The sequence below is a fragment of the Colossoma macropomum genome, unplaced genomic scaffold (assembly GCF_904425465.1).
Source record: "Colossoma macropomum unplaced genomic scaffold, Colossoma_macropomum, whole genome shotgun sequence".
Taxonomy (NCBI): Eukaryota; Metazoa; Chordata; class Actinopteri; order Characiformes; family Serrasalmidae; genus Colossoma; species Colossoma macropomum.
In genome coordinates, this window is record NW_023494789.1 from 52,633,482 (window position 1) to 52,705,570 (window position 72,089).

Genomic DNA, 72,089 nt, shown 5'->3' on the forward strand with positions numbered 1-72,089 from the left:
AACACTCAAAGAATGCATGGTTAAAGTGTTCTTTGCATTATGAAAGGGTTCTTTGCTATAAAGAGTGTGATTTTAGGAGCACTTTCAATCAGAACAAGAGGTGATCAGGTTTAAAATGATTTCAGTATAAAAATATTTTACTTTCTACACAGCTTTTTTACTGTTTCTTAATAAATATCATGATGTAGTTTATATTCCTCTCTAATGAAAACAAACATGAATAAGTATAAAATAAATAGAACTGCAGTCGATAAAAGTGCGGATAGAGTCACACAGTGGAGATAAAGAAGTGCAGGTTGAGTTTCAGGGATTTGGTCTAATGGGCTAATATTAACTCATTAAGAGCTGATTTAATCTCATCCCTCACTGTAACTGTAGCTGCTTTAGCTTCATCACTGCAGTCGTCTGCACTCGAGGGAGACGATATCATAATAAAATAATAGCCTTTTTTGCAATAATGGCATTAAACCAGTTAATTATAATATTAGTCTGATTATAATTATAATATTAGTCTGCTAATCTGATTAGCAGTGATTAGACCAGCACAGATGATTCTTTAAATAAATGATTGACATCATTTTTTGCAAAGAAACAAAGTTCTGGACTCATAAATTTGGGTAACAATTTCAACTGGAGCAGTGAATTTCCTGAAGATAATGCAGAGCGATTGTGTGGTTGCTAAGGTGTTAATTAGCGGTTGCTATGGTATAATGATTGGTTGCTAAGGTGTTGACAGGTGGTTGCTATGTTATAACGACTGGTTGCTAAGGTGTTGACCGGTGGTTGCTATGTTATAACGACTGGTTGCTAAGGTGTTGATAGGTGGTTGCTATGGTATAATGATTGGTTGCTAAGGTGTTGATAGTAGGTTGGCATGGTGTACAGGGTGTTTACTGAGTGGTTGTTAGGGGGATGCTAAGTGGTTGCTATGTATTGGTAAAAATGAACAGGACTCTGGGAGAAACGAGGGATGAAAAAATGACACATCAATAATTAATAATCTTGCGCGTTGCTTTTCTTTGCACACTAATCACTAATTATAATCACTTTGCGGAGGTTTAATTTGCTAAAGTCTAATTAACCCCAAAGATAGAGAGGTTAGTAACCTGAAGACAGCAGGAGGGTTAAGTACAGTGTGAATTAGGTCCTGTGTTTACATTTAAAATCAGTTCATTAATGAGTGAGATTCTTCAGGTGACATTCAGTTTAGACCACATCGGACACAACATAGAATGGAACAGTGGCATTTCTACATTAGGGGCCGGGGGGGGGCTGGTCCCACCAGATGTTGCTGTGGAGCAGATCAATAATTCAGTATATCAACTAATATATATTTTGTAACTAACGTTGTTGCATGTTTATCACGTATGACTATGGTAGGGCTGTCAGATACATCCCAAATATCCTCCTGTACCTGTTGTGTAAATGCCAGTAGGATCCCTATTTCTCCTAGCACTCTTTGTTTGGTGAGCATGGGGTTGGTCAGCACTCGTCTGACCAAGTGATCAGTTAAAACACTCTGTGTTCAACACGCTCTGCTCTGATATGTTGTTTGGATGTGTATTTGCAGACCACAGTGATCGTTTACTGCTGGATAACTCTGAGTTTGTAATGTGATGCTGTATAACCAGGTTTTGTGAGATCTAACGTCGTTATCATATCACTCATATTCCCGTCTCCACTTCCACCAACTCCTGCACCGTTATGGTAATTTGTGAATGTGTGGTTTCATTGATTAGTGCGTTTGTTTGGATCAGATTTGTGTGTAGTTTCACGGGTGAGTCACTGCTGCCCCTACAGTTTATTGTGCACTGGGATGGAACCCGAGCTGGTTCAGTTCCCATTCCCACTTCAGTCTTATTTCTGATGAAGAATGTAAGACAGATTGTTATTTTATCATTTTATATTCAGCTAACTAAATTTTATGCCAGCCACAAATCATTTACAAATAAATTTCAACTAAATTGAAAAAACATGGATATTTAAGTTTTTATATGTTATTAAGGTTTTTCATGATAAGTATTTTACTTAATAGAAGTTCAACTTAAACGGTTCTTTTGCAGCACCAAACAAAGAACTCACACTTTTTTTCAACACATCCAAGTTTGACTGTGCTCAGCGTATCAAATTCCACTAATTCCAGGAAACTGATCCGGGAATGTCAGTGATTTACTGCACACATTTTCGTCCTTTTGACTTCAATTTGAGAAAATATTTCTAGTAACCTGTTCAGACTTAAATGGTGACTCAGGCAAAATATAAGCACATGTGGAGACTAAAAGAAGTCCAGTGTTTTTCCTCTCTTTTCTTCTTTCTTTTCTTTTTGTCTCACTGCTGCTGTTGGTCTCTCCACAGTGCGCAGCAGCAGGAAGCTGGAAAACGGTGGACTGGAAGCTGTTTTAATGCTGCAGACTCAGCGGGAAAACACTTAAACCAGAGGAGCGCAATGAAAACTCCAACATCAGCTGTCAACCCGGCGGACAGCTCAACTAGCTCTCCGGGGAGAGGGTGGAGAGGTGAGCCCCCCCACACCTCCCAAAAACCAGGAACACATAAAGCCCAGCAGCTCCTGACTGACAAGCAAAAAATCCCAAAAAGCAACAAGACGAATTTCATAGACGTCCCGCAAACGCCTCCCTACAGGACACTGTAAACTTTTCAACGTGTAAAAAGGACCTTTTTCCTTTCTTTCTATCTTTCTTTCTTTCTTTTTTACCCCTTATATGAATGACCCCCCCCCCCCACACACCTTTACTTCCTCTCTTCTCCTGTTGTGTCTTTTGTGCATCTATTTTTGCTTTATTTATATGATGATTATCTGAAGAAAAAAACAATGTTTGGTTACATTTCCTTTTGCATCAGCTTGCACTTTCAAGGCTGCAAGAGGTGTTTACAGACGTGAATAAACTCTGATCACTTGTGAACAGTTTGTTCTCGCTCTGATTTGTCTGTTGAGGAAGTTGCCAACAAAACGACTCCAAAGCAACGTTTACGCTCAGCCTGAGAAAACTGACCTTAACGGTTCTATTTAAAGGAGTTATTTTCCATCAAAACCCCGTTATTATCCAAAACACTTTCAGGAGGAACCTTCATTGAGCTGGTGAAGTGGGAGATTATTCTCCTCTCAAGGACCGTAGAACTGTAGCCCAAACAAACCGCAAGTCCAAAAAAGTGCATGAGAAACGCTAATAAAAACACAAAGCAGTGATCAGGAAATTCTGTTCAAACTGTACTAAATTGAAAACAGCACAAGTAAAATAATATTTGATGTTTTACCTTATGGTTTTTGTTTGCGCTCTCCCACAATTGATGCCTCTAAAAAAGTTTGGAGCCTGTTTATCCCTGTGTTATATCATCTTTCCTTTAACAGCACTTAGTAGTCATTTGGGGACTGAAGACACAACTGATCCAGATCTGAAAGCAGCAGTTCAGTTATACAAGTCTTCAGCTGTGCAACCATGCAGGGACTTCATCGTCATATATTGTGCTTCATCACTGTTCTGTGGTTTGTGAATTATTAATCTGGTATAACGCAGCGTCCTCGGTGAAGGTTGCACCTCAGGGATCAATTCTGGGGCCTCTGATTTGTACTGTATATGTTAATAGTCTTCGTCATAATGTGCCAAATGCAAGTTTTCATTATTATTCTGATGATATTGTCACCTACCGTTAAGCAACTAATCAAAACCAAGTTTATAAGATTATTTTAATATTATACAACACAGACTTTGTAGTCTTAAACAATGTTGTGTACAATTTTAAGGAAAACACCCTCAAACTCTCCACCCATCAAAGTGAAATGTGGTTGAAAATGTGTCTATATACAAATATCTTGGTTAAGTATTAGACGGTTCTTTAACATTTGAGCCTCATCTCACATCAGATAAAGAAACTGAAGATGAAAGTGTGATTTTATTTTAGGAATAAGTCTTGTTTTTCCACTGAAGCCAAAAAGGAACTAGTTTCTGCCACATTTTTACCAGTAATTAATGACATTTATATGCACACATCGTTGTTCTGTTTGTGCACATTAGACACTGTTTATCATGGAGCTTTTAGATTTATTACTAACTGTCGGCCGATTTCTCTCCACTGTGTTCTTTTACAAAAGAGCAGCTCTGTCCTCACTGACCACACACAGACTGATTCACTGGTATATTATAACTTATGAATATATACTTGGTTTATTACCTTCTTCTCTGTGTAATTTTGTATATCAAAAAGGAATCAGGAATTCTGATCAGCGCTCTAAAACCTTAGGAATATTTCCCACTGTACACACTGTATTAGGAAGATAAGCTTTTAGTTATGCTGGACAGTCTGTCTGGAATTTGCTACAGAGAGAGTTAAAACTTCAGGAATGTGTCATTTAATAGCTTTTTAAACATTCTTCAGACAGTAGGAGTGGCTTAAATGGTTTGTCAGTGTTTTATTAACTATTAGTTAATTAATTATTAACTAGGGTTTGTTTATTGAATTTTCTTTTTTCTTTTTACTTTTTTGGAATGTGTAATTAGTTTTGTGGGAACAATTTGTTGTGTGTTGCTGCCTGTCTTGGCCAGGATCCTCCTAAAAAAGAAATCTTTAATCTCAGTAAGATTTTTCCAGGTTAAATGAAGGTAAATAAATAAATAAATATATAAAGTGCTGCACATTTTCTATAGAAGATCAGCAGGTCAGTCCCGCACCCTCAGCACACTCAACACCTTCTAAATGTCTCTTGGTGTGTCATGTTGAAATAAGCCCCTGAAAATCCCTGAAAAAGGCAGCATATACTGCTCCAAAATGTGTTCAGAGTTAATGGTTCTTTCACAGATGTGCAGGTTACCCACTAACACCCCCCCCCCTCCCGACACCATGACAGATGCTGGATTAAGAACTTTACGCTGGTAACAGTCTGGACAGTCCTTGTCTTCTTTGGCCTGGAAAACATGATGTCCATTATCTCCATAATCAATCTGAAAAGTTGACTCGTCAGACCACAATACACGTTTGCACTGAGCATCAGTCCATCTCAGATGAGCTCAAGCCCAGAGAAGTCGGCGGTGTTTCTGGATGTTGTTGATATGTGACTTCCACTGTGCAGAGTACAGTCTTAACCTGCTTTTGTGGATGCAGAGACTGACGGTATTTATTGACAGCAGTTTGTCAAAGTACTCCTAAGCTCATGTGGTAACCGCCATCACAGAAACATGCCAGTTTTTAGTGTAGTGCTGTCAGAGGAGGCACAGCATTCAGTTGGGCCTTTGTTGCCCTTTTCACACAGAGATTTTTCTTTTGGTGATATTATGAACTGTAGAGGGTGAAATACCTAAAATCCTTGCAGACGCTTGGTGGAGTATAGTATTTCTTAAACTGTGGGATTGTTTGTTGTAGTATTTTTTGGGTAAAGTGTTGAACTTTGACCCATCCCCACTCATAAAGGACTCAGCCTTTCCTAAACGCTGCTTTTATGCCCAGGCATGATTACATCTCCTCTTTAAGATGTTTTCTGAACATTTCACAATGTTCCTAGTCTTAAATTGCCCCTGGATTTTTTGGAAAAATAAAACAATGACATTGTGAGAAAACGTATCTGGTTTCTGTACTATTTTAGTTTAAACACATGTGAAAGTGGATTTACAAATCACTGCTTTTTGTTTTTATTAGCATTTCACAACATTTTGGAATTGAGGTCTGGACTGTCTGTCTACTTTTGTGCTGAAACTGAAGATAAGGCTTTATTTAATGATCGAAATTGCTCAAAAGATGATTCAGTGTTTGACCATCGGAGCTCCAAAACCGCAGGCTCTTTTCACATAAACGGCTCTTGTGATATCCAAACTGTCCACTCCAATGTTCTTAATACCCGACAGCTCTGTTTGTTGAACTCACAGCTCCCTACAGAGCTCATTCATCATGCGTGTAATTTCGATAATTACAAGATGATGTTAAAACAGCGGTCAGCCGAGGACACGGACGGCATCTGTCCACAACAACACAGGAAATCAGAAATCCATCCTGGAAGAACATCAGCAGTGGCCCCTCGAATGATCAAATGAGGTGATCAGTAATCAACCAAAACATCCAGAGTGAACTGAAAGTTCAAAAATCTAATATGGTCTGAAAAAGGCATCTGGGGTGAATCAGAGATTTGAGATGTTTGAGGTTTGAGACCCGCATACAGTTTCAGTTCTATAGTGCATTTCACAGAAATCCAGGCTAAACTGAGCAAACCAAGCTGGACAAAAACTCCCTTGCAGCAAGAAGAAGAACCACTGAGGGGAACCAAGACTCAAAGTGGAACCCGTCCTCCTCTGGTCAAAACAATAACACAACAATAATGCAATAAGACTTAATAAAGAAATGAATAACGGGTCATTAATGGGTAATTCCACACCAGCTCACCCAGCAAAGACTCCTGTTTAACTCTGAAGATGGAGCAGGTGATTCATTTAGAAACCTTTTTTGTTATAATTGTTATATAGAACCATTTTCTTTACTTAAGGATCCTTGAATAACCATTTTTTGTAAGAGTATAATTAATATATCAGCTCAGTTCAGCCTTTCTGTAAACAGTTAAACTCAATATTAAAAATTCATAATTCAAAATTGACTTGGATTCAAAACATTTTTAATGTTTATGGGAATTTAACAGATGTTTTTGCTGAACTATTTCATGTTAATCCATAACGAGACCGGCCAGGCCGCAGGACAGTGGTTTGGACTCTAATAATAATAATAAATATACAGTACTAAGTGATGAATAGAGAGATGCAGTGACCCTGACAGTGACCCTGATCACCGTCACTTGCTGGACGCACTGTAAAGTTCCTCATCCTGTGTATAATGAGGGTTATTAAAGGTAAAGTCTGCAGACTGAGAGGTTCCCACAGCAGCCGTAATCCGTCACACCCGCTTTCAGCTTTAATGTGCGTCTTTATCTGGATTTTCTGTTCAATTTCCAGGTCTGACCTCTCTGACCAGGAAACATAAAAACAGCTATTAGAGCCACAACAAATCACCATCACAGAGCTCATTAGCACCTCCGCACACCGGGACCTACGTCCTGTACTAACACGAATCTCTGGGTCCTGACTGAGCGCCAGGGTAATCAATCACTTCACACTCATAATCAATCTTCATTTCCAGAATCAGCTCAGAATTACTGACTCGCTCTGATCACAGTGAGACCACAATAAGAAAACAGTGTCTGGTCACGCTCAGTGTATCAGACTCGGTCAGTGACTGGAGAGTTTTTACTGAACTGGGAAAATCATTATGGCCAAGTTATTGTTTTACATCTTTTATTCCTTTTTTTTCATTAATTATGTTTTTTTTGTTTTATTCTTATTTGGTCTGTTATTTTTGAAGTTACTATACTGTTGCATTTTAATGGTTTATTGATTTTTTGTGATTTTGTACTATTAAGTTTACTATTATGATAATTATTACTTTTTTAGCTTTTAATGTTTTTACTATCCATTTTTAAATCCCTGCTCTCTGTATTGGCTACACTGTGAATGAGGGTCTCTTAATGTACTCTGAGTTTAAATAAAGGTTGATTGACTGAAGAAATGCTACCTTGGTGAGTGAAATCATCTTAAGTCTAGTTAATCTATCTAATCTTTCTCATTATGAAACTACGGTTAGAATATTACAGGATTATTTTCTCTATTTGCAGACATTACTGACTTATTTTCAGTCATTTTATTTTGTAAAACTGTCACTAATTGATCATTTTCAGTTATTTCTTGACTGGTAAAATGTTTAGCCAATAGAATATTATAATTCCACTAGTTTTTTTTGACTTGGGACAAGCAAAAACATCTAGATATAAATTGAATAATCTTACAACAATCTGATGATGACAAACACTGGGAATATTTTGTCGCTGTCCAAAGCAAAACAAGTATCTCCATTTTTGTCAATTTATATTTTTCTACATCATTTAAAAAATGTCATCATGGTTGGACCAATAGAAATACTCCAAAATCATTTGGCATTTGGAACAAAACCTTTTTAGATTAGCCTCTGCCCTGTCCTCAGTTACTATTTTGGAGTTTTGGAGACGTTTTTTTTTTTTGGACAGTGAAGACTAAATTTAAGATTATTATTATTATTATTATTATTATTATTGCATTAATAGTCTTGGTAAATGAAATGATCTTAAATCTAATAATAATTCTCAGGTTGAGATTCTTGTCAGCTTATTTTCAGATTGTTCACTTATTTGTAATTGTTAAGTAATTTTGTTGAGTAAAATTATCACTTTATTTCCAGATAATTTTGCTGGTTTTGAGTATATTTCTTACAACAAGAAAATGATCTGCCATATAGAAAGATAATTTGACTTGTAAAATCAGTTAAAACAAGTAATAATCCTGCAAAATGTGAGTGCAGATGACTTTATGTAGCTAGAACAATACAGTATATCAGAAATATGAGCTGTGGAAATTATATCGCAACTAGGTATGTAAAAGTTTCACCTGTAAAGCCGGACTAAAGACTGAACAAACATAATTTCTACTGTATATGACGTATTAAATTATTTTCCTTTTATAATGATATTGTTCGTTTTTTAAGACAGTAGACTGTAATTTTATAAAATACATTTTTAAAAAATAATTTGAAATGTTTTCAATTTCTGTAAAGTTTTATCTGCACTTTAAGCCCTAAATGCGAAGATGACAGTGTGGATTCTCCTGATCTGCTCCTGGTGAGGACAGACAGAAGGACAGATGTGAGAAGGTTGGTGTTGACGCTGACGCGTCGGTCCAAAGTAAAGCTTGGTAAACAGTGTAAGACAAAAGCAGCTGGTATTTTGAGTAACGAGGCCGTTTTACAGACCTTAGAGCTGTTCTGTTTAATGCGCTCGGTTCTGCAGTTGGAGAGAAAAACACACTCGTTACTCATTCCTGCGTCACCTCGTCACCGAGTGAGGGTGGATACTAAGCAGAAGCTCAACTCAACACAGAAACCCACATCAGAGCAGCAGCAGCGCAGCCAAAGCACACGCCTGGAACGCATGGAACAGCTTAAAGGGAAACAAGACGGAGAAGAGAAGCAAAAACCAGCTGTGAATTAGAACAGATAACCTCAGAACGGTTCCAGGCGGAACATTACGCTCAGTGATGAACTGTCTCTGTCAGTGTAGATGTTCATTTTAATAGGTCAAGGCTGAGCCGAGATACACAACAAACAAAACTCAGAACCTCGCAGAGCCTCACAGGACCTCACAGATCCTTACAGAACCTTGTGGAACCTCACAGATCCTCACAGAACCTCATAGATCTTCACAGATCCTTACAGAACCTCACAGATCCTTACAGAGCCTCACAGAACCTCACAGAACCTGACAGATTATCACAGAACCTCATAGATCTTCACAGATCCATACAGAACCTCTCAGATCCCTACAGAGCCTCACAGATCCTCACAGAACCTCGTAGAACCTCACAGAGCCTCACAGATCTTCACAGAACCTCACTTCTCTCCGTTTCTTGATCTACAGTTTGTGAAAGTCCTAAATGAAGCAGGTAGTGATGGTCAGTTCCTCCTCCAGCTGCGGACGCTTCACCCCACAGTAACACACGGCGCAGTGCTGTATTTCAGAGGCAGTGAGTCAGTGAGCTCAGCTCTCCAGAGACCCGCAATACAAACCAAACACTCCTGCAGAGAAAACGGATCCACAGTTACATACATCACTGTTTATTTCCTTTCATTAAAGCGTATTTCTGTTAAAGTTCAGCTCCTGAAGGCATTTAAATTACAGTGACCCTGTATCACACATACACTCACAGAGCAGCCGCCTGTTTCTACACTCACTGTCCACTTTATCAGCTCCACTGACCGTATAGTTTCACTCTGTAGCTCTACAGTTACAGACTGTAGTCCATCTGTTTCTCTGATACTTTGTTAGCCCCCTTTTACCCTGTTCTTCAGTGGTCAGGACCCCCATGGACCCTCACAGAGCAGGTACTGTTTGGGTGGTGGATCATTCTCAGCACTGCAGTAACACTGACGTGGTGGTGGTGTGTCAGTGTGTGTTGTGCTGGTACGAGTGGATCAGACTCAGCAGTGCTACTGGAGTTTTTAAACCCCTCAGTGTCACTGCTGGACTGAGAATAGTCCACCAACCAAAAACGTCCAGCCAACAGCGTCCTGTGGGCAGCATCCTGTGACCACTGATGAAGGACCAGAGGATGACCAACACAAACTGTGCACAAAATTTAGCTCATGATTTCATATGAAGCTTTTAGCTGAAGTCACATGTGTGACCTACTGTGAGGTAGTTGTAAAACACAAATGGATTAAATTCCATATTTTAGTGGATATTCCATGATGGACAACATGTGGTTTGATGCTCTGTAGCAGGTATTTTGTACCTCTGGTGTTTCCTTTATTATGTGTAACACAGATGAAGATCAGTAACACCAGTGACTCCTATGGAGAGATAGAACAGTGGACGTTTCTGTAGAATGACCGAAATACAAATGTATAAATGTATTTTAAAATATATTTGGTCAATATGGCAAAATATTCTGAAACACATTTTAGTGTTTGAAATGTATTTCAAATACACACACACACACACACACACACACACACACACACACATATATATATGTATATATATATATGTGTCCATATTTTTCCCGTGTGGGTTTGTGATGTGTTTTTAGTCTTGTGTGAGCTGTTTGCTGTGTTGCTCTGTTTTGGTCAGAAGCTCGGATCTGAGTGTTAAGAGTGTGTAGAAGGTCCGTCTCACTGCAGTGTGTCTGAGCTGTGAGTTTGAGGATCAGTGCTGTTGGAGATCTTACGGTTCCGAGCTGTGAAGCTCAGATCTAGAGCAGCGTGTTCTGCTCAGCTTGAACACATTAAAGCTGAGTGTTAGCGGGTCTGCGTTAGCGTCTGCGCTCTCTCACTGCTAATTGGAGCTGAAGTTGTTTGCCACTAAACTGTCCAGAGCGCTACAGGGTAGGAAATGAACATGGCTATTATTCCTGTAGCTCTCTGGAACTTCCACACAAGACTTTCTGCAGAACACGTTCTGGAAACAAACCAGAGTTTAACTTTAATACTGCACCATTTACAGCTGTGTAGAGTACAAGCTTAAAAGGATGGTTCCTCAAGGGTTCTTTAGTACAGAAGATGGTTCTATATAAAACCATGAACATTCAAAGAAGCCTATGCATGCTTAAAGGGTTCTTTGGATTGTGAGAAACCCTTTATGAAAAAGGTTCTGCTATTGTATACAAGCTTTACATCTTAACAATTGCAGAACCTTTTTTTGGTGCTACACAGAACTATACACCACACATTCTCCATCAATCTGAAGCACCTTTCACCATGCAGAGAACCATGTAAGCTTGCCAAGGGTTCTTTGAGTGTTCATAGTTCCATATAGAACCATTTTCTTCACTAAGGAACCCTTGAAGAGCCATCGGTTTCAGAGTGCAGGGACAGCAGGGCACAAACTTAACACGCCGTAACACTTAACATGGGTATTTAATGTACTCCCTAATAAAAAGATGGTTGTTCTTTAGTAAAGACGACAGTTCAACATAGAGTCATGAACGCTAGAAGAACCCTTTGTCTGATTAAATGGTTCTCTGCATGGTGAAATCGTTCTTCAAATTGATGCTGAATATGTTGTATATGGTTCTATATAGCACCAACATTTTCTGCTGTTCTTATGATGTCAAGCCAAAAAGAACCAATTTTGGTGCTATATAGAACCATTTTCAGAAGGGTTCTATATAAAACCATATACAGCACATCAATCTGAAGAACCAATTCACCATGACAACAACCATTTAATCATGCAAACAGTTCTCTGAGTGTTCATGGTTCTGTTGGTTATCTTCTTGTTCTCACAGCAATGTTATCTGTTATTATCACATCAGATGTTCCTAAAAAGTGTTTTAATACAATTAAACTTTTTCATCATCAGTGTTTTTGAGTGGTGAGTTATAATATTTAGGGTATTTGGCAGGTTGGTTGGATTATAATGAACCTGGTGTGATTGATCTGTTAGAGCGCTTCATTAGAGCGATTGAGAACATTGAGAGCAACAGAGGCAGAAAGACCTCCCTCAGAGCAAGAGGAAGAAATACAGCTATGGAAAAAATATATTCCAAAGTAAAACCCCATTTCCAAAAAGTTGGACGGGGGCCTGTTTACCACTGTTTCATCACCTCTTCTTCATCAACACTCTGTAAGCGTTTGTGAACTGAGGAGACACTGCTGTAGTTTAGAAAGTGAAATGTTTTCTGTTCTTGTTTGATGCAGGATTTCAGCTGCTCATCAGTTCAGGGGCTCATTTGTTGTATTTTTTGTTTCATAATGTGCCAAATGGTGTCAGTGTTGACAGGTCTGGACTGCAGGCAGGTCAGTTTAGCACCCGAACTCTTTTAATACGGAGCAATGCTGCTGTAATACATGCAGAATATGGATTTACATTGTCTTGCTGAAATAATCAAGGCCTTCCCTGAAAAAGACGTCGTCTGGATGGCAGCATATGTTGCTAAAACATGTATATATCATTCAGCATTAATGGCGCCTTCACAGATGAGCACGTCACCCATGCCATGTGCACTAATGCCCCCCTATACCATCATGAATACTGGCTTTTGAACTGTGCACTGATAACCAGCTGAGTGGTCTTTAACCCGGAGGACACAGCGTCCATGATTTCCAAAAAGAATTTCAAATGTTGATTCATTGGATCACAGGACACTTTTCCACTTCCCCTCAGTCCATTTTAAAGGAGTTTAGGCCCAGAGAAGGTGGCAGCGTTTCTGGATCCTGTTTATTTGTGGTTTCTTCTTTGCGTTTTATTGTTTTAATTTGCATTTGTGGATGCAGTGACGAACTGTTTTCACAGACAGTGGTTTTCAGAAGTGTTTCTGAGCCCATGCAGTGATTTCCACTGCAGAATCATGTCTGTTTTTAATGCAGTGCCGTCTGGTTTTTAGCCTTGTCCCTCACAGAGATTTCTCCAGATTCTCTGAATCTTTTAGTGATATTATGTAGCGTAGATGATGAAAAGCAAAAGTTCTTTGCTATTTTATGTTGAGAATCGTTATTCTTGAATGTTGCACCATTTGATCATGCAGTCTTTCACAGAGTGGTGACCCCCTCCTCATCTTTACTTCTGAAAGACTCCGCCTCTCTGAGATGCTCTTTTATACCCAATCATGTTACTGGCCTGTTGTCAATCAACCACCAGGTGTTTTTTTTAGCATTACACAACTTTACCAGCCTTTTGTTCCCCCGTCCCAACTTTTTTGATGTTGTTGGCATCAAATTCAAAATGGGCAAATAATTTTCAAAAAACAATAAAATTTCTCAGTTTCAACATTTGATATGTTGTCATTTTGTCAAGCATGTATTTGCATCACAAAAGCGTTCTTCAGATTGGAGAATGTGCTCTATATGGCTCTATAAAGCACCAAAAAAGGTTCTGCTATGTTACAAGCTTGACATCATAACAGAACCCTTTTCAAAGAGGTTTTATATAGAACCATATGCAGCACATTCTCCATCAATCTGAAGAACCCTTTCATGATCCAAAGAACCCATTAATTATGCAAAGGGTTTGAGTGCTCATGCTTCCATATAGAACTAGTTTCTTTACTGAGGAACCCTTGAAGAACCATCTTTAAGAGTTTATATATTCAAAAACGAGATGTGCAAGTTACTTACATAAAAATAGAATTCTCAAATATTTTTTAAATACTCTTAAAAATGGTTCTTCAGTAAGAAAAATGGATCTATAGAATCAAACACTCAAAGAACCCTTTGCATGCTTAAATGGTTGTTCAGATTGATGGATGTGTTGTATACAGTTCTATATAGAGCCTTTTTGAAAATAGATTCTATTGTAACAAGTTTGACCTCATAACAACACAAGAACCCTTTTTTGGTGCTATACAGAACCACACAGCACATTCTCCATCAACCTAAAGAGCCTCTTCACCATGCAAAGAACTATTTAATCGTGCAAAGAGTTCAAGTGTACTCAGATCTGTGGGCTCGTATCAGCAGACCGGGACCAATCAGAGCAACACGTTTACTCCTATACGCTTATTTTAATGGACTTGAATGATCATGACTTTATTTTGTTTAGACACGGAGTAAAATTATCGGTGAGTACAGCACAGTGTACAGGCCTGGATTTATTCATCAATTTAACAACTTTTAACAGATTTTATCCCATTTTTACAGCTGGTGTAACCATAAAAGCTACAACATGTACAAAATCACAAAAACTAACACAAGGACTTATTCCTAGTGTCAGCTGACATAAAGGCTGCTTTTGATCAATTTAATGTCATTTCACTTCAGTGTTATGGCAACTGAAGCCTTTATATATGTCTATGTAGCTTTATTCATGTGTTGTGTATGTTTATGAACGCTGCCCTTCAGTAAAGTGACCAAAAATATGAACTCTGATTATACAGAACACAGCTTTGTAGCAAACAGCACTATCAGGTTATCAATTACTGTACTACGGTCTGTATGCAGATTCACTTTAATAGATTAGAATATTTTACTACAATGACACTTTTGCTTGTGTCACAACTATAGAAGTTAATTAAAATTACTGATATAAGGAGTCTGTCTTTCACGATTAGATTTGTAGAGCTTTATCAGTCTGACATTTTTATAACCATCATCAGTGGTTATTAAAAACAACAAATCGATGTAAAAGGTGGTTCTGAGTGACTCCGCTAACGGACTGAGAAAGGTTTCAGTGTTAATTTCCATTAGAGAACCTACGCAGCACGTGTTCAGCCATCTGGTATGCATTTTATTGATTTTAATTTTTCCTGTGTAGGCAAGGCAGCAGTAACAAATTCACCAACAGTTCATAAAAATGTCCAGGCCGTGGGATCCTGCGCCACATCTCACAGAGCAGTAAATCCAGAGCTTCAAGGCCAGACTCCACAACTCTAAGCACGCAAATCCTCACGCTAAAGGTAGCTGGAGCTGCAGCAGGTGGAGCTTGAGCTTTCTATGAAGAAGAAAAGAACAGCCTCACGGCTCTAGAACACTTCCTGAATGAAACGCAGACTCTGAGCAGGAGCAGTAAAGGCGTAGGTTTGTGGAGTCTGGCCGTGGAGCGCCGTACGGAGCGGTCTGGGTGGGTGTTAGTTGGCTTTGGCACGCAGCTGCGCTCTTTTGCCGGTGACGGCCTGGAAGCCTGTTTTGATGCTGGCGACAGAGCAGCGGGAATGACACGTCTCGCACTGCAGGAAGTAAAGACGTGTGTCCTTCTGCAGGATGGTCTCAGGAGAACGACACGTGTGGCACGTCACATACTCCTCTGGAGGAGAGAAGAACGGAGAACACTATGAGCATCTCACAGTCTTAAACACTGCAGTGTTACATGACCAAAAAGTCATAATTCAGTTTTTACACAACCATTTAAAAACTCTTTATCCCTCAAAATTAAATAGGCCGCTTTTGTTACTGTGGCTTTAAGGCTGATATGTAAATTAAATTATGTAAAAAAAGAAATAAAATACTAAATAAATAAATAATAAAAACATCTGTGACGAGCACTGATTATCCGCTGGCGGTGAACTTTAGATTTTGGTGTACGAGTGCAGCTGTGTGCTCACACACTGAAACCACCTGAGCAAAACACAGTTTAAAACCACTCACTTATATATCTTCGTAAGACGTTCTCTATCTGTTTCTGCTGGAACCTTCCTTTGATAACAAGCTGGTTATTTCCATCTATGGAACCACTGAAAAGAGAGAATGTTCATGTTTTAACGTTGAGAGGAATATTAATAATGATTATAATGCTGAACGATGCTGTGATCTTAAAGCAGGTTTAATCTCACCTGGTACCCAACTCAGCCAGCAAGAACGCCAAGAGATGTTTGGGCTGTCGATGCAACCTAAAGAGCAGGAGATTAATATTAATAAAACAGCAGTTTTTGATACATAAAGAGTACCAGGAAAAAAGTATGAAGGTTGTAATAAATAAAAAAATAAAACAAACTTCCCTCCCATCTCAGAATGTAAACAGCTCTATTAAACACACTGCATTTTAAACAGATCAGTCAACAATACAGCTGATCATCATCATGGTCCTCCAATCAGCGCAGATCTGTGAGGGTGTTCAGTTTAGGGGGGGGTGTTGAAGCTCTGGAGTGATGACAGATCCTTAAGCTGGGGTTCCACTACACAACTTTTACCCCGATTGAGCCCTGATTCTCAGTCTGAGCTGGTCGGCTCTAGTCTGCAGATTTTTGGGTCAGTCTGAGTCGACAGTCAGAGAGAGTCGAGTCGTGTGTGGCAGCGCAGACTCAGATTTACTGCCTCCCTATGGCGTTTCAGACCAGTCCTAGTTTATCAAACGTTTGATCGTTTCGACCCGACTCAGAGTGAAATCTAGTGTAAACTGGTAAAAGAAAAACAGTGAAAAGTCTCTCATGTGTGGAGCGAAGCTTTTTAATGAGCTGAGTTTAAGGAACAATTGAGTTTTTGTACATTTAAAACTCTAAAAATACCAGCTGATCACATCTTTAATCAGTGATCCTCAGTTAAACATGTTTACCTGCTGCTTCTTTACTGTTTCAGTGCAAACAGCAGAGAAAACAGCAGCAGCAGCTCCACGTTTGTTTATTTGCGTCTCCTAGTAACAGGAAAACGCGAGAGTTCGCCCAAATTTAGAGAGTTCACCGAGTTCACTGAGGTCCGTTTGGTTCAGCAACAGTTGGCAAGTCGTTTAGTGTGGATCCCCAATAATTCAGTCACCCAAAAAATGAGCAGAAACCAGTCAGACAGTGAGAGACGCCCAGTCTGTCATAATCTGTTAAGACTTTAAAAGTCGTGTAGTGAATCCAGGGCTTTAGGTTTTTATCGTTAGCATGTTTGGAGTTTCTGTGATTAACACATCGTTAAAGCTGTGAAGGCAGAACAGATCTAATGACCTAAAACACACAGCGCCAGAGAGACTTCATTACATTACCAGTAAAAACCGTCACAAATCTAATGACAGCTTCTCTGCGCTGGGAATTCTGCTAGTAATTTAACCGTTTCTCCATTACTTCAATTTAATGGAAACTGTAAACTACAAAACAGTAAACTACACTTAACTACGGACATTAAAGTTTATTTTTAAACCCAATAAAACCCAGTATGTCTGATGCCACAATAATAATAATAATAATAATAATAATAATAATAATAATTTTAAAAAAGGAAAAAGAATATGTATTTGTTCTTGTGTGTCTATGTAAAATATTAATAAATATTTATTTGATTTTGTAGTCTTTATAGAAAAAGCTGATGCGGTAATGCTGACTGTTCTCAGCCCTTCAGTGCACAAAATGTGCTTGCAGTAGCTGCTATTCAGAATAATGAATGGTGCTTTTGTAATTTTGTATTTAGCCTGTCTGCACCTGTTACACCCAGGCTGCGACACATTATTTTAAACAGTAATTTATTGTTTCTCATATCAACGCAATATCCGACAGCTTTACTTAACGTTGCATTTTATGTCCATATCGCGCAGCTCATCTCGCCAAAAAAAAATAAAAAAAAATAAAATAAAAAACTCTTCCCAAAAAAAAAGTTCTAGTTGTCAAAGCTCAGTTTGACCTGCAGCTTTTATGCAGCCAGCTGTTTAATCCAGCAGCCTTGAGAACATGTGGGTTCTCCTTGCAGCCAGAGGACCACTGATAAACGACTGCATGCTGAGCTTCCTGAGTGTGTTAAAGTTTAATAAAGGCTGCTGCGTATTCAGTGATGTAGGAAGCTTTTTATTCAGTTTTCCACACTATTAACAGTCATCGCCAAATACAAGGGTCTGCTGTGGCCACAAACCAGCCACACTAACACTTCCGGTTCTTTCAGCATTTTGTTCACTGCCTTTAGGAAACTCACTGAGGCCTTCACAGTGGGTCAAATCTGCAAATGGAGGCACTGGGGCTGATATTCTATGGTCTCTGGGCAGATTTAGCGTTAGCTCAGAAGAGAGAAGGTGTAGAGAGACGAGCGCTCTGAGCTGCCTGATAAGCTCAGAGTGAAAAATCTCTCTCTGTACAGTTTCACCTCTGCAGGCAGTAGGTAGGAAAAATATTCCTCCAGCTCTGCATTTCAGCCTCATTCACTTCCCGTCTGTGCATAAAGGCCTGAACAGGTCCGGTCCAGTTTAGCTTTGCTTGTATCTTATTATAACAACGTAGATCTGGGAGTCTGAGCGTTTTTGTGGCTGAAGTTCGCTATGTGTGCCTCTTTTTTGCCTTAATGTCTGGTCTGAGCACAAAATGAATTCTGTTAAAGACGGCGAGCATCACGCCTTTAACGTCCGTTTTCAGAATCCATCAGGATTTTAAAAGATGTGTCAATAGAACCCAGGCAGACTGGAAAAAAAGTGAAGATTATCACTTTTTTCCACCAAAAAAATGTTTAAAAATTACCCACACAAAAAAAAAACACAAAAATAAACACAACCGAAATGCAATGTGTTGGATGGTGGAGCACGAATAGGTCAATAGGTCAAATCAGCTACGTTGCATTTTAAAATGTTGAGGTTAATTATAAAAAGAAAAGCAAACCTAACAAACCTTTCATTAGTGACCATTTTGTGTTTCATGGTGATGCATAATGAGTCATAGCAGCAGATATTTGCTCTAAAAGAAATATCAGATCATATTTGGCTGATATTTCCCATAATGTGTTTATTAAGCTCCAGAAGAGCTGAATGTTCAGTGACGCTGAGTTACTGCACTGAAAAATCTGTTTTTTATTTGTAAAATGAGTAGAAATAAATGTTATGAAATGTTATAAATGCCCATATTTCCCACATTAGTGCATCCCTAGGAAAAATATTTCCAACAGTCTACATAAAAACAAATCAAAATCGATTTGCACTGTGGTGTGGTGTTCATAGGTTTACTTACAATTTGCAGATGTCTGTGAAATTAACAAACGAGGTCTTTTTAGTGCCGACTCTCACGACCTGAGGGGGCTTCATCACAAACTTCCTTTTCTCACCAGCAACCATGTCTGGATTCTTTTCCCGCATGATGTTGAAGACTCTGCTCAGAAGCTGTGGAACAGAAAGGGCTTCAGACCATCACACTGAACAGACAAACACTACAGACAGACTTTCATGCCCTCAAATATTCCTTAATATTCAATCAGGGCTAATCAGGGGAAACATTCACTTCATCAGAGAACAAACGATCATCAAAACTCACATCAAAGGGAGCAGCAAGACAACTAGATCAGTCACGCAAGATGATATGGGTTTACAAGACCAAGATAAAAGCAAATATTTTGCATAATTACATGGTTAAGATGTAAACAGAGCGGTTCAGAGTGGTTTGGTGTGAAACGCTCTGTTCTGGAGAAAGTGACCGAGTCAGAACTGTTCACAGTGGTGGTGACAGGAACCAGACGTCCACCCTCTAAAAGCTCCCTCACAGAAAGTTCCTACATGAAATGGTTATGAATTCACTGCCTGATGACTGAGACACTGTTTTATGATAGTTTAGAGAACTTAAACTCCATTCATGGTGGAGGGATACATGCAGGGCGCTGTGAGGCAAAATAGTCCCCAAAGAAAACTTATTATTTCAGATTTTCCACTATTTTCCATCATCAACATTCCATATAAACTCAGAAGACTCGTGTAGGTTCACTGGTGGTTCTGGATAGTAAATAAAATGTCTATATTTGTGTTGTAGTCATGGCGACCCCTGGTTCCCATCACCACCACTGTAAAGACATCTGAACCATTTCACACCAAACCACTCTGAATCTCTGTTTACACCTCACTCACTGAATTACGGGGGAACTCTGGAAAATTGGTGCAATGCCCCTTTAACATTAGTGATGGTCAGCACCGGCTCGCACAATCACAGAAGTGTTTACCTCGTCGTATGTGTAGTCTCTCTCCGAGCCGGCCCAGGCAGGACCCGTCTGTGTGCTGAACGTGATGTCGTCCAGGTTCTTACTGTCGTCATCCTCCAGACCTGAAGAGCGGCGCCGCTTCACATTAATATCAACCCATAACCTTATATTTATTGCTGCTGCTGTGCGTCTCCACTACCTACCGTCATCTCTGCTCGGAACATCTGCATCATCCTGGAAATCCTTAATCTTTTTGGACTTCTTCTTCTTAGCAGGCAGCATTAAATCATCGTCATCTAGTGTCTCAGACGGTTCCGCCTCAATCTTCAGCTCCTTTGGAGGATAAGCAACAAAACAGGCTGTGAAACAAAGACTCAGAGAGCAAGACATTAACACTTAAAACCGCAGCGATGAATCGTAAACAGGACAAATCAGTGCTACATCACAACAAAGAACTTACCTCCAGGTGGACATCGCTAACAGTGCTACACTGATACAACAGGATTTCGTACCAATCCTGATACTGATGTGAGAGATATTTAACTAAGTACTGGAGAAAAGGGAAATACCTTTTCCCTTTTGAAACTGATGAACACTGAGAACCTCCACATATGGAATGGTGGAATGGTCTAATGTGTTCAAACACAGTTGGCTAAACGTTCATTCATTCATTCATTCATTCATATTCCTTACTAAACACTGACAAACTATCTGCTCCTAATGTCGTCACCACTGACGCTGATAAACCTGTGAGCTATGAAAGCTCTTTTAAAGTCTGCTATTTTAAACTCTGACAACGTCACCCTTAAGTGAACTGCTTGGGGTTAATTTTGTCATTTAATCTTGAGCAGCAGCTGCTCATTTTACTGCAGTGTTTAATGAGAATCGGTTTTATGAGCAGCCTTCATTTTATCTGATAGGATAATGCCAACAGCTGTTACATTAGCACCAAGCCAAGGATGCGTTTGCTGGGTTTTAGATCACTTTTAGCAGCTCTATCAGCTTCTGAAAGCTGGAAAACCTGAAAAACTGAAAGCTGAAGCAGGGTGTAGTTGGGTATCCACATTAGCTCATTCTCCAGTCCTGTTTCCTGCCTGTGGACGAGGATGAGGGAACGTTTTACTCTAAAAACTCTGAGTCGGGCTAGCTGCTCCGAGGTGATACTCAGGTGATAGCACACTTTTCATTGCAGCTAAATCACGCTGAAGCTCGGCGGAGCTCCAAAACACAACTGCATTTATTAGCAGGGAACGTATTAAGCTTAACATAAAATAAGGAAACTTTTTCATTCTCTCTCTATAGCAGGAAAAATGGGGCACCTTTGCACTTCTTAAAAGCATTTGGACTCTATTTCCCCCAAAACATCTGACATTAGTGAAAATAAACATCAGAATTAGTGAGAATAAACTAAACTAAACTAGAGCTGGGGTAAAAACCATTTAATTTCATGAAGGGTTCATGGTTCTATCCAGAACCATTTTCTTTACTAAAGAACCATATTTGAGTGTGTAGGAAAAGGTCCACCTCTATCCATGATACGTCTGGCTAGCTATCAGCTGTTCCCCTCAGCAAACTCTGCAATTAAAAGAGCTACAAGTCTATCAGACAGTCCACAGCCAAATGTGTTGTGAGCTGGGTGGAACCGTCTAGAAAAGAACCCTGAAGACCAAACAGAGAACCTCTGCCACAGACAAAACAAACCTAAATGAAAACTGAGAACTACTGACCTTCATCCCTTCATCCAGCTCGTTGTCAAAGATCTTTTCCTTTTTGGATTTCTTCTTTTTCTTCTTCTGGTTGAAGAAGTTCAGGTCATCCAGGTCGTCTGACGGCTCTTCACGACCATGTGAAGAAAATTTGAAGTTAAAGTAAGAAATTAGGACTCTGTCGTTCCTGAAGGTCGCAGACATCGGCAAAATATACTAAGCGAGTTAAGAATAACAAGCGCAGCTCATGATTAGGGTCGACTGATATGTGAAATATTTACCACAGTATTTTCCTGTTATATAAGGAGAGAATAAGCGAACACAATATTCAAACCTGATGTTCCACATCGTTTCCAGGCCTGCACTACATAACACAACAGGCAGATCCGCTATTCCTGCTGCTATTTACTAATTTCTGGTGAACAGTCTGTCTGCACCAAATCATCTGCGGTTTCACAGAGTAACGGAATAGATATATGTGAGAACGAGTCCAGCATTCGCTCACACACACACACACACACACACACACACGCACACACACTCACACACACACACTCACACACGCACACACACGCACACACACGCACACACACGCACACACACGCACACACACGCACACACACACTCACACACACACACTCACACACACACACACACACTCACACTCACTCACACTCACACACTCACACACTCACACACTCACACTCTCACACTCTCACACTCTCACACACTCACACACACACTCACACACACTCACACACACACGCACACACACTCACGCACGCACACACACACACACGCACACACACACACACGCACACAAGCTCCTCTGCCATCAAACTGAGCCATAAGGGACCCAATTTAACATGTGGCTGCTGTCTTTAACGCAAGGGCATCTGAGACGAGCAAGACGATTGGTTAGAAGATAGAGATGGAAGGATCGATCAGGTATGTATCAGTATCGGCCCAAATATGCGATCGGCCGATATCTCTAACTTGGTGGATCCTGAGAGCTGATCAGTGACATAAAACATATGGGCCATATTTCATCTGAGGCACCAGAATGTAACTGCTGCACCATTTAAGGTGGAACAGGAAAATCTGAACAGGAAGCTGACGAGAAGGAAGCTTCAGCCTCATCATATCTATTTCACAAACGATAAACATTTTCCCTGAAGTATATTATTTCATATGTGGCTCCTGTTTCGCTGTAAACTGGCTGTGAAAGTGCAGAGCTGTAATTAATACGCTCTGTTGTCAATCTCAGCTTAGCTCACACTGCTCTAGCTACTTTTGGTTTTGGCAGGACTGAAAAGAAAAATAAACACAGAACTTCATAGGCGACAGTGTGTCAGTCCTTTTAGTCTTTTCAGTACATTTACTAAAATTTTTTTTGTTTGCTTTGGCAATGCATGCCCATGACTTTTGGGGGCGGAGCTTCTGAAGATGCCAGCCCCGCCCTTGATCGGCATCAGCCCCAGAAACACTGATAGGTCCATCTCTAGGCTGTACGATATTGGTATAAAATGGTATGTTCGATAAAGCTGGTGGATATCATGATGCCAATATGAGAAGTGATAAATTCTTATTAAAATAGTGCACCTCTACTGGATGTGATTAAACAGAAAACTAACTTCTAGTTTAAGCAAACAGCAAAACAAAATTACAAAAGCACTATTGCTATTAAGCAAAATAAGAAATAATATTAAGCTGCTTAGAATAGAACTGCAAGCACATTTTTTCTGCACTGAAAGAGAAACAATCAGCACTACCTCAACAACTTTTTCTAAAGGCTAAACAAACAAATAAATACATATTTATTGTTATACAGGCCATAAGAATGAATACATATTTTTGTTCATTTTTGTTTAGTTTTAAATACACATGTGCTTTGACAGCAGCCATTGCAGCCTCACACACTTTAAACACAACAACTGGCTGTTTAGCCTAATGGTTAAGTCACTGAGGCAAATATGGGATAAATGTTAATGAAAGAAGACCAAATTATGGAGATATGATAAAAACAAAAATATATAAGCTAAAGAAACAAAAAGAACAATAAACTAATAGTTGCACTAGAGAACTCAGTGCCCACTTGTTCCATAAGCTGCCCACAATCGTCATAGTTTCTAAATCCTGGAAGCGTGTCAGTTTAAATGTACTGAACATGTTCTTACCTTTCCTTCTTCCCTCATCTTCATCCACATCCAATTCTTTCTCTTCTGCTCCGTCCACTTCAGGCTCCTTTGTCTCGACCTGCACTCCATCATCCGCCTCTCCTCCTTCCTCCTCCAGCATGAAGGGCTTCTTCTTCTTCTTCTTCTTCTTGGTCATGGTGGGATCGAAGATCATCTGCGCAACAGCAAGTCAACGTTCCAGAGTGAGAAGCACTTACAGAAAACAATTTTTTTTTTTTAAGTTTTTGAAGGAAGACTAAGTAGGGATGGGCAATATGACAATTATTTTTGCTACAGTACTTAAAAAAAAACTTCAAAAAAATGTATTACAAAGATGTGGTTTAATAAGATTAAATGCTTTACGTCAATAAACGCATTCGCAGTCTTAATAATGTTATTTAAATGTTGAACTACTGGGGGTTTTGTGTTGTAATTTATCAAACTTCACAAAACTAGCTGAATACTGTGTTGCATACTTATTGGGAAATTGTCCTGAAGTGTTAAAGATTTTTTGCAAAATTGCCCAGCCTTTAAGGGAAACTCCACCTATTATTTCAAAATTCTACATAATTAAGTGGTCAAATCATTCAGAGTGGTTTGGTGTGAAACGCTCTGTTCTAGATAAACTTACTGAGTCAGAACTGTTCACAGTGGTGGTGATAGGAACCAGACGTCCACCTCTAAAAGCTCCCTCACAGAAAGTTCCTACATGAAATGGTTATGAATTCACTGCCTGATGACTGAGACACTGTTTTATGATAGTTTAGAGAACTTAAACTCCATTCATGGTGGAGGGATACATGCAGGGCGCTGTGAGGCAAAATAGTCCCCAAAGAAAACGTATTTCAGATTTTCCATCATCAACATTCCATATAAACTAAGAAGACATGGTGACTCCTGGTTCCTATCACCACCACTGTTTACAACTAACACACCCACTTATGGGGGAATTCAGTGGAATTCCCCTTTAAAAACTGCATGTTTTATTACGAAGACAGCACAATTAGTCCTGTTTAATGTGATTAAGTGCTGGATGTGAGTTGCCGTATTAACAGTTTTAATAGTATTGTTTAAATGTGGCACTACTGGGGGATTTTTGTGTTCCAACTCATCAAACGTTAGAAATTTTAAATATTGTGGTGCACATTATTTATTAAGAAATTGTTTTGTGGTATTTTCAGATATTTTTTGTCTTTAAGATGAAGGTACAAGGAAAACTATCATCGCAAGGTAATGTTTAATCAATAACAGCGCTATATTAACGCTTCTCATGTCTGGGTTAGTTTATGCTGTTAATCTAAAAGTCCAAACCGTGTGGATTTTGGCGAAATGTAGATCTTTTCACTAGCTAGCTACTGGCCTAGCCACCGTTAGCTTAACCGAAGCCAAGAATCGTTAGCTAGCTGGCCAATTACCTTTCAGCATCGACTGAGAACGAAAACAAAATCACATTTAAATATATAAAATGCTTTTAAAACAATAATCACACAAAGAGAAGACTATGTGCAAGTCATTGGCTAAACTAATGTTAGCTTTGCGTTAGCTAGCCGAATAGAAAACGCAATGTTTGTGAAGAAAAGGGTGTAAAACTGCATCGCTGTGGGGAAAATCTGATTATTTCTAATCAATAAACACTTAATTTAGAAGCAGAAGAGGAAAGCTGGTCCATAATTAGCTTAGCGAGCTGAGGTTCGGACAAATTTCCCGTTCCACCTTAAATGGTACAGCAGTTACATTATGGCGCCTCAGGCTCTATAACGTAACTGCGGCTCCATTTAAGGTGGAACGGGAAATTCGTCCGTGCGGTAACGTTACTGCTGCTGCACGTGAGATTCCAACTAGGCCGCACCACATTTTTAGACTAAATGAAAATCATCTGCGGAAATTTAAACGAATAACAGGCGTCTGTTTACGTACCTCGTCTCCCGACATGATTTCAGAGCGGTTTATTCGCGATATGAAGAGGAAATTATAACTGTTCTACTCGCTTTTCTGCCGCCGTCCACCTTCCGCCGTAATATGGCTCACTGAGCGCTGGGCTGGGGCGCGCGTGGTTCATCCGCCGCACTGCATCATGGTAGTTGTAGTGTATAGTGTTAGCATTTTTTCGATTTGAATAAACATGAAGATAGTATGGAAGCCCATTCCCGCCACTCAAAATAAAACACATCCAGCACTTTTTATTTTTATTTTCATTATTTAGTGAACTGCCATCATTTATTAGCCATTTATTATCATCATATAAAGCCGAGACGCCTTTATTTTGACATGCAAAGTCATAATTTGGAGATGACTTAATATTTCATTATTTTGAGATGCCAAGTCATTGTGTTGAGATGCTTTCTTGTTATTTTGAGACACTAATTCATTATTTTGTAAAGCATTCTCTTTATTGGGAAACATTTTTATTATTTTGAAAAAACTCTCTCATCATTTTAAGAGATTTTTTTTTTAAATATGAATAAATCTAAATATATAAAAATGTAAATAATAAGAAAGTGTCTTGAATTACTTATATTTATGTATATTTATAATTATGTATAAGTTTACATTTATATTTAGCTTCTTAGTATCTTAATATCTGATGACTTGGTATCTCAAAATAATAACTTAATATCTCAAAACAATAACTTAGTATCTAGAAATAATGAGTGATGTGATGTCACGTAAATTGCACATTTGCCAAGTCCGCCCATTATAAGTGACTTTGAGTTTAAATTTCTGTAAAGTCACTTACAAATATTTGCAGGTTGTTTTAGGCCTGTCTCTGTTCACTGTACCTGTCTACAAAAGACAGACTGCTAGTTTGTTCTGTTACACGATCCGTCCATGACCCCATTCCCTCCTCAGCTTCCCCACACAAATCAAGACAAATCAGAATTGCCCCATTGATCGTCCGACAACAGTAGAGTTTCTTTAGCTGCACTGTAAAAAAAGCCTCATCAGATTAACCTAAAAAAATTACTGCTATTTTTACAGTGTAGTTCATCAACATTGCCTGGACAAATACAACAAAGAGTGGGAGAAACATTTTTAATCTGACAGTATTTTTGAAATGTGCCCCATTTAGTTCCAGTGGTCTTGCTCCGGACACGGCCTGCATCACCCCAACCATCTTTTTTATAAATGTACCCATATTGAAAAAATACATGGACATACATGTTAATACATTTCAAACTCACTGCAGTCGATGCTGAAATACATTCCAAACACTGAAATATATTTCAGAATATTTTGCCATATTAACCAAATATACTTTACATTTATTTTGAAATGTATGGGGAAATATTACACGCAGACAAAAATAAATGTATGTAAATGTGTTTATCAAATCTGTACAAAAATATCCAGAATCCTGTCTGATGCTCTTCACTGTCTGATACCTTTAGAAATGAATTTGTGTTCCAGTATCTTCATTTTAAATATGATCAAATGATCCTTTAATGTGACAGAAGAGAGCGTTGTAGGTATTGATACATGGATTGCCAGTTGCTGTTTGGTTCTTCCGTCTCAGAGAGGTGAGAGAGACAGAGAGACAGAGAGAGAGAGAGAGGGAGAGAGAGAGAGAGAGAGAGGGAGAGAGAGAGACAGAGAGAGAGAGAGAGAGAGAGAGAGAGAGAGGGAGAGAGAGAGAGAGACTTTAAAGTAGAATTTAAGAAGACACACAAATTGGAGAAAATGCCCTCAGACCACAGAGGGTTAATGCTTTGGGTTTAAATAGATCAGAACAGAATCCCTGTAAATATCTAAGATCTGAATACTTCACTGTATTTTAATAGTTTTAACTGTAGCTGTGCGGTTTGAACTAATTTGGTTGAGTGGTCCTTTTGATGAAACCAGACCAGTTCCAGTGCTACACTATACAGTCTTTATAGATAATAGATCGTAGAGTATATATGTGCTGCTCCTGTATGTCTCCAGGTTGAACTTCACTCCAGATATGAATTATCTAATAAAGTTCAGTCCCCTGGTTTGTTCCACACTCACTCATTTCTGTTGTGCGTTTTTATTTGATGTTACTTTCAGCCGTGTTTCATTTGTTCCACATAAGTGTTTCTGCAGTTCTCTTTTTGGTTCTAGCACTCGGCCGGCTCAGGTGACGTTCCCTCACTTCGTAAACGCCTGCGGTGCACACGCCGCTCCACTGCGGTTTACATGGCTGAGGATACAGCTGTGTCCAGCGTGCCAGCCGGACTCAGCTCTCTGCTTTCTGGCTGCTTCAGTCCAGCGTCCTGCACAGCAATAGGCTTCAAACAACCTCCTCACACATTAACAGCATTTCACAAGAGAGCAGAATCTCAGCATGGACTCAGTACTGAGCGTGTTACACTAATTAAACTGGAAATGTTCTAAAATTTTAGTGTTTTTGAAGTAAAACCACTGTAATGTTTTGCATATTGACCATAATGCACTGCAGAACGTTTAGCCTCGTTTTCTTACAGCTGTATTTCTTTCTTTTCTGAAGCAGTTTTTAAGTCGTCCTTCTAACAGAGCAGATCGGAGTTGCAACCCCCACCAGCTGCACTAGACACGCATATGAAGTCGAGCTTATTTTTACATTTTTTAAACAATTACAGTAATAAAGCATTTATATGAGACAGTCACACATGCAGTATGTTGTTATTTTCAGGAGACCCTGGGCTGCTCAGTTATTCATCATCTGACATGTGCATACTAACATATCCCAAACCTGCAGTGGAAGCCTGGGTGTGATCTGAGACTCTGGGCTCTGTTTAATCTGCATGTAAACAGTCACTAAAGCAGCTTTTTATCATGTTAAAATCACTAAAGTCCAGTCGTTTCTCTCTCAGAGCGACGCAGAGAAACCTGTAGCTGTGTTTGTTCAGCAGAGTTGATCACTGTAATGATCTTCTTATTGGAGAAAACAGTCCATCCTCTAGAACCCGTACAGAACGCAGCAGCACGGATCCTCACAGCACCAACACAGAGAGCTCATATCACCCCGTTACACACTGCACTGACCGCCTGGGTCTGTTAGAGAGAGTTTAAAGCTCTGCTGCTGGTTTTTAAAGCTCTAAAGTGTTATATAAATAAAATGTATTATTATTATTATTATTATTATTATTTTATTATTATTGTCAACTGAATTTTGATATCTTTATGAATTTGGCTAATTTTTGACAAAAAATGCACGTCTTAAAAACAAGTGTCACCTCAGATACCTTGTAAGAAATTGTTAGTCTGGAGTGTCTGTGAGCTGAAATTAGTATAATTATGAATATAATAAGATTATATTAAAATTATAGATGATTTAACTGTTATTACTGAGTAAAAATAAATGATTAGCATAAGGTGGCCATGTTTTTTATTGATTATCTGTCCTCTTGGATTTAATGCTGAGTGCTGAAACTCTGAAACTCAGCAAGACTGGCTTTATTTTTAATCTCAGATTGATCTGCATGTTTACTATCGTGAGTGCTCTGATGTGTGAACTGTGTCGCTGTTTTTAACCCCTTTATTACCCCTTGTGGGATGTTAGAGCTGGTTTCTCTCACTCTGGCTAGTGATGGCAGGTTCAGGTTCCTCTGAGTGATCTGATGTGTGAACTGCGTCGCTATGTTTAACCTTTTGTTTATAATATGAAGGCTAAAAGCAGAGATTAACAGGCTGTATTACAATATTATATTTATTCACTTTTTCACTCCTTTAGCAAGAAGTAAAGTAAGCTGTGCGCCGCTCTGCCCTGCTGTTATGTATTTATTTATTTATTTATTTATTTGACACAGCCAATTTCCTAGAATTTAAGCTACAATACCCTCCCCCCCCCATAAGACACATATCCCCCCTCCAGGTGAGACCCTCATAATGACTCCTCATTGACCCTTTGGTGCCATTAATCTGTTTAAAAGTACAGAGAGATTCCTGGTTCTCAGATGGGGGGCTCCTCAGATGGGGGGTTCCTGAGGGCTCTCTGCTGTCTGAAGCATCTCTGTTCAGAGATGACAGTGCAGAGATGTTCCTCTACACTGACCAGGTAAACGCTCTCAGAGTTCTGACCTCAGACGTCCAAGTTAGCGTGGTGGACGCTGTAACAGTCCAGCTGTAGCTCTTCTGAACTGCTCCTTCTCCAAATCTCCTCATGTTTCCTCTGAACTGAGCGAATGCGCCGCAGGACGAGGGGCTCGGAGCGCAGTTGTCTGAGTTTGAGTGAAAAACACATTATTAGACTGTGGGTCTGATTAACTCACCAACCTGAGGACTGAGGACTGTTTACTCAGATAGGTAAGTCTGATCCGATCTTAGCCATGGAATTTAATGTGGTCTTGGACACAGCCTAGATTTTATTATATATATGTTATAATTATATATGAATTAAGCTAATTTGTTATCGTATATTATGACTGTAACACTTTATTTTAAGGAACACATTTTGGGAATTAATTAATGTTTTATTCTTTGGTCAGTAAAGCACAAATTCAGCACTTATAAATGATGTTTCCACTGTGAGTGAAGGTTTCTTGACTATAAACTGCATTAGTACATAATTGGTCATATGTTATTAGAAAATCACTAATACAAATCATTATTAATAATGCTCAATAAACATTTGTCAAATTACTGAGTATGAATTATCAGATAAATTCACATCTTATAAATGTAAAATGGGCATTTAGTTCTTATATGTTCTAGGTGGAATCAACTGATTTCTGTAGGGTTAATATAAGTTTAACAAGTCACCAAAACTTTGGTTAGTATTAGTAACTAATACTTTAGTTATCACTAATTAGATATAAAGAAGTGTTCAGTAAGCCAATTTGTAAATTTACCAGTTTAATCACAAATTTAAAGCCTATTTATTTAGCATTTTGGTTGCCAAGAAGGTGCTTCACTAATATGTCAGTATGTGTTTCAAAAGATCAATGACTAAAACTGCACTTTAGAATATGGAACACATCCTGCAGGATTAGTGATTATTAAACTCTTATTAGTTCAGTAATAAACCACAATACTGCTGTAACATAACACTGAATACTGAAAACCAGTGTGAATCAAATGCTGATAATTAAACACTAAAATAAATATGTAAATGTAGAAAATTATTTTGATAAAGCATACTCAATAATTTGCTTAACAGTGTTTTAACAAAGTGTTTTTGTGTATTATTACAGCTAATAATGCAATTATTAGTGATTTTTAATAATACAAGTTGACGCACAGTAAATAATCTATTTAGAACTGTTTGTTTTTGTCTTTACTGAGCGAATAATGAGACTTCTAAATGAACTATAAAATGTGCTGATCAAACAAAGTGATCCTATTATAACATATCGAATGAGTGTTTTTTGAATGCTGATAGAATTTTTAAGTTGAGAATCATATCTATGCGTGACACATTCACGATACTGCACTATTTGGTGAAGGTCAGTTGTTAATTTTAAGGTATAAATATGCTCATCATGTTCAGCTGAAGCTCTATATCATCAACGCCTGAACAAAACCTCGACCTGTAGCTGTTTAGGAGGAGAAAAAGAGCATTATTAACTTCTAATGCACATAAATATTCACACAATATTGGTTTTTACTATGTAAAAAAGTCAACAATAAAAACAATAATATGCAAATTACTGTATTTACACACACTGCAAAACATACATCAGATATTGAGATGTAAATATTGGAGTAATATCGCTGTGTGGGTGTTTTGGCTGTGGTGTGCAGTGATGCAGTTTTACTATCTACATTTACACTGAAGACTCATTACGTTTATCTGATGATTCATAAAGATCTGAAACCCCGTCCAGCTTTAACATCATCACCACCAACACACTTTTACAGGAGGTCCGAGAGCCGAGTTGTCTATTGCCCCGCCGGCCGTGTGTTCGTGTGCTGACAGAGTGTGAGGTTGTTCTCTTACCTGCTGCTGCTCTGCTGACGTGTGTTAGATGTTCTCCAGAGAGCTTCAGATTCTCAGTGTTCCACTGTAGTTCCCTTTAGAACATAAATCAGGTCACTCACTTACATCCACAGACAGTGATTCACTGTGTTCAGAACAAGGGCCGATTTGTGGAAGTGCACCAATGAGCTGAGGAGCTCAGAACTGCTGAGTATCTGTAACAATGTTGGAGTTTCTGAATGGAAGAACAGCTGCTGTGTGACGGGAAACATTTATTACTCAGATAAAGAAGGTATTAATCATAACACACTGATATGTCTGGTGTGTGAAGCTCCCTCCTGTATGTGTGTATGTAAAAGAAGATTCTTGATTTGCTTTGAAATAAAACCACTTATTTATGCATTAATATGGAGAAGATTAACTAACAGACGAACAACCAGAACACATAAAACATAAACAACCAGCTCTACTGAACACTATATATACATCATCACTGTCAGAACTAAACCTCACTCTGAAAGGGTAATTTTACAGTTAAGGAATAAATGTTCTTCACTTTTTTAACTTTAATAGAGAAATATTTTCCAGGTAATGTTGGAGCATTTCTGTTGGTTCATTCTTCACGAAATCTTAACTGGCGATTTCAAATTATGTCAAAATATACAAGGTTTTGTCCCAACAGTGACGATATAATATCTGCTGTTTATGCAGCTGTGGATAATTTAGGCCATCGGTGCCCAAACTTCTCCTCCTGGCAGTGAAAATGGACGAGAACAAAGAACACAAATCAAAAAGACAAGCAGGTTTTTCACAGTGAGGAACATTCAGGGTGTTTTAGGACTTCAGAGAAAACCCAGTGATCTCTGTGATCTAAAGCTGTAGTAATGTTCAGATTCATTAAGTTTTGGTTTGAAACAAAAGAGTTAAAATCCTGAAATGCCCAGATGGTTCTCTCTGTGGTATCTAGGTAGACCCAGCTGAGCTGCTCTCCCATTGGTTAGGACTTCAGAAGCTGGATTGAAGGCCTTATATGTTAGATTAACTACCAACAAACTTGTGGAAGTGATAAAAGAACCAACCAATCACACTTAGATTTACAATGAGTGGTAAGAACTGTCACTCTAGTCCTTCTGGAAGTTCTAGATATGTCACTGACTGTGAATACGAGCTGTAGCAGTGTTCCGGGTTAGTTGTTAGGAATGTTAAACAGCACCGATAGCTCTGTGGATTCTTTACTGAAAGAGTCACTGATACATACAAGCTCAGATATATGATAATGTCTAATCTAAAACACACAAAACGTTCATGTGAATTACAGGCATGGATAGCTAGATAGCTTAGCAATAGCAGACCATTAGAAATCCCACAGCTAGCAGAAGTTAGCGCTATTATAAAGGTGTTTGTTTACACATTTCTTGATAGAGCTTTAATATTTATGACCTGAACTGCAGCCCTACATTTAAAAAAATACATGGTTCGTCAAGGGTTCTTCAGTTCACTCTCAGAAATAAAGGTACCAAACTCTCTCTGGGGCAGCCCCCCCCCTCTTGTCACTGGGGTGGGACCCTCAAGGCTCCATCTCAGTACCTTTAGTCAGGGAACATAACTGAACCATAATCCACTGAAATGATACGTTCTAAGCTGTACTGACTCCACACACCCCGTCTCGTCTCCAGGCTTTTATTTTACTGTTCTGTTTAAAACATTCGGTTATGAAAAGGTACAAATACGAACTTTTCACCTGGAAACACTTATTTAAGGTTCACAATCAGACCTTAAAACCACTGTTGGAGCTTTGAGGAACATTTACACTGTTTGTACCTCGATGAACGAAAAATGTACCTGAACAGAACCTTCATTAATAACAGTGTAAAGGCAATAGTTTTAAAAAGAACCTTGAACACTCAAAGAACTATTTGGTTCTCTGAAGGGTGAAATGGTCCTTCATATTGATGGACAATGTGTTTTATATGGTTCTGTGTGGCACCAAAAAGGGTCATTACTTTTATCTTTAAAGGACCCTTGAAGAACCATCTTTTTTAAGAGTGTTTCTTAGTAGCTACTCTTAACACAGTTGGCACATTTTTGGCACTATATAGAACCATTTTCAAAAAGGTTCTATACAGAACCATAACACATTCTCCATCAGTCTGAAGAACCATTTTACCATGCAGAGAACCATTTAAGCATGCAAATGGCTGTTTGAGTGTTCATAGCTCTGTGTAGAATCAGTGTCTTTGCTAAAGAACCTTTGAAGAACCATGTTTTTAAGAGTGCTCTGATAGTCACGGTTCAGCGCTGGGTTTAAACTGTTATTTGATGACGTTTCATTAATAGGGGAGTTTATGATAAAACTAATTTTAAAGAGTTGTAATTAAGATGCTGTGTAAGTTCTATTTGTTCTGTATTTGGAGGCGGGAAGCTTCTGGGTAAAGGTTCTGCTGGACCTGATCAAACGCACAGATGAATGTAAAGCTCTACTTTGAGCAGCTGAGCTTCAAACTCCCTCTGATTTAGAACATCAAAACCAAACCCAGGCAGAATGAGACGTTCTCTAAATGCTGAGAACCAATCACAGAGCTTTATTAATGTACACTGTTCTCCACAATTCCTGGAACCTTCATTTAATCTGAACTCAAACAGCTTTTCAATCAAATATTTTCTACATTCTGCACATTCAGTAACTTCAGTAAGAGAACAGTCTGAACTGCAGCTCCGCACAGCCTCACACTGCTGCACACTAAATCACTAAACAATCACTAAAACAACAGTAATAATCACTGTTATTTAATAGAATTTAATAATACATTCAGTGGGGATTAAAATACTGCAGGCTAGACTTCAAAATTTATTTGAAAAAAATATTAATCCAATATTTGAGGGTTTTGAGAACACCAAGAAGTGATGAACTGATAACCAAGAAACTGTAATTGTTTATTTGCAGTAATTTCATGTTCCAAAACACATTATAGACCCATATAACACATTATTTTTCATGGTGTAAGTTGTTGTGAGTGAGCTTTACACATACAAGAATCATCAGTGCTATATTGTGATTAATATCATCTTTATTAAATAAAATAAAATGTTTTCCATCATACTATTCTAGGATTCTCTTCAAAAACTCCTCATATCCAAAACGGATGTACATACTTTTTTGGAACAGAACTCCAGAAGTTCTCTGTCTGAGATTTGATCTCCACTCCTGAAATATGATGAGTTCTGGATGTTACTGTGTAGAATCTCCTGCAGCTCTGATCTACACTTTTATTACAGTGAAGCATCATATTAGAGTCATTTTATACATTTATAAACACTCAGCTCAAAAAACTCAACTAAATATATATTAAATGGGACTGAATTTCAGATTCTATTAAACCTTAATCTTAATCCTAACACTGTAGATAAACATTATAATAACCTATTTATAGCATTTTATAATTTATTAACAGGATTATGATCTGTTATTAGAATTTACTATAATCTATTATAACATTATTATGATCTACATAATTTGTTAAAACATTATAATAATCTATTATATCGTTATTATAATCTATTGTAACATTACTATAATCTAAAATGATTATGATTTATCATAGAATTATTATAATCCATTTGAACATTATTATAATCTAACATTATAATTTATTATAACGTTATTAGGATCAATCATAGTATTACTGTTATAACATTCTTATAATCTAACACTATTACAATTTGCTATAACATTATGAAATTCTATTATAGCATTATAATAATCTATTATAACATTATAATAATCTCTTATAACAGTTTTGTAATCCATTATGACATTATTGTGATCCTTTATACATTATCATAATCTATTATAACATTATGATCATTCATTATGACTTTATTATAATCTAGAGCTATAAATTGTTATAACATTATTATAATTTGTTATAATATTATTAAACTCTATTGTAGTATTATAATCTAGCCTTACATTATAATCTGTGGTCTTCAGTGTGTGTCTGAAGAGCTCTATAGACACTGTTAGCTGGTACGGATCTCTTGCTGTCCATCTGCTGTAGCTCTGTGAATTTCCCCTGTGGTGGGACTAATAAAGGAGGATCTGATCTGATCTGATCTGATCTGATCTGATCTCTCAGACCGGTGCTGGAGTGAGGAGCTGCTCTGTGTGTCTGAGTTATGAATATGATCAGTGTTCACGGATCTGGATCTGCTGACTGAGCGCCCTGAAGATCAGAGCTGAGAGATCCTCCGTTTTCACTCTGTGTCTGTGTTTGGGTCAGCGGATGTGTTTGGGTCAGTGGCTGTGTTTGGGTCAGTGGCTGTGTTTGGGTCAGCGGATGTGTTTGGGTCAGTGTCTGTGTTTGGGTGAGTGTCTGTGTTCGGGTCAGTGTCTGTGTTTGGGTCAGCAGCTGTGTTTGGGTCAGCGGCTGTGTTTGGGTCAGCGGCTGTGTTTGGTTCAGCGGCTGTGTTTGGGTCAGCGGCTGTGTTTGGGTCAATGGCTGTGTTTGGGTCAATGGCTGTGTTTGGTTCAATGGCTGTGTTTGGGTCAGCGGCTGTGTTTGGGTCAGTGTCTGTGTTTGGGTCAATGGCTGTGTTTGGTTCAATGGCTGTGTTTGGGTCAGCGGCTGTGTTTGGGTCAGTGTCTGTGTTTGGGTCAATGGCTGTGTCAGTGTCTGTGTTTGGGTCAGTGGCTGTGTTGGGTCAATGGCTGTGTTTGGGTCAGTGGCTGTGTTTGGGCCAGCGGCTGTGTTTGGGTCAGCGGCTGTGTTTGGGTCAGCGGCTGTGTTTGGTTCAGTGTCTGTGTTTGGGTCAGCGGCTGTGTTTAGGTCAGTGTCTGTTTTTGGGTCAGCGGCTGTGTTAGGGTCAGCGGCTGTGTTTGGGTCAATGGCTGTGTTTGGGTCAGTGTCTGTGTTTGGGTCAGCGGCTGTGTTTGGGCCAGTGTCTGTGTTTGGGTCAGCGGCTGTGTTTGGGTCAGTGTCTGTGTTTGGGTCAGCGGCTGTGTTTGGGTCAGTGTCTGTGTTTGGTTCAGTGTCTGTGTTTGGGTCAGCGGTTCTGACCAGATCCGAACAGCGTCACTGAGACTCCGTGTTTGAGCTCTGAGTTCCGCTCTAATCTCTCCTGATACTCCGCAGCACCAAAGCACAGAGCTCTGGAGTCAAATTAAAGCCAGCCTGTCCGCAGCGAGCTGAGGAGCCATGGTTCTGCATGGACGGTGTGCAGGTCAACGATTATCTGACCTCAGTGTGCGAGTCTAAAACACAATCAGACCATCAGTGAGCGCGGCTCTGAGTGTCTGATCACAACTACATAATCACCCTCACCATTACAGAGAGTGAAAACACATGCAGAGGCTCCACTTCAGCTCAGCGGCCCCACCTCTCTCTGTCTCTCTCTCTGTGTCTCTGTCTCTCTCTCTGTCTCTCTCTCTCTGTGTCTCTGTCTCTCTCTCTGTCTCTCTCTCTGTCTCTCTCTCTCTGTGTCTCTGTCTCTCTCTCTGTCTCTCTCTGTCTCATTCTCTATCAGTCTCTCTGTTTCTGTCTCTCTTTTCTCTCTCTGTCTCTTTCTGTGTCTTTCTCTCTCTCCCTCTCCCTGTCTCTGTATTCTGTCTCTCTCTCTGCTCTCTCTCTCTCTCTCTCTCTCTCTCTCTCTCTGTCTCTCTCTCCCTCTTACTCTCTCTCTCTATATATCTCTCTCTGTCTCTCTCTCTCTGTATCTCTCTCCCTCTTACTCTCTCTCTCTATATATCTCTCTCTGTCTCTCTCTCTCTGTATCTCTCTCCCTCTTACTCTCTCTCTCTATATATCTCTCTCTGTCTCTCTCTCACACTCTCTGTATCTCTCTGCCTCTCTCTCTCTCTTTCTCTGTCACTCTGTATCTCTCTCTCTCTCTGTCTCTCTCTGTCTCTCTCTCTCTCTCTCTCTCTCTCTCTGTTAGACTTCAGTTCCAGTCTGTTACCTCCACTTTGACTAAACACATCTCTGAAGGCTGTAGGCTGGAGGAGGAGGAGGAGGAGGAGGAGGTTCTGCAGGACTCTGAGCTTTGCAGCTTCCCAAACTGAAACCAGGCCGATCTGGAAGATCAAACAAATCATGTTTTTTATCCTGTTTTTTTTAGTTAATCATCCAGACAACATAATTGAGCTCTAATAGATCAAAGATGTAAAGAGGGTTTTCTGCTATGTGATATTCTTCATTTCTAGTTTGAAAAGAGCCCCAAAATGTTCTGTACTAATGCAGATTATCAGAAGATGAAAGGAGAGATTTAAATACTCTTATTATTATTTTCATCAGTTAAACCCAAAATAGATACAAACGAGTTCACAGCACTTTGGAACGGGACCCTGGAAGTTCTCTGTCTGAGACTTACCTTCACTTTTAGAACAATGACAAACTGTATAATACACTCTTATAAGAGGGTTCTTCAAGGGTTCTTTAGTAAAGAAAATGGTTCTGTATAGAACCATGAACACTCAAAGAACCCTTTGCATGATTAAAGGCTTCTTCAGACTGATGGAGAATGTGCTGTAGATGGTTCTATATAGAACCTTTTTGAAAAGGGTTCTTTATAAACTGTTAAAAACACTAAAAAATTCCTGGTCAGTTCAACCTAAAAAATGACTTCATGTTGTAACTTTTCAAGTTTTATCCAGACTATATTAACACTGTCAATCAACGATTCTTTTAATCACTGATTTTTTGAGTTGAATAAAACTAGTTAATTTGTTTCTTCCTTCCACATGAAGTAAATTTTGTAAGTTCCTTTTGTTCACAGTGTAGCACCAAAGGGGTTCCACTGCTGTTACAAGCCAAACAATCCTATTTTGGTACTATATAGAACCTTTCTGCTAAAAATGTGTAATATAACTGATTATAAACTGTAACTGATTATTTATAAGACACTGTAAAAAGTGTCTCATCAGTTCAACCTAAAAAAATTACTCCATGTAGTAACACGAAATTAAACTAGTTTCATTCAGCTCAAAATTCCATTAATTGAATTGTTCATTCAAAATATTAATTTAGGTTGAATAAAACTATGAAGTGTGTTTTTAGGTTAAACTGACAAGCCATTATTAAAGTGTCATTTCTGGATAAGTGAAGAATTTTGTTCCAAACTACATTATAGACCAATTTCAAGAATTGTTTTTGTTATAAGTTGTTAGCCTCTTCCAAAACTCCTCACCCAAAATAGATGTACACACTTTTTTGGAACAGAACTCTTGAAGTTCTCTGTCTGAGATTTGACCTTCACTCCTGGAATAAAGGTTCTGGACGTTATCAGAGCTTCATTCCTGGTCCTATTTAGAACCATGTACATCACATTCTCCATCAATCTGAAGAACCATTTAATGATGCAAAGAACCCATTAATCATGCAAAGGGTTCTTTGAGTACTCATGGTTCTACATAGAACCATGTTCTTTACTGAAGAACCCTTAAAGATCCATAATTTTTTACAGTGTAATTCTAACACTGTAGAGCTGACAGCTTGTTAACATTTAAAGCATCTGTTGATTATTTATTGCAAATTCTCAAAATAAAGTGACTAAGAACATTATTATACTCTATTACAACATTATTATACTCTATTACAACATTATTATACTCTATTACAACAATATTATACTCTATTATAGCATTATGAGAATCCATTATAACATTATTGTAATCTATAGTAATGGATGATGTAATGATGACGTATTCAGAGCTTAGATACTGGATTCTGTTCTGATATAGTTAAACCCTAAGCATTAATAGAGGCGGTAATAAGCTAAATATATACACAGTCATCATTCATAGGGTACTGTCTATTGGGAGGAGTCTGTCCTGAACCCTGACCCCTCATTTCTGACCACTAACTTTTTGATATCTTTTAAAGTTGAAAGATTTAGATTTATATTCAGTTAAATTTTTACATAAAAGCTTGTTCATCACTACTGAAACACAAAGCGTTCTAGTCTATCTAGTTAATTTAGCCACGCCCCTGCATTTTAGAGCAGGAAGTGAGGCTGCATCCCTGTCCCTCATGGCCACATGGTGAGCAGTTAGATCCTGCTGTTTTGAAGTAAATCTGTCCCGAAGTCTGAAATCAGTGCGGAACATTAAGAATCGTCATATTTTCTGCAGTTCAGCACTTTTTAGTGTTTTAATGTAAAATATGATGATTTTCTGTGTGAACAGCTGTTCAGAGCTGTGTTTGCTGGTCTGTACTGGCTGAGTTTCTGAGCTCAGAATGAGCTAAATGTAACACGACAGAATGACGCAGATGCTTGCAGATAAAAAGTGACTGAGAGGCTTTACTAGTGCAAACAGAACCCACTATCGTAGTCAGGTCACAGGCAATGGTCAAATCCAGAAAAGACAATAAACACAAAAACACAAACATCCAGGCGAACAGTCCAAAAGGGATCAGGCAAAAGGCAGGTCAAAAAACAAGGCAAAATGGATCAGAACAGGAATAAACAATCAGAAATAACGCTCAGTAGCTCTGCGGAAAGAAGCAATACCTCGCAAAGAATCTATCTACAAGCCTGGGCTTTAAACTAAACTAATCAAAGAAGAACAGGTGTTACTGATCAATACTCTGGGGAGCTGGAGTGCGGATTGGAGCGTGAGAGTGAGGCTGGAGTCACATGATCACTGGGAGATTGAGTCCAGAGAGAGTTCAGAGCCAAAGGGAGTCGTGACACTAAAATTGTCACCGAAACAGTCACTACTGAAACAGTCACTACTGAAACACTTGGTAAAGTTTGGTAGAGTTATGATTGTTTTAGAATGTTCCGTCATTAGTTTTAATAAAAACAATCATAATTCAGGTTTACAGTCACTCAGAGCAAAAGTCTGAAGTCTGAGATTGGTTAAAGTCCCAGATGTGTTTCAGCTCTGACTCTGACTCAGTTCAGTAGAATCATCCACATGTAACTGTTTCTTCCCGAGCTCTGAATGGACACTAATGAGGTTGATGTGGTCGGAGCTTGGCGTGAAGGTTTGTCCCTCTGTTAGCGTTGTGGCTAAAGCTAACTCTCTCCAGCTCAGACTGAACAGAAGCTTCGCTAACGAGCCGACAGCTGATTCACTGACAGCTCAAACTGAACAGGTCCTGCTGAGTTAATGTGTCAGAGCTGCTCTTCAGGCGCTTCTCTCACAGCACATCAGGCGCTCTGTACTCACAGCATTTATTAGGAGAAATATTTCAGCTGAAATGTTTTAAATATTTGTGTGAAGTGTTTTATTATCATGTTACACAACACTGAGGAAACAAACTGGCACATATAAAAAACAATCACCTGGATTAGTTGTTCCCTCCAGCTGCAACAGGAACATAAAAGTAAGCAATATTGCGAGAATAAAGCGCATAAAAATAAACAAACAATGCCCAACCTTTTAAAATGAATCCCACCTGTATAACAAACAGCTGGAGCAGCGTCTGCAGCCTCTGAACACAGAGCAGTCGCACATTATCGTTAATCCCACACGTCTCCACAGGCAGAGCAACAAACCGACACCATCTGAGCTCAGAGCTGCTGAGCTTGTTATTCTGTGAAGCCCTGTTGGAGGAGAAAAGCACTTAAACCTTAGGGTAAATTCCTATTTACTCAAGCTCCCTAAATTGGCCAGTGGTTGGACGTTGTCCAGGTAAATGCCAGCGCAGGAGAAGGTCAAACACAAATCAGTAAATCTGAAAATTGAACACAGTCATCAGGTCAAATGTTTACCACTGCACTAATGGAGAATAACAGACTGATTTAAATGTGGCTTTTCATTGCTGGTGAGCAAACAGCCAAGAGCTTGTTGCAGTTTTATGGATAAACATGAAAACACTGCTGTGAGTCAGAGGCTCCGCCCCATGACTTCCTTCCACTTTGATCTTCAGGCCAGTTTGTTTACATCATCTTTAAACTGTACACTGAGCTAAGAAAGGAACTAGACAGCTGCTTTCATGGAGTCCAGATACCTGGACTCTGTACTATCGACTCCATATTCCATACTACATACTCTGTACTGTGTAATCTATATTCTGTACTCTGTAATCTATACCCTCTACTCTGTAATCTATATTCTGTACTCTGTAATCTATACCCTCTACTCTGTAATCTATATTCCGTATTCTATAATCTATACTCAGTAGTCTATACCCTCTACTCTGTAATCTATATTCTCTACTCTATACTCTATAGGGTATGCACTTTGCACAAGGACACAACCAGGACCACCCAGTCAGTCCCAGCATTGTAACCCATGACCTTTCAGTTCCTGGCTCACCTCTCCTACCACCAGGCTACTGGCCGCCCCACCACCCACTCTGGGCTCTATACTTTGTATTCCACACTCTGTACTCTGGAATCTATAAGATGTACTTTCTACTCTATACTCTATACATACTGTACTGTATGCTCTGTATTCCATACTCTGTACTCTAGACTCTTTATAGTATACTCTCTAGTTTGTACTCCATACTCTTTATAGTACACTCTATAGTTTGTACTCTATACTCTGTACTCTATAGTATATCCTGTAGTTTGTACTCTATACTCTTTATAGTATATCCTGTAGTTTGTACTCTATAATCTTTATGGTATACTCTATAGTTTGTATCCATACTCTTTATAGTACACTCTGTAGTTTGTACTCTAGTTTGTACAGAACCTCAGCTGTAGTTTGCAATATGCCACTGTGGGTTTACCACAATCCCGCTGTTTGACATGTTACAGTGGACTAAAATATACATCAAAATGCCTTCAGGGTCCTCGTTTAAAAGCTGTTTGGACAAATGAGACAGTAATTAACCTGTACCAGAGTGACAGAATGAGGGAAGTGTGGAGAAAAGGGCCAATCTGTGATCTGAACATATGACTTATATAAAACCTGGTTTCTCAGGCACGTCTATTTATTTATTGATGATGAGCAACTGAACTCTGAAGTGTACAGAAGCATCAGAGTTGCTCACTTTTAGCCAGCTGTCTTTAAGTGGTGGGTAGAGCTTCATCTTGCAGCACATCAATACAAAACACAACACTGGAGCAGCTCTGGAGTTTATCAGGGCCAGCAGAGTGGAATGTTCTGGACCAGCTGAATCAATCACCTGACCTGAAACACACTGAGCACACAGCTCCCTCACACAACACACGGCGGAGGGTAAAAGAGAAACAAGCAGGAATTCAAACTGCTGGCAGAGCAGCAGCAGAGAGGATACCCAGCGTGCGGTCATTACAGTACAGGTTATTTAGTTACTTTATTATGGATCTCTAACGTGGGCGACTTTATTTAAAAAGGCTGTAATTTCTACATGTAGCTGCACAGACAGACCCATTAAAGCTGATATTCATTTCGCATCATTTCATTGTCACATTGTGACAACAACAGTCATCTCACTGTCTGATTAACTGGACTGGACTGGACACGCACGTATTTAGATTCCTCACAAGAAAGTGTATTTAGATAGCACACTCATTTAAAGTGCTTTACAAAGAGAAAATACAGAGACAGTTCAAATTATAGTTTAAAAGGTGTTGGAGAATAAACGTTAAAACATGATTAAAATAACATGTCATTGAGTGTCATTAGAGGAACATGAAAATGAGTGTCATTAGAGGAGAGAAGAGCAGTAGAGCTAACAGTGTTTAAACTGAGCTGAAAGCTGCTCTAACAGGATCGTTTTCAGGCTGATTTAAAGTGTCCAGTGTCGGGATCTTCTAATGCTCTCTGTCCACTGGGTCCATTTTAGAGCAGGATAGTATCTAAATGCTGCTTCTCCACGTTTAGTCTTCACCTTCGGCAGGACTGACCGACCAGTTCCTAATGATGTGAGGGTTCTGCTCAGCTCGTATCGCTGCAGCAGGTCAGATAAATACGCTGCTCCTGACCATTCAGACATTCATACAGAAAGTGGTTCTATTTGGACCATGAACACTCAAAGATCCTTTTGTAAGATTAAAGGGTTCTTTGCAAGGTGAAATGGTTCTCAAGACTGATGGAGAATGTGCTGTAGATGGTTCTATATAGAACCTTTTTAAAAAGGGTTCTTGTATTGTTCAATAAGATAAGATAAGATAATCCTTGATTAGCGCCACAGCGGGGAAATTCACAGAGCTACAGCAGCAAAGGGAGAACAAGGCACTCAGGAACAGAGTAACAAGAAGAGAATTAACAAACAACGTAATTAACCTTATTAATAACTTAACGGGATTACAGTTTGTGTCTTGTTGCTGTATAGATAATATATATATTACTAAAGATAAAGATAACAAATATAAACTCTATCCTTCACAAAGGTTAACAATATAAACAATTATGAATAAAAAAGCAAGAAATATTTACACTGTAGGGATATTTTACCCCACTTTTAAAAAGAAAAGACTAAAGAATCCTTGAAGAACCATCTTTTCAAGTGTGCAGATCTTTAAAAAGACAAAAACCTCCACACAATTCTACACAAATCTACACACGAAGGAGTGTTTATTAACTCTGACTGAGCTGGTGTTTTAATGAAACCTGAATGTAAACAGATTTATTAGCCCTGAAAACTGAGGAGACTGACAGCTTTACAGTAAAGTTTACAGCTTTAATAATCACAGAACCTTGAACACAGAAAGTTTTCCACACCGTCTACTTTACCCTTTAACACCCAGTCTGATTAATCATACAGAACGCTGTGTATGTAATTACAGTGTTATTAAGCAGTATAATTTTTGAGTTATTACTCCATCCTGGAACTGAGATCACAGTAACACTTAGCGTGTGATTTTAAATCAGCTTAACATACATTACAGAATAAACTTCAATGGGTTAACAAAATAGTTTTCCCTTTAACTTTAGAAAGCAGATCTGCAGCATATTCAGATCAATAAACTTTCTTTGTTTTATTTACCTCATTTTATAGTTCATAAGAATATTATAAATCTATTATTGTATCTGTTATAGACGGTGGTTAACACTCTTATAGAGGCCTAAACTGTGGATGTTCTTGTGTTTTTATATGTGTAGCTCAGAGAAATGAGTCTGAGAGATGATCGGTTGTTGATGCTCTTATAGAGGTTGAGGTTATAGAGTTGATAATGAGGTTATAGAGTTGATAATGAGGTTAGTTCATAATGAGGTTATAGAGTTGATAATGTTTTTCCAGGCAGAGTGGAGTTGATTACAGTGCTGACACAGCAGCCAGCAGGGGGCTCAATCAGCAGCTCTGAGCTGAGTGAGGGTCAAACAACAGACAGCAGAAACACAGAGGAAACACTAGCGTTCACAGTGTTTATCACATTTACAGTGATTACACCACATCTGACTGAATGGCAGGATTACAGAGTCAAACACAGCATTCAGGAGGAAACAGATCTCAGACGTTTAATCCAGTGACGTTAAATCTGCTGAGCTTCAGATTCTCCAGAGCTCACAGAGTGGAAATCCTGGAAAATGGAACATCTAGAGTTTTTAGAACTTCAGCGTTCCTCAGAGAACATGTTCTGTGAATTAGTCCCAGGCCTGCATATGTTACACACTCATTTAAATGTGATATTAATAATAATTTGTATTTGTAGTAGTTATAATAATAATAATAAAAATAATAATAATAATGATAATAATAATAATAATAATAATAATAATAAAAGGTTCTGACTTGTAACAGCTATTTTAGAAGGTTCTTTCAAGAACCACATAAAGACTCTTACATTAAAAGGTCCTAAACTGGACCTGTTTGCATCCACGTCTCTCTCACTGTGGTGAGAACCTTCAGTTTAACTGCACCAGATTCTGCTGTAATTCTTACGTTTTGAAACATGTTAAAAGTCCCGTCTCGCCTCCAGACTTTTATTTTATTTTTACAATATAAAAACTTTACTTACTGAACTTCATCACTGGGAGAGAAACGTAGGGCAACTCATTTAAACACACAGTTGGAGCTTAAAGGGCACATTTTTATTGTTTGTATATTTGGGGAACCTGCACAGAACCTTTATTCTGACAATGCGGAGAACCATTTAACCATTTTACCATGTGAAGAACCATATGGAGGTGTTGCCTTCACTGAAGAACCTTAGAGGAAGTGCTTTTTAAGTGTGCAGTTAAATGTGTGAATCTAAAATTATATATAATAATTTATTAATATTCCGTTTCTCACTGATTCGGAACTTTTAGGGTTCCTGTACGAACATTTATAATAAAAGTCCGGTTCTTTCTCTGTGTGTCTGTGTGTGTGTCTGTGTGTGTGTGTGTGTGTGTGTGTGTGTACACGCATGCGTGTGTGCGTATTGTCTGTGTGTCTGTGTTGAGGGGGGGATTGGTGGGGGTGGTCCGCCCCTGCTCAGCGTTAGCCCTTCACCCTTCAAAATCAGACTACAAAAGTCCGTCCAGTGCTGGTGTTCCCTCACAGCGGCAGCGAAAGGAACACAGAGAACCTCAGCCGCAGGAGAACAGGAACCTCTACCAGCTCAGCAGACTCGGCTGAGTCTAGAACATCTCCGCTTTAACTTTGACCACCAGAACCGAGTGGAGGACAGTTTACTGCGGAGACGAGGACGAGAAGGACAAGCAGGACAAGCAGGACGACGAGGACGAGCAGGACAGGCAGGACGGGCAGGACGCTTAGCTGGAGGACGAGAGCAGATTGTGGGGTAAATAGTGTCCAAGTTTGGAGCCTCTGAGCTTTAAACGCTTCTGGAATGTGAAAGTTCTTCAGGCAGAACCAGAGCAGAGATCCTCACTCACAGCCACCCTGGACACGAACTGTACTGTCCACTATGGTCCAGCAGAGATGAGTATAGCTGTGCTCTCAGAAAGGAAGCGTTACCAGCAGCACGCTTCGTATTTAATCTGTAAACACTCACAGCTGAACAGGGATTAAGTTTAAACATCCTGCTCAGTGGAGAATCTCCATCTCCGCTCAGTCCTGCGAAGTCCAGGACTAAACTTAATCCCCTGACCGAAAAACTGACCCTAGAGTTAAGATTAAAGAAGGACTCTGTGCTGTTTTAACTTGTCTGTTCTGAGAGTTTGGACAGAATGAATGAAGGTCAGTGATCAATCAGAGATCACAGGGGAATTTATTCAGACACTCCAGTTAATTTAATGAGAATTTATATTTATTATCATACAAATCTGATTTGCATTAACCCCATTTTTAAAATTGTAATTTGTTTTTATTTACACTGCTACAAAACAGGCCTTATGTCTACAGCATGGATTAACTGATTAATAATTAATGAACTCTGAGGCTTATTACACTGTAAAAGTGGCTCATCAGATCAGCCTAAAAGAATTACTTCATGTGGTAAAAAGAAACTGAACTAATTTTATTCGAATGAAAAAATTACAGTGATCAAAAGAATCATTCAGAGTGTTTATTAATGTTGAATAAAACTAGTTAATTTACTTGTTACTACATGAGGTCATTTTTAGGCTGATCTGATGATAATGAGCCATTTCTACAGTGTATTCAGTAACTGCAACACAGACTGGCTGTATTTTTAGGCCGTGTGCATAAAGTTTTGGAGCTGGACATTTCAGTAAATAGTGACGTGTTGAGTTTTGTGAAGTCGCACCAACATTTTATTACACTGTACAGTTAAAAGTGAAGCAGTGCAGATGTGCAGTTTCTGCTTTTATGAGGTTTAAATTGATGCAAAATATTAATTTTGTTTATTTAAACTATTTATTTTGCTTTGAACTTTTCATTTGAGTTGAACAAAAGCAGTTGAACTGCTTGTCATCATGTAAAGTTGTTTCTTTCAGGTTGAGCTGATGAATCATGTTTTACAGTGTTCTGCTGAAAGGTCAGTCTGATCTGTAGATCATCTGCCTGTATTTAATGTTATTTACTCTGTACAGATGACTAAAGCACCTCAGCTCAGAGTTTAACTGTCTGATCTCCGTATCTGAGTAAACTGAGTGTCTGAGTGACTCAGACAGGAGATCCGAGCTGTGGGTGTTTGAGGAGACGCTGAGGTTCTGAGCGACTCTGTCTGTGTTTGTTCAGACGCAGGAGGATCTAAAGATGAACTCACGGCTGCTGCTGTGCTGTTTGGTGTTCTGCTCGGCATGCTGGGAGACAGTGAAGCCACACATGCTGATGGAGGAGCTGAACAGCTCCAACCTGACCACCACAACCAGCTTCCAGAACCAAACCCACTCCCCCGCCATCCTCATAGTGGGTACGGCTCCTTCTCTCTCTCACTCACTCACTCACTCACTCACTCACACAGGGCTTTATTTCAGGTCAAAGGTCTTTAGTGTCGTTTACTCAAAGTGCAGCAAAACTCTCACTTATATTTCCTACAAACTACAGACCCCCTGCTGAAAAACCCACAGAACCCAGTCAGTAATGTGTTTTAAATGTGTCGATTTCACAGTGTAAAGGGTCCTAATGGTTCAATCGGGAATGTGTCCAGTACAAACCCTCACCCTGCACTGTTTAGTTTATTGCTTCATTTTTTTATCCGTTTTTATCTGAATACTCACGAATACTTACTATCTTCGGTCTGTTGTGCATAAAAAAAAACAAACAAAAAAGAAAGGAAAATGGCTGATACTAAATGCATCCGATGGGTTCCTAATGGGATCTAAAGGTGTTCTGCAGGAAACTGTGAGTGAAACCAATAAGCCTATTCCCATTAGAAGGCAAAACCATTAAGTTTTAACCCTACTGGTTTTTAAAGGTACTTTTTCAGCAGGAAATAAATAAACACCATAAAATAAGATATACTGCACTATAAACATCTGCTAAACAGGATTAAACACAGGACAGTATTATATACCACCCTGTGTAAACGTTCTAGGCACCTAAGACTGGGTCTCACTTTATTTGGATAGTCCACTATAGATCATCTATAGATGGTCAAACTGTTAACAAACTATCTGTTACAACTCTAAATAGATTCTAAACAGTGGTGGGGTGAGGGTGAGGGTGAGGGCTAGGACCAGGGTGAGGGTTGGGTTTAGGTTTTGTGTTGAGGTTAAGGTTAGGGTTAGGATTAGAGCAGGTTTAGAGGTAAAGAGCATTATGGTTAATTTAGTAGATATTTAGTTCAATGTAACTTGAAATTAAATGAAGTATCTACAAATCAAATAAAGTGGACGATGCAAATAAAGTGTTACTTAAGATTGTTAAATCACTGCAGTGAGGAAGGAACACAGAAGAGGCAGCTTTCACTCAGAACTGACTCGGCTGCCGGAGCACAAGAGAGGAGAATCCCTCTTATTTCGGGAGGGAGGAAATGTGCCCTTTACACCTCCAACACGGCCGTAACTGTTACAGAATCCCACCAGGGTTTTTACCAGGAGTTCACATAAACACCACACACCTGAAAATGAGACTGAAAACCTTTACTATGGTTATAAGAACTTCTACACATCTTAAAATTTCCCCCATAACTCAGTGTGTGAGATGTAATCAGAGAGATTCAGAGTGGTTTGGTGTGAAATGGTTCAGATGTCTTTACAGTGGTGGTGATGGGATCCAGGGGTCGCCATGACTACAACACAAATATAGACATTTTATTTACTATCCAGAACCACCAGTGAACCTACACGAGTCTTCTGAGTCTATATGGAATGTTGATGATGGAAAATAGTGGAAAATCTGAAATAATAAGTTTTCTTTGGGGACTATTTTTCCTCACAGCTCCCTGCATGTATCCCTCCACCATGAATGGAGTTTAAGTTCTCTAAACTATCATAAAACAGCGTCTCAGTCATCAGGCAGTGAATTCATAACCATTTCATGTAGGAACTTTCTGTGAGGGAGCTTTTAGAGGTGGACGTCTGGTTCCTCTCACCACCACCAAACCACTCTAATAGACTCTTTTTGCCTCTCAAACATGTATTTATGCAGAATTTTTGAAAAATAAGTGGAGTTCCCTTTACATCCCAGCTGAGCATGAGCAAAGTATCACAGGAAGTGTGCTCTGACACCACATTACAATAATATATATGTATATATATATATATATATATATATATATATATATATATATATATATACTGTCAGTAGGTGTTTCTTTGATTGAGTAAATACAAACAATATTAATACAATACGTATTGATTTTACATGTGTGTGTTGGTTTAATCACTTCCTGCTCTGAGGAAGATCAGATTTACAGTCAACATCCAACACTGCATCTAATCAATCATTAAATTATCAGAAGATAATGAACAAATCTATGAGGTGTCTGGAGAACCTGTTCTTCTAATCTACATATTCAGAGCTTTGCTGAAAACAACACATTACTACGGTATTTATTAGGGATGCATTGATAATGATGCTGGTATCAGACGTCTGATACTGCGCTCATTCACTCAAACTCCTAAAGCTGATTTATTTATTTATGAAGGTTATGATACCAGCTGATACCGTGTGGCGTAAGACGAGTGTAGCTGCTGCGCTAATGAACAGGCGACTCAGGCAGGCAGTGATGGAGACAGACGTGTTTCTGACGCTGTGTCTCTCGGACACAAAGTCATCGGTCAGTTTAACCCTTTAAATGTCCAGGACTCACCAGCAGGCCCAGAGTTTTATTACACACTTCTATAATCTAAGAAAACCTCAGCCAGTTTGCACCAAAGTCCCTGTAGTTACTAAATAATCAGCCTTACCGTCTGTATATCAGAATCAGAACCAGATTCAGAATCAGTTTATTTCTCCAAGTGTGTTACACACACGAGGAATCAGTCTCAGTGAGTCAGCATGTATGACAGTAACACACTGAACAGACCAGACAAACACAGACTGATAACAAGGATTTAACAAATACAGTAACAACACAGTAAATAGAATAGAGAATAATAAAGTGATGGAGGAGCTAAAGAGAACTGCGAATATCTGGACAAATGCAGGTCTGACGACCTATACCATAAAAACTATTATATACAGAATATTACAGATTGATATGAACATCTGTACAGCTGTGTAAATAATCCTTCTGTTCAGTGGAGTTACTGTAATACAGTAAGTAGGTTTGATGTACTGCTGGATGATATGACTGCTAATCAAAATCTCGCTTAATTGAACATTTTACCTCGATTACGATTAATGAACAATTTTGTTTTGTTATTTGTGTTTTTTGCAAACTGACAAAGTTTGTACTGTAAACGTGCTCAACTTTTAAAGCTGGGATTTTTTAATGAAAGGGTGCATATCTTTGTGATTTTAAAATAATTGAACGAAACACACAGATGGTTATTTATAGAATATTTCAAAGCATTGATATCAAAGCACACATCGTTTGAAATGAAAACGTCACATTTTAGTTTTAATGTAAAAAGCAAGTAAATAACTTTCATTTCTTACAAACAGAAGTTATCTTAAATTTGCCGTGTGGAAAGTAGAAATAACGTATCTCTTGGAAATAAATATTATTTTTTAAATATTGCCCTGTGAAAGGTAGAAATGTAGTGCAAAGAAAGGGTCCATCGTCCTGCTTGACCCGAGATCAGATGTGGCTGCAAAGTGTATGCTTTGCAGCTGTCCTATTACAACACGTTATGTCCATGTTGGGCACCGCAGGGGTGCAGTTGCGATGGCTCAGTGTCTCCTAACGAGGGTTTTAACAAGGTGTTTAAACTCAGTGTAGCTATGGGAGCCATAATCTTCACAATGTAGTAGGAAACGGCATCAGTCATTCTTTCCATCTTCTTGAATCCTTTTATTATTGTGTCGCTTTTGTAAACGTTGGTGTTATTGACAGCTGCTTTGCGGAGACACTTGTTGCTGAGCACTTGTCAGTTTTTCTGAGCGATGTTCATATTCGGTAACGTGACTGCGCTCCAAGTGTTGAAACAGGTTGGTGGTGTTACCATTATTCGCTGAAACTGTTTACATTTGACTTCTTTCTGCTCAGTGTCACATTCACTAAAGCCAAACAACAGACACGGCATTTCTCTTTGGTACAAGCTGCTTGAGTTGCTCAGCTGGCTGGTGTTTAAGTTTTCATGTCACAGACTGGACGGGGCGGAGACGCGTGACTACATGCACGGTAGTATGTTTTAGGGGGACAGGACACGAACCGACATGGGCAGGATTACGTCAGTTAGAGGTTCTAAATGTCGTTTGGATTCATTTTAGATTAAATGCCCAGCCCTGGTTTGATGGTTTAGTTAAAGTATACAGTGTGAGTGTCCACTGAGGTTAATGATCTACAGCTCTGGGAAAAAAACTGTTAGCATGTCTGGCTGAGCTGGTTTTGATGTTCCTGATGGTACCAGAGGGGCGTGTCTGGACGAGATGATGTCCAGGACACTTTTATGCAACTTTACTCTGTTTGACTGAGTAGAATATCGAGATATAAACATTAATATGGTGATTTTTCTGTAACTCTGGCTGTAGAGAGACCGAACTGTCCTACCGTGAACATCAGCGCCTGCTTTATCTTCAGCGCTCAGTGTTAGCAGCGCTGCTCAGCGTCTCAGTGTGTTTGCTCAGTACTCGGTTATTCTGAGTGAATCAGCTTTATTGATAACGGTCTGTAGACAGAGTGTCTGTAGAGGCTGCGTTTCCCGTAGCAGGTCAGTCAGACGGAGCGTTTCGTACAGTGTGAGTTTATAAATCATAGCTTTGTCTGAACACGATGGTCTATTAAACGGACAGTGAGAGTCACCAAAGAACAAGATCTCTAACATCACACAGTGTCTGTCTGGCTTTAGAGGACATTCAGCTACGGCTCAACCAGCCAATCAAACGACTCCAACAAGATGGAAAACCGGAAGCGTGAGCTCCTCGGATGCGTTAGACTCAGATGTGATTCCTGCTGTCGCTGTGCTGCTGCTGAAAGAGACAGATGAGGATCAAAACTATGAAACCTACTTTACTTACAGCTGTACAGAAGAGCTTTTCTGACAGGGAACTAAACCTCCACTGCAGCGCTGCTCGATCAGAGATCACTGATGTAGCAGAGCGAGATAACGGCCTTCATTAACATCAGGTCACTCAGTGTGGTCTCAGACTCGGTATCAGCAGGTACTAAAAAAATGCTCTCATACTCAGGCTATAAAAAGTGCTATTGGTGCGTCACTGGTGTTTATGTTTATCTGTATTTATTCTAATGTTATACAGTGTTTTTATTGTCAAACACATCCTGAATTAAATAATGTACTTATAGTTTTAATCAAATTTGATTTATATTCTCCACAATTGTTCAAATGACAAAAATCTCTGAAAATCTCAGGTTAGTCTGATCAGTTAGCAGTAGCTAGAACTAGAACCAAATGTGGAAACCAGCCGGAGCCAGAAGATCTAAGACAGGCCCCAAACCTGGCCAGCTTTAAACTCAGACTACAGACACTGTCTCTCTGTCTGTCTCTCTGTCTGTTTGTATGTCTGTCTGACTGTCTGTATGTCTGTCTCTCTGTCTGTCTGTCTCTTTGTCTGACTGTCTGTATGTCTGTCTGTCTGACTGCCTGTATGTCTGTCTCTCTGTCTGTCTGTCCATCTCTTCCTCTGTCTGTCTTGTCCGTCTGTCTATGTCTAATTTTTGCCTTTATTTGCTTTTGTATTTTCTTTGATGTGTGTAACGCGTACAGATTGTGTATGAACTTGTTTTGCGTTTCAGAAGATCAGATAAATATTTACTCATCTGTTTTCCTTTTTTAAGAGCTGTCAAAAACATCAAAGAAGGCCAAAAAGTCAGAGCAGAAACCACAAAAGGTTCGTTACTTAAATTATTTACAAAGTTTATAAAGCTGATGTTACATTTAAAAAATGATACACAAACAATAAACCACACACAAACACAAACCACACACAAACCGCACACAAACAATAAACCACACACAAACCACACACAAACAACAAACTGCACACAAACAACAAACTGCACACAAACACAAACCACACACAAACAATAAACCACACACAAACACAAACCGCACACAAACACAACACACAAACACAAACCGCAGACAAACACAACACACAAACACAAACCACACACAAACCACACACAAACACAAACCACACACAAACCACACACAAACAATAAACCACACACAAACACAAACCGCACACAAACACAACACACAAATACAAACCGCACACAAACCACACACAAACACAAGCCGCACACAAACCACACACAAACACAACACACAAATACAAACCGCACACAAACCGCACACAAACACAACACACAAATACAAACCGCACACAAACCACACACCAAACACAAGCCGCACACAAACACACACAAACACAAACGCACACACAAACACACAAACAACAAACCAACACACAAACGCACAACAAACTACACAAACACAAACTGCCACAAACACAAACACAAACACAAACCGCACACAAACCACACACAAACACAAGCCGCACACAAACCACACACAAACACAAACCACACACAAACGACACATAAACAAAAACACAACACACAAACAACAAACTGCACACAAACAACAAACTGCACACAAACACAAACCGCACACAAACAACAAACCGCACACAAACAACAAGCCACACACAAACATAAACCACACACAAACAACAAACACAAACTGCAACAAACAACACAAACTACAACACAAACTCAGACAAACCACACAAACTACATACCAACACACAAACCGCACACAAACTGCACAAAACCACATACAAACCACACACAAACTACATACCAACACACAAACCGCACACAAACTACATACTAACACACAAACTGCACACAAACTACATACTAACACACAAACTGCAGACAAACCGCACACAAACAACAAACCAACACACAAACTGCACACAAACTACATACCAACACACAAACTGCACACAAACTGAACACAAACTACATACCAACACACAAACTGAACACAAACTATATACCAACACACAAACTGAACACAAACTACATACCAACACACAAACCACACACAAACTACATACCAACACACAAACAGCACACAAACCGCACACAAACTAAATACCAACACACAAACTACAGACAAACCGCACACAAACTAAATACCAACACATAAACTGCACACAAACTGAACACAAACTACATACCAACACACAAACTGCACACAAACTACATACCAACACACAAACAGCACACAAACCGCACACAAACTACAAACCAACACACAAACTGAACACAAACTACATACCAACACACAAACTGCACACAAACTACATACCAACACACAAACTGAACACAAACTACATACCAACACACAAACTGCACACAAACCGCACACAAACAACAAACCAACACACAAACCGCACACAAACAACATATCAACACACAAACTGCACACAAACTACATACCAACACACAAACAGCACACAAACTGCACACAAACTACATACCAACACACAAACTGCAGACAAACCGCACACAAACAACAAACCAACACACAAACCGCACACAAACTACATACCAACACACAAACTGCACACAAACTACATACCAACACACAAACTGCACACAAACTACATACCAACACACAAACTACATACCAACACACAAACTGAACACAAACTACATACCAACACACAAACAGCACACAAACTACATACCAACACACAAACTACATACCAACACACAAACTGCACACAAACTACATACCAACACAAACTGAACACAAACTACATACCAACACACAAACTACATACCAACACACAAACTAAATACCAACACACAAACCGCACAAAAACTGCACACAAACTGAACACAAACTGAACACAAACTGAACACAAACTACATACCCACACACAAACAGCACACAAACCGCACACAAACTACATACCAATGCACAAACTGAACACAAACTACATACCAACACACTAACAGCACACAAACCGCACACAAACTACATACCAACACACAAACAGCACACAAACTGAACACAAACTACATACCAACACACAAACTGAACACAAACTACATACCAACACACAAACCGCACACAAACTAAATACCAACACACAAACTGCAGACAAACCGCACACAAACTAAATACCAACACACAAACTGCACACAAACTGAACACAAACTACATACCAACACACAAACTGAACACAAACTACGTACCAACACACAAACAGCACACAAACCGCACACAAACTAAATACCAACACACAAACTGCAGACAAACCGCACACAAACTAAATACCAACACATAAACTGCACACAAACCACACACAAACTACATACCAACACACGAACTGCACACAAACTACATACCAACACACAAACTTTACACAAACTACATACCAACACACAAACAGCACACAACCCGCACACAAACTACAAACCAACACACAAACTGAACACAAACTACATACCAACACACAAACTGCACACAAACCGCACACAAACAACAAACCAACACACAAACCGCACACAAACAACATACCAACACACAAACTGCACACAAACTGCACACAAACTACATACCAACACACAAACTGAACACAAACTGCACACAAACTACATACCAACACACAAACTGCAGACAAACCGCACACAAACAACAAACCAACACACAAACCGCACACAAACTACATACCAACACACAAACTGCACACAAACTACATACCAACACACAAACTGCACACAAACTACATACCAACACACAAACTGCAGACAAACCGCACACAAACTACATACAAACACACAAACTGCACACAAACTACATACCAACACACAAACTGCACACAAACTACATACCAACACACAAACTACATACCAACACACAAACTGCACACAAACTACATACCAACACAAACTGCACACAAACTGAACACAAACTAAATACCAACACACAAACCGCACACAAACTGAACACAAACTACATACCAACACACAAACTGAACACAAACTACGTACCAACACACAAACAGCACACAAACCGCACACAAACTAAATACCAACACACAAACTGCAGACAAACCGCACACAAACTAAATACCAACACACAAACAGCACACAAACCGCACACAAACTAAATACCAACACACAAACTGCAGACAAACCGCACACAAACTAAATACCAACACATAAACTGCACACAAACCACACACAAACTACATACCAACACACGAACTGCACACAAACTACATACCAACACACAAACTTTACACAAACTACATACCAACACACAAACAGCACACAACCCGCACACAAACTACAAACCAACACACAAACTGAACACAAACTACATACCAACACACAAACTGCACACAAACCGCACACAAACAACAAACCAACACACAAACCGCACACAAACAACATACCAACACACAAACTGCACACAAACTGCACACAAACTACATACCAACACACAAACTGAACACAAACTGCACACAAACTACATACCAACACACAAACTGCAGACAAACCGCACACAAACAACAAACCAACACACAAACCGCACACAAACTACATACCAACACACAAACTGCACACAAACTACATACCAACACACAAACTGCACACAAACTACATACCAACACACAAACTGCAGACAAACCGCACACAAACTACATACAAACACACAAACTGCACACAAACTACATACCAACACACAAACTGCACACAAACTACATACCAACACACAAACTACATACCAACACACAAACTGCACACAAACTACATACCAACACAAACTGCACACAAACTGAACACAAACTAAATACCAACACACAAACCGCACACAAACTGAACACAAACTACATACCAACACACAAACCGCACACAAACTGAACACAAACTACATACCAACACACAAACAGCACACAAACTACATACCAACACACAAACAGCACACAAACTGAACACAAACTGAACACAAACTACATACCAACACACAAACCGCACACAAACTACATACCAACACACAAACAGCACACAAACTGAACACAAACTAAATACCAACACACAAACAGCACACAAACTGAACACAAACTAAATACCAACACACAAACAGCACACAAACCGCACACAAACTAAATACCAACACACAAACAGCACACAAACTGAACACAAACTAAATACCAACACACAAACAGCACACAAACTGAACACAAACTAAATACCAACACACAAACAGCACACAAACTGAACACAAACTACATACCAACACACAAACCGCACACAAACTGAACACAAACTACATACCAACACACAAACAGCACACAAACTACATACCAACACACAAACAGCACACAAACTGAACACAAACTGAACACAAACTACATACCAACACACAAACCGCACACAAACTACATACCAACACACAAACAGCACACAAACTGAACACAAACTACATACCAACACACAAACAGCACACAAACCACACACAAACTACATACCAACACACAAACAGCACACAAACCGCACACAAACTACATACCAACACACAAACAGCACACAAACTGAACACAAACTACATACCAACACACAAACTGAACACAAACCACACACAAACTACATACCAACACACAAACTGTGCACAAACTGAACACAAACTACATACCAACACACAAACTGAACACAAACTACATACCAACACACAAACAGCACACAAACCACACACAAACTACATACCAACACACAAACTGCACACAAACCACACACAAACTACATACCAACACACAAACTGAACACAAACTACATACCAACACACAAACTGAACACAAACTACATACCAACACACAAACTGCACACAAACTACATATCAACACACAAACTGCAGACAAACTGAACACAAACTACATACCAACACACAAACTGAACACAAACTACATACCAACACACAAACAGCACACAAACTGAACACAAACTACAAACCAACACACAAACCGCACACAAACTACATACCAACACACAAACAGCACACAAACTGCACACAAACTACATACCAACACACAAACTGAACACAAACTACATACCAACACACAAACAGCACACAAACTGAACACAAACTACATACCAACACACAAACAGCACACAAACCGCACACAAACTAAATACCAACACACAAACTGAACACAAACTACATACCAACACACAAACAGCACACAAACTGAACACAAACTACATACCAACACACAAACTGAACACAAACTACATACCAACACACAAACAGCACACAAACTGAACACAAACTACAAACCAACACACAAACTGAACACAAACTACATACCAACACACAAACAGCACACAAACTGCACACAAACTACATATCAACACACAAACTGCAGACAAACCGCACACAAACAACAAACCAACACATAAACTGAACACAAACTACATACCAACACACAAACTGAACACAAACTACATACCAACACACAAACAGCACACAAACTGCACACAAACTACATATCAACACACAAACTGCAGACAAACCGCACACAAACAACAAACCAACACATAAACTGAACACAAACTACATACCAACACACAAACTGAACACAAACTACATACCAACACACAAACAGCACATAAACTGAACACAAACTACATACCAACACACAAACTGAACACAAACTACATACCAACACACAAACAGCACACAAACCGCACACAAACTACATACCAACACACAAACTGCACACAAACTACATACCAACACACAAACTGCAGACAAACCGCACACAAACAACAAACCAACACACAAACCACACACAAACTACATACCAACACACAAACTGCACACAAACTACATACCAACACACAAACAGCACACAAACTGCACACAAACTACATACCAACACACAAACAGCACATAAACTACATACCAACATAAGTCCAGTCTTGGGCTACATTGCGTGACTAAAGGCAAATTGGCTTTGGAAATGTTTTTAGTCTAGGGTTAGGCTTAATCTGGGTCTGAAACTGTACAGGCTTTACTGTGTATCAGGCAGCAGGTGGAGGATGTGAAGTGTATTTACTGTAGAAATGCTGTATTATATACGCTATACTGTATTATATACTCTATACTGTATTATATACTCTATACTATACAATTTATACTATTCACCATATTCAAGCAGTCAGAGCTGCACAGTAAATTCCACAGCATGGACACCACTCTGAAATTTCTTTGTGACCAGCTGGATTTAATGAACCCATAATGAATACAGTGTTACTGTCCATCGGTCTGTATATAATCTACTCTTATCTTGAATAATATTTACTCCAAACTAGACACTTCTGACTGATTTATCAGAGCATAATTACAGGTCTGTAATGTGAAAATCACCAATAATGACTAAATTAGTAGTAATTATGCTTTGATTGTGCACAATAAGAACTTTTTACATCTTGTTATGCAAATTATTGGGCATAAATGAATCACTTAAATAGGTTATAACTGCCAGCATTTGATGTCTAGGTTCTAGATAGTGTCAAGTTTATTACTTAAGAAGTAATAAGAGTCTAACGAGTTGTTCCACATTCTAAAGTGTGCTTCTTGTCATCTCTAATTAGAGAATAAAAAAGTTGTGCATCACAAATTTAGCACTTATTTATGATATTTTGACTACAAGAAATAGCAACTTTAAATATTCTGATGGTGCATGTTTTGGTTACAAAAATGATCTTTACTTTAGAACCTGAGACGAAAACATACTCTTGTTTGGTGTTTTCAGTCTAAAGAGCCGATGATACATTAATAATATAAATTAAGGTGATTAATTCATGCTGAATATTTTGAATAAAAGGTCTTATGCGCGTGTTCATTGTGCACCATCGATACACAGCTGTTACTAATCGCTGCTGTCAGAACAAAACCTCATATCTCCATTTCTGTCATTCCTGTCATCATGTTTGAAAATGCCTGTTTCTCTTTACATTGTGTGTAAATTTCATGATGAATGGACCAAAAGAAACGACCAAAAATGACTTGGAAAAAAATCTGGTTCCATTGACTTACATTAAAAGTAAAGTATGTTTTTCCTTCTCCTGTAAAGTTACCATTTTGGAGATACGAGGTTTTGTTCCCACAACAGTGTCATAAAGCATTTCACAGAACAGACCTGTGTTATACAGGTTCTTCCTGTACAGTCAATACGCTGTTTATGAACGTGTAATGCGCTTAGTTTTCACTGAATGAGTCCAGTTCAGGTCAGGAGCTCTCGCGCAGGGAGCCGCTCTCGCGCTCTGAACTCAGAAGGCTCTCGTGTGTGTCGTTGCAGACTAAGCTGGCGGGCCAAGTGAAGAGGCCGCCGCCCCCCCCGAACTGCACGCCGCTGTGGGGGAGCTGCAAGAGCCCCAACTCTGTGTGCTGTGAACACTGCGCCTTCTGCTCCTGCCGCCTGCTCAGGACCGTCTGCTACTGCCGCATGGGCTACCCGCGCTGCTGAGGCCTCATCATCACCATCATCATCACTATTATTATTATTATTAATAATGTGTTATTATTGATAACACATTATCATTATAAGACTGTTGTGTTCAGTGAGAATGTACAGAATCTATATGAAGCCTTTCTTATTTATTGTGAGCAAATGTGCACAGAGTGGGGAGCGGAGCGGTCAGAGGGGCTTTAACAGGACCACCCTCACTCAGAACTCATCACTAATTAACCCCTGTGTTCTGTTCACTTCATGAGACGTTTATCAGTGCAGATTTTGTTCTTACATCATGTTTTACAAAACAAAACCTTCCACAAATTTGCAAGACAGAATGTGAAAAAGACATGTATAAAAAACACAGCCTTCACAGAGAACACACTCAAATTAGTGCACAATTTCTCTTTATCTGAGTTTAACACATCAGAAAAATACATTTAAAAAATCAAATGTGCCATGAATTTCACACAGACCACATCTTATGCTTTATTTCCAATGTACTAAATTCAGTAAATACACAGTAATTGTGCATTAAAGTGTGTCTCAGTAGAGGAGTGTGTTCACTTATTCACTCTGATGACTGTATACAGATTTATACACAGTTTGTGCACCCCTGGTCAACTTCCATGTTGTGCATTCTGTACATTGTATATTTTTGTTTTTGCTTTTTCCCAAAGTGTTAAACTCAGAAAGTAAACAGGGATTGTGCAGAAAAATGAGCAGAGAAATGACACATTTGAGTGAGTAGAGGAGAAATAACTTATCAACACAGAACAGGGGTGTACAAACTTCTGCATAAGACTGTATACACACACACACTCACACACACTCACACTCACACACACCACTCACACACACACACACACACACACTCACACACACTCACACACACACACACTCACACACACACACAGCACTGTGCAAAGGTTTTAGGCACTGCTGATCTGCGTAATTCGTGTGTTTTTGCTTGTAAAACTCACCAAATGTCATCAGAATAAATACAAACAAACAAAAATAAAAACAAATCTTAGCTGGTTTGAAGAAAAAAGTCTGGTTCCTCCTCCAGCATCAGATGGACTTATTCAATTCCATCAGCAGCTCCTGATTTATGAGGTATTGATTAGATGAATCAGGTATTGGATTATAAGTATTAATGCTGATCTTCGTGGAGGAAACAGTTAAACTAACACACTGACACACACAAACCACTGCTTACTATATTAATGACACGTACTAGATAAACAGCTGTATGTACTAGATAAACAGCTGTTTGATTCTTTCTCAGGTGCCTAAAACTTCTGCAGCACATATTTTTACTTTATCTTCATCATTGATGATAACAGATTTTGCATCATATACAAACAGCATAGCAAACAGCTAATAACCATAAATCCTGTTTAAACTGTAAATCAGATGAGCTGTGAACTGAACAGGCGGGTTAATCATGAGTTTAAGCACAGTGTAACTTTATCAGCCCATAAAGATTTAATACTGTAATTTAGTCCAAACTTACTTTATTTACTGTTTATTACTTTGGGGTTGAAGGTGTTTCTGTGCTCTGAGAGTCTGAAAGACAAACGATAAAGCTGAAAAATCTGAATCGCTACAGAGTGGAAGTGTTTCCTGTTCAGACGGAGTTCATAGTCAGACCCATTACTGTTCTTACTGACCCTCTCACTGTACTTACTGACCCTCTCACTGTTTTTACTGACCCTCTCACTGTACTTACTGACCCTCTCACTGTACTTACTGACCATCTCACTGTTCTTACTGACCCTCTCACTGTACTAACTGACCCTCTCACTGTACTAACTGACCCTCTCACTGTTCTTACTGACCCTCTCACTGTACTTACTGACCCTCTCACTGTTCTTACTGACCCTCTCACTGTACTTACTGACCCTTTCACTGTTCTTACTGACACTCTCACTGTACTTACTGACCCTCTCTCTGTTCTTACTGACACTCTCACTGTACTTACTGACCCTCTCACTGTTCTTACTGACCCTCTCAATGTTCTTACTGACCCTCTCACTGTTCTTACTGACCCTTCACTGTTTACGCACTCTCACTGTACATACTGACCCTCTCACTGTACTTACTGACCTTCTCACTGTTCTTACTGACACTCTCACTGTACTAACTGACCCTCTCAATGTTCTTACTGACCCTCTCAATGTTCTTACTGACCCTCTCATTGTTCTTACTGACACTCTCACTGTACTAACTGACCCTCTCAATGTTCTTACTGACCCTCTCATTGTTCTTACTGACACTCTCACTGTACTAACTGACCCTCTCAATGTTCTTACTGACCCTCTCATTGTTCTTACTGACACTCTCACTGTACTAACTGACCCTCTCAATGTTCTTACTGACCCTCTCACTGTACTTACTGACCCTCTCATTGTTCTTACTGACACTCTCACTGTACTAACTGACCCTCTCAATGTTCTTACTGACCCTCTCACTGTACTTACTGACCCTTTCACTGTTCTTACTGACACTCTCACTGTACTTACTGACCCTCTCTCTGTTCTTACTGACACTCTCACTGTACTTACTGACCCTCTCACTGTTCTTACTGACCCTCTCAATGTTCTTACTGACCCTCTCACTGTTCTTACTGACCCTCTCACTGTTCTTACTGACACTCTCACTGTACATACTGACCCTCTCACTGTACTTACTGACCTTCTCACTGTTCTTACTGACACTCTCACTGTACTTACTGACCCTCTCACTGTTCTTACTGACCCTCTCATTGTTCTTACTGACACTCTCACTGTTCTTACTGACACTCTCACTGTACTTACTGACCCTCTCTCTGTTCTTACTGACACTCTCACTGTACTTACTGACCCTCTCACTGTTCTTACTGACCCTCTCAATGTTCTTACTGACCCTCTCACTGTTCTTACTGACCCTCTCACTGTTCTTACTGACCCTCTCACTGTACTTACTGACCCTCTCACTGTTCTTACTGACCCTCTCACTGTACTTACTGACCCTTTCACTGTTCTTACTGACACTCTCACTGTACTTACTGACCCTCTCTCTGTTCTTACTGACACTCTCACTGTACTTACTGACCCTCTCTCTGTTCTTACTGACACTCTCACTGTACTAACTGACCCTCTCAATGTTCTTACTGACCCTCTCAATGTTCTTACTGACCCTCTCATTGTTCTTACTGACACTCTCACTGTACTAACTGACCCTCTCAATGTTCTTACTGACCCTCTCATTGTTCTTACTGACACTCTCACTGTACTAACTGACCCTCTCAATGTTCTTACTGACCCTCTCATTGTTCTTACTGACACTCTCACTGTACTAACTGACCCTCTCAATGTTCTTACTGACCCTCTCAATGTTCTTACTGACCCTCTCATTGTTCTTACTGACACTCTCACTGTACTAACTGACCCTCTCAATGTTCTTACTGACCCTCTCAATGTTCTTACTGACCCTATCAATGTTCTTATTGACCCTCTCACTGTTCTTACTGACACTCTCACTGTACATACTGACCCTTTCACTATACTTACTGACCCTTTCACTGTTCTTACTGCTGCTGCCAGCAGCTTTACAGGAACACACATTTAAAAAGGGTTCCCACTTAAACTACCCTACCCCCAAAACTACCCCCAAAACTACCCCCAAAACTACCACGTCATACCCTTAACACTACCCCCCCAGAACTAGCCCCCCAAAACTACTCCACCATCCACCCCTAAACTACCCCCACAGCATACCCCCAAAACTACAGCCACACAATACCCCCCAAAACTCACCCCACACCCCACCGTCCTAAACTACTCCCACAACTTACCCTCCTAAACTACCCCTGCAGAGACACCCCCTCTTGCTGCTATTCATTCACCAGAAGTCTGTTTAAAGTAGTGTGGTGTTTTTAAAGCTACACTGGATGAGAGAGAGAGAGAGAGAGAGAGAGAGAGAGACAGAGAGAGAGAGAGAGAGAGACACAGAGAGAGAGAGACAGAGAGAGAGAGAGAGACAGAGAGAGAGAGAGAGAGAGACAGAGAGAGAGAGCATGTTCTGATTAAACTATTTAAATACTGTATTTTTGTTTTTCCTCCATTAGAACAGAAATATCTGCATTATTTTAGTAACAGATCAGTTACACACTGTCATATTCATAATCAGTTATGATTCATTTTGAGATGTTTTTATTTTTCTCTTCAATAAATATATGTTTATATATTTGTACATCATGTGTAATTCTTCAAAATAAAAGACCCTAGAAAGGGTTCTTTGGAGCAGTGCCATAGAAGAACCACTTTTGGTTCCCTAGAACATTTTGGTGGACGGTTCTTTAAAGAAAGCAATGAAGAAAAATCTTTCCTAAGCTGAAAGAACTTCCAATTACGGGCACCTCCTACAAGCATTCATTCTACCTGAGAACCTGAGCGTGTTCAAAGCTTCCTGAATCGCTATATGAGATTTATATTAACATTAAAGGGCTCATATCACATAAAATTAACAGTCAAAATTAAATATATTGATGTAGTTTTCAAATATTGTTAAAGTTTTAAACGTGTCATCCAGTCTCCAGTGCACACCGTCCATATCTATAACCACAAAAGTCATGCTGATCTCAATGTATTGATTTTTTGATGTCACAAAACCCAACACATTTAAGTGCACGCCCTTTTCAGCCTATATCAGTTTAGCCCCGCCCATTCAGCTACAGCAGTTTAGCTCCACCCATTCAGCTACAGCAGTTTAGCTCCACCCATTCAGCTACAGCAGTTTAGCTCCACCATTCAGCTACAGCAGTTTAGCTCCACCATTCAGTTACAGCAGTTTAGCTCCACCATTCAGATACAGCAGTTTAGCTCCACCCATTCAGCTACAGCAGTTTAGCTCCACCATTCAGTTACAGCAGTTTAGCTCCACCATTCAGCTACAGCAGTTTAGCTCCACCATTCAGTCTACAGCAGTTTAGCCCCACCATTCAGTCTACAGCAGTTTAGCCCCACCCATTCAGCTACAGCAGTTTAGCTCCACCATTCAGTTACAGCAGTTTAGCTCCACCATTCAGCTACAGCAGTTTAGCCCCACCATTCAGCTACAGCAGTTTAGCTCCACCATTCAGTTACAGCAGTTTAGCTCCACCATTCAGCTACAGCAGTTTAGCCCCACCATTCAGCTACAGCAGTTTAGCTCCACCATTCAGTTACAGCAGTTTAGCTCCACCATTCAGCTACAGCAGTTTAGCTCCACCATTCAGTTACAGCAGTTTAGCTCCACACATTCAGTTACAGCAGTTTAGCTCCACCATTCAGCTACAGCAGTTTAGCTCCACCATTCAGTTACAGCAGTTTAGCTCCACCATTCAGTTACAGCAGTTTAGCTCCACCATTCAGCTACAGCAGTTTAGCTCCACCATTCAGTTACAGCAGTTTAGCTCCACCATTCAGTTACAGCAGTTAGCTCCACCATTCAGCTACAGCAGTTTAGCCCCACCATTCAGCTACAGCAGTTTAGCTCCACCATTCAGTTACAGCAGTTTAGCTCCACCATTCAGTTACAGCAGTTTAGCCCCACCATTCAGCTACAGCAGTTTAGCTCCACCATTCAGCTACAGCAGTTTAGCTCCACCATTCAGCTACAGCAGTTTAGCTCCACCATTCAGCTACGGCAGTTTAGCTCCACCATTCAGCTACAGCAGTTTAGCCCCACCATTCAGCCTACAGTGTTTTAGCCCCACCCACGCAAAATAAAGGAGTGTTTCAGCCCAGACTGCTTTTTGACGAATGCAAAACACAGGACAGCCAATCAGAACAGAGCTCATTTACATATATCAGTCTTAAAGTCAGAATAACAGACACAGCCTTTTTAATTCTGAGGGATTAAGAGAGGCTGAAAAATGAAATTATGACATGTAAAAATGAATTATGACGGTTTTGGTTCCTCTTCTGCTGCCTGAATGTAACTGCTGCACATTTTAAAGTGGAACAGAAAATTCAGGTAAGATGCTGGAGAATAAGAGGCTAACATTAGCTTAGCGTTCAAATCTGCATCGGTCACTCTCTACACAGACTCCTCCGCTCTATTAAATCTGTTAAAGAGCTTTTGAAGTTGTGGGTTTCTCTCTGCTCACTTTAGAGCCTGACCTGCTTTGAACTCTGATGAATGGCGGGCGTGGCCTGATTGAAAAAGGAAATGAGGGGCCAGATAGCAGGAACAGAAATAAAAAATAATGATGCGTTTCAGCCCGGTGGCCATGGACAGCACTCATTTACCTTCACCAGACTGAAACAGTGACACGCCAGACTGGATCTACAGAAGATCAAAGTCAGCTCACTGCTTTCACAATGATTATTCTAGACTGTTCACTAGTAAAATAAAGGAAAAGAAAGAGAAGAACAAACCATCCCAAACCCTGAGAGCTTTCATTTTCATTCCAGTCTACTTACTGGAGTCCGACACTGACCAAATAACAAAAATGTGCACTAATGTGGTATAAAAATCGCTCTTACCGAGTCCAGAGAGGAGAAAAACAGGCGCTTTGACCATGTTTGTGGTCTCTTCTTCGATTTTAGAGATTTTACTGCATGTTCTGCTGTTGCTGAAACCCATCAGAACCTTCTTTTCAGGCTGATCCACCAAAGAAAACAGCTGGAAAGGCAGAGATTTCTCAGTAAATCTCAACATTCCGGGTGATATTTCACTGTGTTAAAGAATAATTCTCAAAATCCTGCATAATTAACTGGTTAAGATGTAATCAGAGCGGTTCAGAGTGGTTTGGTGTGAAACGCTCTGCTCTAGATAAACTTACTGAGTCAGAACTGTTCACAGTGGTGCTGATAGGAACCAGACGTCCCCCTCTAAAAGCTCCCTCACAGAAAGTTCCTACATGAAATGGTTATGAATTCACTGCCTGATGACTGAGACACTGTTTTATGATGGTTTAGAGAACTTAAACTCCATTCATGGTGGAGGGATACATGCAGGGCGCTGTGAAGCAAAATAGTCCCCAAAGAAAACGTATTATTTCAGATTTTCCACTATTTTCCATCATCAACATTCCATACAAACTGGTTTCCCTGCACAGCTTCCTCTGCTCCAGCACCTGATTCAGGAGAGTGCTAATTAGCTAACGATGTCTCAGGTGTGTCTGATCAGGACTGCAGATCTGACTCTGAAGTCAGAACATGCAGTTCCATGTCAGATGAAAGTGTAAACTTGTTTGACCCTGTGATCATTAAAAGATGTGAGCATCTGCATGTGAACCGGCCTCGTCACATGACTGTTGTTTCATAAGGAGCACGAACCTTTCTCAACGGGAGATCAGGAGGAGCCCAGAGGAGAAGAATCTTTAAGTTTGCCTCAGAGAAATAAAGCAGATCTCAATATTATAATTATGAAGGATCACTGATTTCTGAGCTGTTCCTCCTGAACCTCCTCAGGAGAAAAGAGGAGATTAACACCAGCGTCTCACTGTGAGACGTTCTGGTGATGAAGGAGAAAAGCGTGAGTTCTCCTTCTGCACTGACAGACTGCTGAGAGGGTTCTGTGATCTAGAACAGAGCTGTTTAAGAGAACGATGAGATCTCACACTGTTCTTATGGAGATGTTACTCAGCTCAGACTGGGCTGAGACGAGTCAGACTCTAAAGAGTTAATGCACATGTATGATTTTGATCAAAGTGAGAAAATCTGAGTTTTATTTCTCAGGAGACAAATTTCAGAAACTGGAGCGAACGACTTAAGTCTCACTGATTCTGGGGAACTCTGGTGGGTCCACTGTGCGTGTGGAAGCTCTCCGCTCCCGGCGCCGCGTGGGGCTGTGTTCGGCTCATTTTGTAAAGTGACTGAATCAACTTATCGAGTCACATCCTTTTTCAGGTTCCGTGATGGTGGACGGCTGTGGACAGTAGAGGAGACGGCTGAAGGAAAAGGTTGTTTAAGGTTGTGAGAATATATATTTTACTGTACGTTCTAAGGAGGAATGAAGGTGAAGATGTTTTCAGTAAAGTATTCCATTATAATATATAAAAATATATATTTAAAGTACATATTGATCTGAAGAAATGAGAAAAAATCTGTTGTAATTGTTATTTAATTCACACTGATCCTCACTGTTACTGACTGTCAGTTCTGTTAATATGTTTCATGGAAAATTAGTTTATTATTTAAATTAAGTTCTGGAATTCTTAACTTTTTTCTTTTCTTTGTCTGATGCTAAACTTATCAGTCACAAAAACGTCGACTACTGAGGAGATTATTAGTTTGATCGTCCCTTAAAAGAGCTCAGTAACACTGAGATTAATAACCGATCACATTGATTTATCAGTCTACTCAGGCTTTAGCAGAGCTCAGTAACACTGAGATTAATAACCGATCACATTGATTTATCAGTCTACTCTGGCTTTAGCAGAGCTCAGTAACACTGAGATTAATAACCGATCACATTGATTTATCAGTCTACTCAGGCTTTAGCAGAGCTCAGTAACGCTGAGATTAACACTTGTATTTCATTACAGCCCAGCCCTGCTTACCTGCTTCTACTGCTGTGTAATGAGCTATTATATGCAGTATTGTGTGTGTGGTACCATGCATGTGGTGTGAGTTTGTACCTAGAACATTCCGTTCAGCCTATTTTTGTCTGTCCCTGGTCACGGCTGTCACACCTGTCACTTGTCACGTATAGACTGGGCCCAATCTTAACATAAGACCAGCCTATATAAACGAGACAGCCTGAAGTTTAGTGTGCAGATCTGTGATGTTTGTTAAACTGCGCACAGAAGAAATAAAGATTGATACTGCAGAACCGGCTCTCTGATTTTATGAGGGTTTGTGTTCTGCATGGTGAGATGTCGTGCGTCCAAAAAGAGCTGTTCTTCACCGCTTGAGTGTTTATATCCAAGAAAAATCATAAACAGATGAAACTAGTGTCAAACCTTCAGCTCACCAGCACACAGAAAAGTGACGTATGGAACTGCACAATCGATCCACGCTGGATTGAACCGGATGGGATTCTTGTGTGTGAAAGCAAACCAGTGATGATGAGCTCCTCCCCCAAACGAGCCCAGAATCAGTCCTGGGTGTGACTCAGGTATTCAGGAAAAGTGTGAAAACACCCTTAAATACACTGAAACAGAACATAAATCAGGTAAATAAACAAAGTTAAGCACGAAGCTCAACACAAATATCTCTCTTCTCTCTTCTCGTTGGAGAGAACCGTTCTAAACAGAGGCTCAATCTCAAACAGCCCTGTCCTTCCTATATAGTGCGCTAGGTAAGCTCTGAAATCCTGGCTTGTGCACTCAAATGGTTCCCTGTGTGTCCTGTACGGAATGTGGCTGAATCCCAAACGGATATTTGTTAATATTCTTAATTCCTGTGTAGTGAAGTGTGCAGTGAATCAGCCCTGTCCACTGATCTACACCTGTCCATTGATCAGGGGGAGGAGTCAATATCAGTACAAACTTTGAAAAGATGGTTCTTCAAGGGTTCTTTAGCAAAGGCAACGGTTCTGTTTAGAGCCAGTTCATGCTTTAATGGTTCTTTGCATTGTGAAATCGTTCTTCAAATTGATGGATATGTTGTTTATGGTTATTGCACCAAAAAGGGTTCTGCTACTGTTACGATGTCAAGCTTGTATACAATAGAGGAACCCTTTTTGGTGCTATATGGAATTATTTTCAAAAAGGTTCTATATAGAGCCATATACAACACATTCCCCAACAGTCTGAAGAACCATTTCATGATGCAAATCAAGCTAAGGGTTCTTTGAGTGTTCCTGGTTCTGTAATGAACGATTTCTTCACTAAAGAACCCTTGAAGAATCATCCTTTTTAATTTAGCTACAATGTCAAGCTTGTAAAAATAAAAGAACCATTTTCAGTGCTGTAAAGAACCCTTTTCAAAAAGCTTCTGTATAGAACTGTATTTGGTTCTTCAGATTCATGGAGAATGTGTTGTATATGGTTCTATTTAGCATCAAAAAGTGTTCTTCCATTGTTACAGTGTCAAGTTTGTCACAATACAAGAACCATTTTTGGTGCTATATACACACCTAAACAATGATGGTTCTTCAAGGGTTCTTTAGAAAAGAAAATGGTTCTACATAGAACCATGAACACTCAAAGAACCCTTTGCATGATTAAAGGGTTCTTTGCACCATGAAAGGGATCTTCAGACTGATGAGAATGTGTTTTATATGGTTCTGAATAGAACCTTTTGGAAAATGGTACCAGTCAAAGAATCCTTTTTGGTGCTACATAGAACCATTTTCAAAAAGGTTCTATAAAGAACCATATATGGTTCTTCAGATTGAACTTATTCTCCATCAGTATGGCAAACCATTTCATGCTATACAGAACTTCTTGTTCTAAAGAACTATGCCTTTATTAAAGAACCATGAAGAACCATGTTTTTAGGTGTGTGGGTGTGATGGTGGTCTAGTGGTCAGACAGAGCTGTGTTGAAGAGTGAAACGTGTTGCTCTTCATCACAGAGTCAAAGTAAAAACAGCCAAATCTGTGTTACTTTGACTGTTATATTTACATTCATACCATCGTCCAATGAAAATGATTCTTATTTGTTACAGATCAGTTCCACGAAGGACGTCTGAGCTTCATTACTGCGTGTTGGTGTTTACTTTTCTAGTGTGATGTGAAGGAGCTGATCAGGTTTCTGTAGTGAGTTATTCCATAAAAGACTTTACACACATCATTGTTAATAAGAAGCAGGGACATGTCCACTATGTCTCCTGTGTCCTCTATGTACCCTGTGACTTCTAGGTCCCCTATGTCCTCTGTCTGCACCATGTCCCCTGTGTCCTCCATATCCTCTATGTCCCCTTTGTCCTCTGTGTCCTTTATGTCCTGTGTGTCCTCCATATCTTCTATGTCCCCTTCTATGTCACCTGTGTCCACTGTGTTGCCTGTGTCCTCTATGTCCTGTGTCTGCTATGTTCCTTGTGTTCTCTTTGTCTCCTGCATCCTCTATGATCCTTTTGACTTTTGTCCCCTGTGTCCACCATGCCCCCTGTGTTCTCTATATCCTCCTCTATGTCCCATGAGTCCCCTGTGTCCCAGCAGAAATGAATGCCTGCTAGTCAGAATCTGTAGCTCCTCCAGGCTACATTTCTTTTGCTAATAATCTTGAGCAGTTCAGGTTCTTCTGATTCAGGTGGTCTCTGACTCTCAGTCTTCTAGGAATTCAAAA

At 39.5% G+C, this 72,089-nt stretch overlaps 4 protein-coding genes across 8 annotated transcripts in view; 2 read left to right on the forward strand and 2 right to left on the reverse strand.

Annotated features, from left to right (window-relative positions):
- raly (RALY heterogeneous nuclear ribonucleoprotein) overlaps nt 1-3,463 on the forward strand; it is a 102,761-nt gene extending 99,298 nt beyond the window's left edge. For both annotated transcript variants that reach the window (XM_036571616.1, XM_036571618.1), the window contains exon 10: nt 2,356-3,463. The gene's annotated coding sequence lies outside the window, so the exon portion shown is untranslated. The remainder of the gene's footprint in view (nt 1-2,355) is intronic.
- Nucleotides 3,464-14,147: 10,684 nt separating this feature from the next.
- Nucleotides 14,148-25,843, reverse strand: eif2s2 (eukaryotic translation initiation factor 2, subunit 2 beta). Its single transcript, XM_036571619.1, has 9 exons — nt 25,664-25,843; nt 23,747-23,921; nt 21,591-21,697; nt 20,067-20,196; nt 19,885-19,985; nt 18,909-19,057; nt 15,840-15,896; nt 15,655-15,740; nt 14,148-15,313 (listed from the first exon to the last, which is right to left on the reverse strand). The coding sequence occupies exons 1-9, from the start codon at nt 25,676-25,678 to the stop codon at nt 15,138-15,140; spliced, it is 996 nt and encodes a 331-aa protein (XP_036427512.1). The 5' UTR covers nt 25,679-25,843; the 3' UTR covers nt 14,148-15,137.
- Nucleotides 25,844-35,794: 9,951 nt separating this feature from the next.
- LOC118807713 (uro-adherence factor A-like) lies at nt 35,795-41,586 on the reverse strand. Its single transcript, XM_036569737.1, is given in 5 exon segments — nt 35,795-36,331; nt 36,334-36,653; nt 40,887-40,908; nt 41,000-41,147; nt 41,555-41,586. Coding segments are annotated over 5 exon segments (1,059 nt in total).
- Nucleotides 41,587-45,883: 4,297 nt separating this feature from the next.
- Nucleotides 45,884-61,191, forward strand: asip1 (agouti signaling protein 1). Of its 4 annotated transcripts, none has more exons than XM_036571621.1 (4): nt 45,884-46,208; nt 47,570-47,744; nt 53,178-53,230; nt 60,731-61,191. In XM_036571621.1, exons 2-4 carry the CDS (start codon nt 47,588-47,590, stop codon nt 60,896-60,898), a joined length of 378 nt encoding a protein of 125 aa, XP_036427514.1. In that variant the 5' UTR covers nt 45,884-46,208; nt 47,570-47,587; the 3' UTR covers nt 60,899-61,191. The 4 variants fall into 4 exon arrangements, with proteins under 4 accessions (XP_036427514.1, XP_036427516.1, XP_036427513.1 ...); XM_036571623.1 differs by having other exon boundaries at nt 47,570-47,740; XM_036571620.1 differs by lacking the exon at nt 45,884-46,208 and adding an exon at nt 47,018-47,366 and having other exon boundaries at nt 47,570-47,740.
- Nucleotides 61,192-72,089: the final 10,898 nt, after the last annotated feature.

Bases quoted from the DNA above. Each gene is read 5' to 3' on its own strand.
- eif2s2 (XM_036571619.1), bottom strand. The intron at 19,986-20,066 runs GTAGGTAGTGGA...GCCGCTCTTCAG, and splicing joins TGTTCCGAGCAGAGATGACG to GTCTGGAGGATGACGACAGT. The intron at 15,897-18,908 runs GTAAGTAAACCT...CCTGCTCTTTAG, and splicing joins TTCACAGACATCTGCAAATT to GTTGCATCGACAGCCCAAAC.
- asip1 (XM_036571620.1), top strand. From the start codon at position 47,342: ATGTTTTACAGTGTTCTGCTGAAAG. The intron at 47,741-53,177 runs GTGGGTACGGCT...TCCTTTTTTAAG, and splicing joins ACTCCCCCGCCATCCTCATA to AGCTGTCAAAAACATCAAAG. The intron at 53,231-60,730 runs GTTCGTTACTTA...GTGTCGTTGCAG, and splicing joins CAGAGCAGAAACCACAAAAG to ACTAAGCTGGCGGGCCAAGT.